A 72,089-nucleotide genomic window follows, 5' to 3' on the forward strand; every position below is an offset into this window, starting at 1 on the left:
TTTTCATTTCATATCGATAAAAATAATCTACGGAAGACTTGACTGTTTTGCCTACCCAGAATGGGTGAAGAAAACAAAAAAAAATCTCTGTTTGTATTCTTTTACGGTTGGCGCCATTTTCCAAATATTTCAGTTAGTTAAGTTTATTGTGTTTTTAATAATAAAAACTATTAAATTGCTTGTTTAGTACACGTGCGAAACTGTAATTACAACTTGTTCCAACTGTCAACCCTCACCTTCGGCTGCGCCTCGGCTCGGGTTGACATTTGTCGGAACTCTTTGCAATGACAGGCTTTCCGCACTCGTAATGAAATATACTATAATGCATTCATACTTGTCTCTAATACTAATGTGTACATTCTATAAATGTATAGTCAAATTATTATTTTAAAAAAGTGTCGCCACATAAGTGTGAAATTAGTATGTATAATTTTGGTATGGTTAACTGTTAACGATTAACTTTAACTTGCGTTAAATTTTCGAGAATTTAACGCTTTAACGATTAACGAAGTTAATTTTTTATTTAACGAATTAACGATTAACGAAGTTAACTTTTCGATTAACTGTGCCCACCTGTGCATACTAATTTCACACTTATGTGGCGACACGTGTTTAAAATAGTAATTTGACTATACATTTATAGAATGTACACATTAGTATTAGAGACAAGTATGAATGCATTATATGTAGTATATTTCATTTCGAGTGCGGAAAGCCTGTCATTGCAAAGAGTTCCGACAAATGTCTACCCGAGCCGAGGCGCAGCCGAAGGTGAGGGTTGACAGTTGGAACAAGTTGTAATGACAGTTTCGCACGTGTACTAAACAACTATTTTTGATACAGTTGCAAAAAAATGAAGCAATTTAATAGAATAATAAAAACACAATAAACTCAACTAACTCAAATGTTTGGAAAATGGCGCCAACCGTAAAAGAATACAAACAGAGATTCTTTTTTTGTTTTCTTCAACCATTCTGGGTAGGCAAAAGGAACTATGCCCAAACAACCAAGTCTTCAGTAGATTATTTTTAATGAAAATGAAATTTAATGAGATGAAATAAAATGAAAACTAATTCAATGAATCAAATCATTAAATCTGATATTGAAACAAATTAGGAGCTTCTGTTTAGAAATATTTCCATGAATCATAAAAACTTCAATGATTTTTTTTGTAAAAACTTCGTGGTTGGTTTTTCTTTTTAACAGACATTATTTTGACAGTTGGGAAAGAGAACACACGAGTTTGGAAAAGCTAAAGAAAAAGCACGAGTAAAAAAGATTTTTAATCCAGTTGCTCAAAAAGTGGCGTATCACAGGGATGAAGAGCGTTCGGAATGTGGGCTATTACATACTCGTAATGAAATATAATATATCGAACCTTCTTTTGATTTTGTCCTGTTGGTCACGTCTTTCCTGGACGCTCTGATGCATCACACATGCATGCGACCTTCACATATATCAATTATGAACTAGTTCGTTTACCATTCGAGTCGCCGACAATCGCCCAACATAGCTGAACTTACGAGCGTGGCGTGGCACGTAATTTAAACAAAATGACAGCACGTCTTCAAGTTTCTAATTTAACGATTAACGGACTTTTATTAACGGAAGTTAAGTTTAACGGAAGTTAACAAAAGCGTTAACACTTTTTGAAGTTAACTTAAAAGTTAATCCGTTAAGCAAAATGTTAACTTCGTTAATTAACGATTAACGGATTAACGAGTTAACGCCCAGCTCTGGTTATATAGCTTGGACAAGAATATCTTACTGAACCTGCCTTTGAGGAGCAATTTAACAGAAGAGCCCTCAACAATTTCTGAAATATTACGATTAGGAACCATTGAGCAAGGGTACCTTTTTCATAAAAATATAGATGCCCATGGGGTACTTTCATGGCACCACAATATGGATTCTATTAGCTTATGAACAATTGTGTTAAGCACCATTAAAATTTGTATCAAAATTTGATAACCCCACTATATCGGGCATAAAGTTCGACAAAAATGTCATACTAATTTTGACATAATTGACGATCCCAAGTCGCTTGTCGCAAATATTGTAGCGATCTTTATACAAATAATATGCTTGTAATGTTTTAAACTAGCTCGAAATATTAAAGGACGATTATGAATAAAAAATCCCATATATGAAGAAGATATTTTTTTTAATAGCACAATTCTTACAAAACCGATTTATAAGCTTTACATATTTTATACAATACTGTAATGATGTTTATCAAAACAGAACTTTATAATAATAAAATTAAACAAAACATAACTTCTAAAGAAATATACAAAATAGCTAAATTTTTCTTTGCATTTTTATATATGATTGAAGGTAAATTGTTTCACAGCACATGAAACCCGTAAAAATCATTCATTATGGAATCAACAAAAATTATTTTAAGCTTATGGTCAAAAATTTCAAAATTGCAAACATACTATTTTATTCCATCACAGTTTGTAGGATATAGAATTTTCATGAACTTACAAAATTAATTTTCCTTAAATATGAGTTGAATGTAAATCAATAAAATGAGAAATATCAGTAATTTCAAACAATTTATTAAACAAATAATTTTATTTACATTATCTATATTCTGTTAAATGGATACAAAAAGATTATACCTGCATGTATGATATATTCCCAGTGTATTTTAAATATCTAGCCACAGCTATTATATCAAACAAATTAATAAGAAAATTATTTATCATTAATTATAAACAACAATAACAAAAAAAATCTTCATCATTTTAGTTCAAAATTATTACGCAAATGTGTTTGTGCGATAAAAGAAATGAAAGCACATTTTATGTAAAAAGTTGATGTAGCTCACGCAATAATTTTATTTAGTATGTAGTTATTTGAATTACATTATAAAACTACCTTTTCCTTTCCCAATGACCCTTCCTTCCTCCAATCCCTTTTAGTACACATATTACAATATAATGTACAAATATTTATGGCTACCTAATAATATAATTCCTCTATAAATCTTGTATTATACAATAAAAATACAGATTAAAGTCGAAACTCTTCCGCTTGGTTACCCGTAATCGGTTACAATAACGATAGCTTGATTTTTTAACAAAATAACCGTTTACGATAACGCTTATTATGGTACTGTTATCCTAAACCCGCTACCATAAACAAGAAATCAAGAAGGAACAAAAGATTTGTCCTAAGATACATATGTCAGAATAGATTTAGTTAACTATAAAATATTAAAACAAGGTACAAGTGGCGTTTACCTATGATGCTAGTTTCCACCTAGATACGATAATTCCATGTCCAATTTATGTGTTATTTACGCAAAATACGATGGTGGCGATGTGAGATCCGAGAGTAGGTCTAGTTCCTCCTCAGTGAGCTGGTCGCGATGCTTCTGCCAGTCGTCCTGGTGCGTCCTCCTGAAGTCAGCGAGTGATGTACGTATTGTGGCCGGAATGGGGTCTGGTGCGCCGGTGTGTCGCGCCAGCTCCGCCAGCACGAGGCCGAGGCGCGGGCCCAGGCTGTAGGGGCGCGAGGCGAGGTACGCGCACAGCCCCAGCACTCCGCGGTGCTTCTCCACCAGCTCCGGCGACCTGCAGCTGCGCGTCAGCAGCTGCAGCGTGCGCTCCTCGTCGGGCAGCGCCTTGCAGTGCATCAGACCCGTCAGCAGTTTGGCAGCCGTTTGCCTCACCTGAAAGTTTTATATTTTTATAATAATGATAAAAAAGAAGAAAGAAGAAATTTTATGGAAGGAAGCTTAGGTATTTCTAATGTCGTGGCAATGCTAGAGTAACACCTCCATAAACAAATAACACCAACCTCGAGTCTCCTGTCCTTCATGAGCGTCAAAGCGAACTGCTCCGCTTCCTTGGCGTAGTCCTCATTCGCGCAGAGCACGGGCAGAGCGTAGAAGAGCAGCGGCTGGGCAAGTTCGACACACGCGAGCCGGGCCCACCAGGAGCGCGCGCCGGCCAGCGAGCGCAGCGTGCGCAGCGCGTCGCAGCAGGCGGCGGGGGCGTGCGGGGCGCAGGCGAGGCCGGCCAGCAGCCCGCCCGCAGCGCGGCCCAGCTCCTCGTGAGGCTGCAGAGGACCGCGCGTCGCCGCCGCGCAAGCTATACCCACTATGCAGTACTGTGCGTCCACGTGGTTGCTCGAACCTCGCACCACCAGCCCCATGCAGCCGCGGAGTACTGCAATACATTATTAAGTTTATTTATTTATTTATTTACATGGCAGACTTACAGCTAGAAAACAACAGTATCATAAACAAGATAGTTAACATACAGCTAATTACAAGTCCACACTTATAGCATTGGCTTAGTTAATTTGTCAGTCAGCACAGGAAATATAAAAGTAAGTAATTAAATTTACTGCTCAAGTTATTTGAAAAAATCTCGGCTAAGGCAACTCCTCGCTGAGGACACACTAGTTGCAAATGGGTCTATATCATGCTTCTTGCACAGTATGTTGAAACTGGAGCTCGCACGCACCACACACGTATTCTGCCTGTAGTTGGTTGACGCATACGGTACGCTTATGATGGGATTGCATCGACGGGATTTGCTAGAGGAACACTAAAGTTGATTTTGGATAGTAATTCCGGACAGTCAATATAATTTTTTAATATAATATATTTATTATAAGAATCATCAACAGTACTAGTAGTACTCAGTCAATACTTGGTCACTTATGCCTAGTACCTGTAGTGAGCAGGTTGACTGCGTTAGCGTGGTCCGCCGGCGAGGCAGCAGTGGCGGCGGCAGCGGGGGCCGCGGTGTCGCCCGCCAGCCGCAACGAGGCATTCAGCTGCTCCTCCAGTTGCAGCTCCAGCACCTCCCCGCCCTCTCCCTCGCCTTCCGCCTCCCCTTCCGCTTCGTCTACCACCTCCGCCTCGCTCTCGCCCTCGCCGCTAGCGCTCGAACTCGCCTAACACAACAGAATGAACTGTATCTCATATACGACTTAACATATCATTACCGCATATAATTAATTTCTTAATGTACCTGTGCAGTGACGTCATGCGGTGTGTGTGTTGTGTGCTGTGTGTGCTGTGTGTGCTGTGTGTGCTGTGCTGCGGGCAGCAGTGCATGCGCACGCGCAGCTCGCATTGCGGCGCGCGCCGTCAACGCCTCCATGCTGGCGCTCTGCACACTGCACGGCATCGTGATCGTCGCCACGCTCTTTACCACTGTGCATATAACAAAAAAAACACATTCTAGTAAGCTAAATACAAAAAATCGTCAACATAGTTAATGCAACTTGCATATTTTCTGTTTTTGATGTGAAACATCTATAGGATCACTTGTAAACCGAATCGTTGGCGTGGCGACGCTTGCCGTGGCGACGGGTTGCCACGCTATACTAAGGTATACATATATATATATTTTATGTGTAGTAGAGTGTACGGTGTGGCGACGGGTCGCCACGCTATACTGAGGTATACATTATTATTATTATTATCATCATTATTTTATCATTATTGTCATTATCATTATTATTTATTTAATTATAATATTTAATATTTTATGCATATTACTTGTACACACACGATGTTTCACACCTGGCAGGCGTCCCATGACGGCTCACAAGTTTTTTTTTTTGTCCGGGACTACGGGCAGACAGACCAAGGCGAAAGACCAAGAAACGCCTCGCCTATTACGTCTATCGGGGCATATTTTCTGACTGCCACTAGTTAAACCAGTGTTTATACATACCGATGTCGCCATGTTCGTCGTAAAGTGGAGCGAGACGCGGCCGCACAGCACTTAGGAAGTCCGCAAGTCGTGGTGCTGGCCCACTCTGCCCACCAGGGAACACCAGCTCCGTGTCGAATATGGTCATTAAAGCACTGCAATTGTAACGTAATTGTTCACATGTCTGTGTGTGTGGAGACAATAAAAAATGTAGTTGCATGGAAAATAATAAACATCACATATCTGATCCACAATAGTATGGGACTTTTATATACATACCGAATGTTCTAGAACACTTAATTTCTATCAACTTACACCATTATCTTTGAATGTATGTATAAGAATGTGGATGTTACTAACCTTCCAACAGTTTCTCGCACGTTTTGGTATGGATGTTGTATGAAGTTGGTGGTCTCCAATCTCTTGAGGAGCTCCGCTGCGAGTGGTGCAGCGCGCCATGTCAATGTGCCTATTGCACCCTTTATTACAACAGGAAATTATAATTAATTATTATTAAATACTTAAAGTACATTTACTTTTTGGAGATTGAAATGTTTACTCCATACATTAACGGATCTCAATTAAATTTGGCACAGATGTAGAAAATTGTCCAAACGAAAAGAACGCATAGGCTATAAATTTTTATGCCTCACGGACGAAGTCGCGGGTAAAAGCTAGTGGTATTATTTCTTGGACCAGGGATTCCCTAAAAGGTCGATATTGGCCCCCTGGGGTCGATATTGAACTTAAAGCATTGCTAATTCTCACTCTGTCTTCTTCTATTGACCTAAGTCAGAATGAAAACAATAATAATTGATCTTAAAAGTAGGTAAATTGGCCATGGGGGGTCTGTGGTAACGGTTCATTTTGGAAAAGGGGGTCACTTGTCCAAAATAATTTGGGGATCCCTGTCTTAGATGAAGGATTTTAAATAAACTAACCTGTAGTGCTATAAGTCGTGCACAGAGTACAAATGATGCCTGCTGGTCGTCAACATTGCCGTCAGTACTCTGTGGTGCGCAGAAGTTGAGCAGCGCAGTGAGCACGTGCCCGCTGCGCCGAGGGTCCAGCTTGTCTACTCCTGTCGCCAGACACGTGCCCCAATCCTCAATTGTCTCCGCTGTCACCGCGGTCAGACCTGGAGTCGAAATTTTAGATACACTGCACCTGGGGTGAAACAGGGTTATGTGGGGTTTTGGTTCCGGGATATCTGGTAGAATAAATATGTGATTTAGCTGTGTCCATAAAAGCTTTAAAGTAGATGGTTTATCCATAGCTTCATAGCTAAGGCCATTTAGTATCGCTTAGATGAAAGCAGACTGACAAAGCTGCAGTTGAAAAAAAAATTCAACTTTTAACATTTCAACTAGATTGATGATGTTATAAAACGTTGTCTAACAAGTTTACACACGAAATAATCTTAGTGATGTAACTGACCGGCTTTGATAATATCTAGCGCGGTGTTGTGCATTAGACGAGCGCGCTGCATCGGCCAGTAACGCGGAGCTGACATAGCGGCCGCTGCTACTTCAGCCGCCAGTCGCTGCGGCGCCTCCTGGGGGTCGCTAGCACACCGTAGTGCGTGATCCAATAACTTCACCGCTATCCTCTCACCGAAATGAGAAAATAATAACTGAAAAATTTATATAAAGTGAAAAAAGCGCCTAGTAAATTTCATTAGCAATTCCTTATATTGAGTTTTTTTGGATTTGCTTTTCTTCTTTAATAGGAGTTATTTTGAAGTATTCTAGGCAATATCAGAAATTACATGAAATACTGTTGAGTAATAACTCTATATAACGATGATATCTGCATAAAAAATAATTAACTATTTCATGTTGTTATTGTGTTGGTAATTACTTAAATTAATTTAGAATTATGTTTATGAGTATCTTACTTTGAATAGAATAAAACGGACGCCGTTAAATTTGTCTTTTCCCTTCTTCTCTTCCACAGTAAGGAAAGCGACGAGACGATCCACATTTGCATCGTCAAAGAAGAATTCAAATATATGTCGCTCCCCTTCCTCCATGTCTTCTACTTTCTGTTCTGTGAAGTAGAACTGTTGATGTGATGGTGCTGCCACCTGGAATTAATGTAAACATTTTATGATTCCAACTAAAAAAGTGCCATCATGAAATTTAAAAGCAATTTCTAACTGAAAAGATTCGGTTTTAGCTGGATTTGTATGACAAAATTAATAATAATATATATTTTTTAGTATCCACCTCGAGCTTTTCGGGCCAACAGTAAAATCCGTAGTGAGATTTCTTGAGCCAGGGTCTATCCCACTCTTCGTCGGTCTGCGGCACGTAATCCTTGTCCCACATCACCCACTCTAGGTCTTTTCTGTAACCTGCAATAAATACACTATTATACTTCTTTAACTTTACAAAATATTCTAAAAGTCTATAAATTTGTGTTATAATAATAAATATTTATATATATAGTGAGCGCATGTTTAAAATTGACTTCCGATCAAAAACCCTAAACCCTATCCCTAAATGTTTTTAAAATTACAATTTATCGCTAAAAATTATAAATTCCAAAATATTTTTGGTAAAACACTTTTCTCATATAACTGAAAAAAAAAATGCGTTATTTTACAATATAACCTTACTTTATCTCACAATTCTCATAAAATAAGAAAAAAAGTCTTTATGTGCGTCTGTTTACTTAATGAAGGTTTTCACCAAAACGAAGGATATTATTTTACAGTCGAGAACGTTTATTTCCTACCCAGCACGGTAAGACATTTTTTTACGCTCTAGTGCTAAATTAATAATGTAAGATTTAACTGTACCTGGTACATGTACTTGTGGTTTAGGTACGCCGGCGACCTGGTACGGATCGACAGTCATCTTGACGACTTTCCTTTTACGCTGTCTGAGACAGAATGCGACGAGGCGCTGCGCAGATCGGCGTACCGTAATATCGTCGTGTACCAATGCGTGTACCATAAAGTGTACCGCACGCGGCGGGTACGGAGTTTGTAGAGATGAGCATGATGTTAATATTTGCATTATCAGCTCCAAACGACGCCATGGTCTATGGAAATTAAAAAAATTAACCATTGACTTTAATTTTTTTTTAAATTGGCTGATTATTTTGTAATTTCTTCTATAATTGTATTGTAAATTGATTAATACAAATGGCACAACTAAATTGATTAGTTTTGTAATTTAATATTAAGTTTTAAACACATTTAATAATTTGTTTATTTTTCGAATTAATGTCACTTCATTATGTTTCATCGGACATCATAAAATTGTAATTTTTTTTAGAGCATATAAAATGAACACACTTACACATTAGGCGATGAGGCTATATCAATCAATTCGTCCATAAAATCTCTATATATCTTTTCAGTGTCATCAGATAGCTGATTCTCTCTGGTCTCAGCGGCTTGCAGCATCTTTACAAACTCTGGCTCATTCATTTGACTCTCATTTAGGAAATATTTGGCCGCTTCGTAAGCTGCTTGAGATATCTTCAAGCGAGTGTTTACAGTTGGAAAACTTCGATGTAACGTTTCACCAAATGCTTGCTCTAACCTGAAAGATAAATTACAATTATTGCATTCGTCTGCATTTGATATGATGTTCTTAATTATTTACGTATTACGTAATTTCGTACGCCATTTGTTATATGCTTTTCTTTTCCTAAGATCAAAAAAATTGCAATGCCACGTTCATAGTGTTCTAGCTTTGCCTGCGACTCTGTCCACGCGAATTTTAGAAAAAACTTTTTACGTCACATCCCACGAAAACAGGATAAAAATTATCGTATGTTTTATGTCTCCAAGTTTTAGGCTAATTTTCAGCCAAATCGGTTCAGACGTTCTTGAGTTATAAATAGTGTAACTAACACGACTTTCTTTTATATATATAGATTATAGACTATCTGTCGCCCGTTACTCCGTCCGCGCGGAATTAAAAAACGTAATAAATAGCCTATGTATTCTTCCAGATTATGAGATCCGTTGAGCCGTTCCAGAGATACATTCAAACAAACATCCATCTAAACATTCACATTAATTATATTAGTAAGATTACTTGCTAAACTTATAAATACTGAAACTTACTTCATGATACTAGGTTTCTCGCTGAGCTGTGCTCTCAGTACCGCCAGGGAGAGATCCCGTACGACCTGCCAGTCCTGCTTGGCGATGAGTGGTCCAGTGCGAGGGCCCAGCATGATGAAGAGGGCTCCCTTGTGCCGGGCATGCCACTCGTCCCCCTCCCCGCCCGCAGCCAGCAGCTGCACCAGCCGCGGCAGCAGTGCGCGGTACGAGTACGGGTAGTGGCTCAGCATCCAGTATAGACGGATTTGAGATAATACGCGCACCTAGTGTTTTTAAAAACGAAAAATATGACATTTTTTTATTGTATTTGTTTTCTATTTATTTTCTGTGATATAATATTAGTATAGATAAGAAATCAATCGATTAGAAAATAAAATATTTGCTTTTATTAGCACAAAAAGTTACACTAAATTTTGTAATTAATGCAAATGAATTTTATTACTTCGGCACAATACAAGAAGACTTAAATGTAAATATATTTAAAAGTGATTGGACCAAAAAAAAATTACCGATGTGTAAGTATTGATGGAGAGATCATATAAAGCGTGCAGAGCTTTCAAGGCGGAGGGTGTGATGCCGGCCTCACAGATGAGCTCGAAGCGCGCCTCGTCCTGTATGCGCACTGTGTCTGCCAGCAGCGAGCGGATACGAGCCCGCGCACCCACAGGACCCGTCAGCCCGCGACCGTCCAGTGCACGATCCATTGCACCGTAGGACCTCAGCCTCGCCTCCAGACCCAGCGTGTACCGGCCCGGCTTTACCACCACCACGCGCTCCCATAACTAAATACAAGTAATGCTGAACTAAACAAATTGAACTAACGATCTTGCAATCGTAGTTATAAAAAAATGTCATTAATTATTGTGTATAATACGATATTTTTTTTTAGTACTTTTGTGTGTGTGCCTTGTTGTTTATCTATTTTCAGTATTTTTGTGTTTCTTCTCTTTTCTACGTTATTAACTAAATTATTTATTGAGATGTATATTATACTATCTGTCGCTCGCGGTTTCGTTCGCGTGGAACTATCAAAAGTTACAAGTAGCCTAGGTGTTCCTCCAGATTATGCTCTACATCTGTGCCAAATTTCATCAAGATCTGTCGAGTCTTTCCTGAGATACTATTCGCATTTATAAAATAAGTATGATGAGGGAACTAAATTAACCTGTGTGAGCGTTTCTAGACCCCTGGTCTCGTCAGTGTCTGCGGCGAGCATCTTGGCCTGCACGTCCAGCAACAGCGCGACGATAGCGGCTCGCGCGTTCTGTCCCTCCACCGTCACCGAGTATTGCACGCCATTTGTAAACGGTAGACTTGTAGGCGGCACTTGCGACTCCGTACTGAAAAGCATGGAATGAGCAAAAAATTAAAAAAAGGAATACATTTTTCTTACGACGAATAAAAAATTCAACACACCCCAGATGACAACCCACTCTAGACGTTAGCGCTATTTAGAGCTTTCAGTTTTTCTCTCGTTTAGTAATATGGTATGGAACATTGTATCACTTACAGAATAATCGGCTCCTCGTCATTGGGTGGCAGGAATGAGGTCGCAGAGAGCGCAGCATAAATAATATAGAAGCTCCTGAGCTTGCGGTCGCGGCACATGGGGCGCTCGTCGGCGAGCCACTGGCGCAGGCGACGCACCTCGTGCATCAAGTACCGGTCCATCAGCGCCTGCGCGCACTCCGCCTCCGCCGCGCTCGGCACATGCCACTGCAGCTGCGCCTCGTGCAGCAGACACCCTCGACCCCACTCCCGAATCGGCAGCCACTTCTCTGGCGCCTCGTTGTAGTCCTTCGGCGAACTCCTCGTTTCCTTCAAATCGAAATGCGACAACGAGTAGAAAATACCTCCCAGAACCTCACAGGCCCGAGTCAAAGCGTATTTCGCGTGAATCTTTAGTATCCTGTCCAAGACCGGAACGAGGTCGGGCATGTACTTGAGCAGCACGGTGCCGTCGCACTGCACGAGGTTCATCAGCAGCACGAGCCGGTAGACGAGGTCGCGCGGCGGGTTCTCGTCGTGCAGCGCCTCGTCCGTCGCCAGGATCTCGTTGAGTTCCGCGCACAGCTGGGGCAGGAAGGCGGCCAACGTCGACTCGGCGTCTATGCGTGCGAACACCCGCAGCAGCACGCCCACCATGCTGCCCGACACGTTGGTCTCGAAAGTCGAGTCCGTCGCGAACGATTTGAACTTCCTCAGCGCCTCCTTAAATATCTTCGGGGAGCACTGCATCAGCACGCCGGTCGCGGCGGACGATATGGCCGTCTCCGTGACGGCGTCGGTTTTGCTCCTCATGCCTTCCGAGTCCTTCGTGTCGAGGCGGACGTGTTCCATCGCACTCGACTCGATGATGATGAACAGACGGTCGAGGAAGACGAGCACGAAGTCCTCGAGCTGGGCGGTCGACTCGCACACGAGCAGCTCCTCCTCGGTGAGGTCCGACCAGTACTCGTGGGCGGAGCTGCAGTCTATGTAAGGTATCATGCTGCTGAAGATCAAAATGAAGTGCAAGGTGACCAACGTCTTCTTGATATCATTGGGATCCAGTCCGGGCAGGACCGCCAGGAGGAAGGGGACGGCGTGCGTGGGTCCCTCAGGGTAGTCGACGTCGCCGCCGCGCAGCATGGGGCGGGCGACGGCGGCCACGGCGGACATGGCGGCGGTGACCCTGTGCGGCTCCGTCAGCGAGGTGAGAGAGGTCCTCAGCCTGTCCAGCAGCGGCGGGATGACGATGGCGGGCCGCATGCTGGCCAGGTTCTGCAGCGCGATGGAGACGTCGAGGGAGCCGCTGCGGCTGTACACGGCCTGCAGCGTCGGCTCCAGCATTATCTTTACAAATTCGGTGATATCCTCCTCTCTTAGCTTTAACTCTGGTGGAGTTTTGTTCTCCCAGCCCTCGAGGTACTTCTTCATGCGTTCCTTGCGCACTCTGTCAAATAAAAAACTTTTTTTAATAATAACTTAATACAATGAGAGAAAGATAACTTAAATTATGTGCTAGTTATATCAAATACCTCAGATTAAAGAAATAAATAGATGTACCTGTTTAGGAATTCACGAGCCAACTTCCTGAGCAGATCTCTGAGCTTGAAGGACCAGCGGCCTGCGTTGGCGCTGTGCAGATAGCTCTCGATGCCTCCCAGGAAGCTCTTGAGATGTTTCAGCACCACACCGTCCGGTCTTATGTTCCACACTATCCATGTAGCTGCTTGTTTAATGTCTACAAATTTGACATATAACATGACAATTATAAGATGTAATTATATCAAATTAATTTACACTCAGAAACAGAGTTTGAATGGAAGATATTGTTCACCTAAGTTATAATTTCTGCTGCACTGCATATCTTTGTAGCTGACGGGTAAATTGAGCGAGTGAAGTATGAACATGAACATTTTGGGTACATGAGGCGTCCAATCAACAGCGCCGGGGTTCCTTTTCGACAAATCCGCAAACAATGCTATCAATTCCTGCAAATATTTACCATAAATAAAATGTTGTTTTTTTTACAAATGTATTAGAAAATTATTAAAAGGTGACATGATCAAGAATGACGCAAGATAGAACAATACGGAGGACTGAAACCTGCTGATGATTATAATTAATATTACTACACTAGCGATCGCCTGCGACTTTATCAGTGCTGAAAAAAATGTAGTATTCGGACAATTCGCGAAATATGATTTTTTTCCATATTACATACAGTCAACCCTTTTTTTTTACGTCAGGAAATGGCATACAGTCAACCCAATTTAATTAATTGTGTAAATAGATTTGCTAGTACATTACAGTACACAGTAGACATTACAGCGAGTGGATTACATCTACTTCTGAAACACCTGCACTCATATTGCTCATAATATATAAATACAGTCAAACCAGGATAAGACCAAGGGTCTACGATAATTTTATCACTTATACAGGTTTCTCCCTAAGCCAAGGTTGTTGTTTATGGAAGTCGTCTGTGAGGTCCGAACTCTAACTCTCACTTATAGAGGTTTCTTGCTTATCCAAGTTTGGCTTTATATAAAAAATAAAAACTTACACTAATGCCAAATTGTGGATTATAGCAGGTTTCCCACAGTTCAATAAGTTTATCAAACCATAATTTATGTCCGTAATCAGCTTTACTCGGGGGCAGGCCCACTGGTAGGAATAAAGATAACTGTGATACTGGGTGAGAATCCGACGACCATGGTGATAATTGAGGTAAAAATTCTTCCAGAATCTCTTTTGTGGCGTTCAAATCGAAGTATCTGGAATCATTTTTTTCATATCATAATAAAAAACTTTAGAGCTGAGTTGCCAGATATACAGAACATATTTTATAAACCAAAATTTACAATAATTGATCATTTTTAATTATAACATATCAAGTTATTTATTACTGGAACAATACTTACGGTTTGGCGCAATTAATCATCGACAAATACGTTCCTTCTAGAGACCTAAAAAAAAAAAATTAAATTAAAAAAACTCATATAGAAACATGAATAAATCCCCATGCAGTTGCTCAATCCCAACCACCAGTGTGGCCTAACACCTGTGATTTGAATGATTCACGAAACCAGACACCACAACCAGGTAAATGCGACAAATAGCGGTACCCTAAAAGTTCTGCCTCATTAAGATGAAATGGTGACGTCGCTGGCAATTTATACAAAAAGATAATCTATAAATTTGAATTTAGTTAACGCACTATAATAACATTGCAATTTGTAGGTGAGACGACTGGATTCTCTGGTAGACTGGCGAAGTTGCCACCAAAATGTACGCATCCATAGAAACTTGCTATTAAGTAGCCAAACTTACATGGATTCACCGCTAGAATGTACATCCCTTTTCTGATAACACTAGTCATATGAATTTTGTATGTTTTGTAATCATTTCCACCGGCGTTGCCGGCAAGAATCAAGTTTAGTGGAAAAGGTGTTTTACTAACGAGTAGACATAACAGCATTGTGTTAACGTCACCATGTATACTTAATAAGGCAGAACTTTACCAAAATTGCCAAAAAGAATTACGTTGGAAATTCAGATTGGTGTTGTGTCGCAAGTCCAAACAGATCAAGGGCGTCATCTAGCCCATAACCGGACAGGAATTTGCGAATCACGTCGAGCATATCGACACCTTGTTTCATAGAATTTTGCCTGAACAAACATAATTTATTTAATAAAATAAATATATAATTATATATCTCATATCCTTACAACATACAGAATAATAAAAATATATAATATTAGTTATTAAATACATATAAATATAGAACTGTGGTTTACCTTAACGATGAAAATAATTATAAATTGCTCATTGTTAAAATTAACTACATAAATTAATATACAAAATTTTAATTTCAAACAAATATTTTTGTATCATCAAATAGCTATATATATTGAGTGATAATTTTATTAATATTCGTAATTAATTAATTAAAGCGAATCTTACCCCAAATAATGATACATTCCTATAGCTGTTTCACTTTTGTCAAATATTTTCCTTCCCATCTCATACAGAGGGCGCCATGGAAGTGTTAACTCTTCTGGTGAAATTAAATACCTCTTTCTGTAATAGAAAATTGAGACTACAATTAAGAACTAAAGCCACCATTACCTGCCCAACTATTACTGGTGTATGTAGCCCTTCATTTGTATGGCAGCACATACAAATAGTATGTCTAGTGCAAAGATTGCACTTAGAAAGTTAATTTAATTTTTTTTATTAAATTGAAGTCACCAGGGTGAGTTGGTGGCACCTTAAGAAAGTACAATAAAAAAAAATATAGCCGATGTCATCCAGGGATACTGTAGCTCGGTTCAAGGCCTTTTCAATGTAAACAATCAAATCTTTTTTCTTAATATTATTAGTATAGATAAAGTAGTGCTTAACCACAATCCCTTCTGATGTTTTAAAATTCGTGAATAATGTTTAACTTACTTTGTGAGCATCAGAAACAAAGTGGCAAACTTGTGAACTTTGCAAGGTTCAAGGTCGGGAATGAGGACAAGTTCAAATGCTAATTTTATCAGAGCAATGTGATCCTCTTTTGATAATTTCAATCCATACAGCCTTATATACCTGAAACAAAGATCATATACTTATTTAAATGATTATTATACTTATACCACACTAGCTGTCTCCCGCGACTCCGTCCGCGCGGAATTAAAAAAAACTTTATAAGTAGGCTATGTGTTCTTCCACACTTTGGTCTGCAACTGTGCCAAATTTCTCAAGAACTGTTGAGCCATTCCAGAGATACCGTCAAACATCCATCCATCCATACTTTCTCATTTTTAATATTAGTAAGATTAAAACACTTTATTCTAAATAACAGTTGTCCGTGACTTTGAATGAGCGAAATTTAAAAAAGATCTAGTAATAAACATAGCAAGCCTATGTCAACAGAGGACCTAGTAGAAGTATAGATTCCCAACAGTTAAAAAAAAATTTCAAATTGGTTAAGTTGTTTTAGAGTCTATTTAATACAAACAAACAATCAAATCTTTCCTCTTTATAATATTTGTATAGATGAAGTTAATAGACATTACTCATATTCATTAAGTTATTCAAAATGTTTAGTTCCAAATTTTTTTCCTAGCCATTTTTGCAAGAGCAAAAAATTATGGGATGTTAAGAACATTTTAAGCTAGAGTACATTTTTACACGAAGAAATGGCTAAATAGTAAATAGCAACCTTTCAGTATTTTAGGAAATCAGACAAAATCTAGACTTGGGGAAAATAAACTGATAGTAGTCTATCTCTATTCACCTCAATTGAATTAAAATATGATACCTTATTTTTAGATCTATTTTAAACACAACTTTTTTGTGCTCCAAGGAATTTGTAAAAGTGCTCAATCTTACATTTTGGCGATCAGCCAGTCTTCGGTTTTATAAATAATTGTTATGGGTTTATTCCCTTTATTTTATTGTCCTAACACTGATATGGTCATAATGTTTTCTTTGTTTATGCAAGTGATCAATATTGGATACATAAATATATTGCTTATGTCATTAAAATATTGTGTAACATTAGATGATTCATTAGAACATTTTATATACATTTATAGTTATATAAAACAAATTTTTATTATTAGTTTCAGCCTGTTCTCTGCTGTAAATTTTTAGGTCTTCTTTTTATTTTTAAGAAAGGGTAAAAAGGAAAAACAATAATTGTCGCATCACATCTCACTGCGTGCTGCGCTCGTGACGCGACGCGAGCGTGAAGTCCTCAAAATAAACACTCGCCCTAAAGATGAACCTCAGACGGGTCTGAAACTAGTCAGTGCCATCACCGGACAATCACATGTTAGTTAAGCCTTTCTTAATTAATTTATATTAAATGTTTTTTGCTTTTTTGTTGTGATCTTAGAATAATATAGTGATTTATTTTATTTCATTTTAGTGATACATATATATTATTTGATAAGATATAGCATATAGTTATGAAATGTAGATAATTTTTAGTATGACACATAGATGGCAGGTAACAAATTGTATGTCATGGACAAAGAGTGACGGAGGCCAGGTTTTCATTACAGGAAGTTCTGGGCTATGGCCAGTTATTTCTGAACTGAATGCATTGCCAAAGGTTAGCATGAAACTGTAGCATAGACACAAATTAATTTTATATTCAAACAATATGTACTGAGTTTATGTCAATAGTGAAATTGAATTCTTCTTTCTTTCTTTAACAATAGAGACTATTTTTTTTTACAGGAATAAATTTGAAAGACACAAAATTTGGTGGTTTAACATATTTTACCAATGTTTATTTAAATTAATATGTACAAAAAATGTATTTAATTTGTTATGTTAAATGCAAGTTGCTTGCCTGTTGCATACAAATAAATTGAAACAATAACTGTCTTGTATAGTTTAAACAATAATTACTTACAATTATTAAAGGTAAAATATTTACACAATTTATTGCATTCAATTATTACTCTGGTACATTACACAGTACAAGAAAGTGGTATTATCTAATTGTCTTAATACAATTCAACTTAAAAACATGACCAAAATTTTAATTTCATTGTCAGTTACAGGAAAACGTAAAGTACAGGTTTTACTTTTCATTACTATGGTTATTTTACTTGTTGGAATGGTAATGTAACAAGCCCAGGGAGTAAACAAATGTTAAAAAATTGTGTGAGATAAGATTCAACTTTTATTGTTGTTCTAGTTATATTATTTGCATAATCTTCGTTTATTAAAACTTTACTTTTACTAGAATAAAAGTAGTATCTTACTTGGTGGAAGATATTGTATAAAAATTTTAGGCATCTCAACTTCAAATACCACAGTCATGTTCATAACTATTCAATTAATTGCAAAATACTCACTTCATGAGCCTCGAAGACCAAACTCCGCATGAAGGTTTCATTTCTCGCAACATCACTGCCTTGGCTAGATTTATCTTCACTTGTTCAAGGAATTTTGTGGACTCTTCATCCAATTGAGAGGCATATGGTAATAGTTGATTAATCAGGAGTTCCTTCTGAGGCTTGTACCCCAGAGCTTTAATACGCTCTGGAGACAGCATCTGTTCTTCGAACTCATCGTCTTGAATCATCTTGGAATATTTTCAATAAAATATGGAGTTTTAGCAAATAAAGACCTGTGATAACCGCAACATTACAGTAACCATTGAAGCAATAAACACACTGAATTATTTATTCACTGTCAACGTATTATAAATGATGGAATCAATAACGAAACATTGAATTTTTACAAGTCATGTAGATTTCTTTACGAAAAGATTTATACGATTTTAATGAAATGCAGAAGCATACGTTCCTTTTTACGATATTTTATAAATTGACGTTTGAAATAAATATGCTATGTCACGTCAAACTGATCGTATTGGAGTAATTTCAGGTAACGCATACTTAGTGTTTATTTGAGATTATTATGTGTAAGCCAAAACTTTTAATTATAATGTACTTAATTATTTTGTAAAGTGAAATATTTCTTTTTCCCATTTTTATATGGTTGATTCTTCTAATCTTAATGATTAGAGTAATCAGTGTTGGCAACTGTTTCATGGCCGGTTGCCACCTGAAGACAGTATCTCCTCAAGCTCACTGTGGTTCAGGCGTTGATGATACAAGAATATAAGTTCGTTTTGATTATACGCGCCTATTGATGTTCCTGACAGTTAATTGTATATTATTAATTCGAGTTTCCAACACCGCTATCAACCGCAACAGCACCAATATAGACACAAACGGTTTTAGCTCTGCTAGCGACTAGGGCGAGATTTCTACGGCGTTCACTTTTTTTGGCGAGGTTATGTGAAGACTGTGTAATTGCAGACCTGTGACGTCCCTCATTGTCCAGGGCCTTGGGGGTCCCCAGCCGCGTACTACCCTAGGCCCTTTAGCTAGTTGTAGATACAAAATACCATTACTTAAAGCCTGTTCCTGTACGGAGGTCAGGGAGTTCAGATGCCATCGTTGGCTAATACCCATTCGCATTACGCCCGATGGCATTGTCTTTCGCCATCCCGAGGCCAGAATTAATCCGGCGGCCAGTGGAAGGTTCTTTTATTCCTCTATTTGGTTATAACTTACGTGGTCATGGTATGGATCCAGGATGCAGGTAGTTTGACGAGTTGATGTTTTATTATTTACAATAAATAAAAAAAAAAACTTATAGCACATATGATTACAAATGTAATATAGGTATCCATATTCAGTACGACGATTACATTTATAAGCTGATTTCAAATCTATTACATAGATGTAGACAAATCAAGATATTAATAGGCAAAAATTCATTGAGGGTGTAGAGCGCTCTTATACCAGTGGAAGTGGACTCATACTGGTCTATGACAATTAAAGTTTTATATATCGTAAATTAGAAAGCTATTATTTCTTTATGGTCAGTTTCATATGTACATATTTAAATTAAAAAAAAAAATCTTCTTTATGATATTACAGTTTCTCTAGCTGTTGTGTACAAACTGGCAGCGAAGACTATATCTCTTTTAATAGCAGTAGACGCTTCTTGCATCTTGGCTTGAAGCTTCGGGTCTCCTATTGCAACAGCGGCGTCTTTTACGTCAATCAACAACTAAAAAAAAAAAAAAATGTTAAGGCGAAGTTAGAACCTAGAAAAATGACTCATACAGTTTGAAAAATCTGACGTAATACTTTTACAAATATTTTTTTATGTGTCAAAAAATTATAATGTTCTAATTAAAGTGGGATAGTGTTAAATTAAACAAAACATACTTCGTGTAGTTGTTGAATACACCTGACTATGATGCCTTCTTGCACATCTGTTAAATCCATTATCTCTGCAAAGGGTTTCTCGAGGGCCCATTCGTATACAACTCTAATTAAACCAAAGTTTAACCTTTCTCCTTGCCCATCAAATTGACTGACCTGTTTTTGTAAATTAAATATTATAAATCATCAAAGTATTAGATGCTTTAGTTTTTGAATAATGACTGAAAAAAATAAACTTACCAGATATTTAGATTCGATTGATGTTAAATCTTCATCGATGGCTTTGATTGCATCAACACCTTCTTTTAATTTATCAGTCAAAGGCTGGCTGACATTTGTCTTAGCTTGGAATACAAAACAACTTAACAAAGCCGCTATCTCCGCTGGGTTTTTATCAGTGAACACATTACGAAAGACCAGCTCCGATATAATGAGTTCGTTAGTACCCATGCCACATGCCACACGACCTTTCAATATGACACTATCATGTTCGTCGATGTAATTTAATTCACGTAACACCAACAGTCTTCGTTGATAATCCGGGTACAAAGCTAAGTTTTCAAATGATAATAGTAATTTGTATTTATCCCGCTTCCTTTCAGCTTGCTTTCTTTCGTAAACTATCGCGAATTCTGTTTTAAAGTTTGCGATATCAGTTGATTTCTTTTGAGATTCTAACATGTCCTGTGAAATGAAAATATTTGCTGTTAGAATAAATTAACACATTCACTGCCAGTTCTGTTTTTTCGAACTCGCAGAACGAGCCAGTGGTACAAAACGTGTTTAATAAAACTAACAAAATATGTCTATGATTATTTTGATATCTAACTATTGGTTTCTGAGACCGAAATCTCTGCATAAAACATATCGACATCCCTGTCATTATCTTTGAAAAAAACAGAGATAACAACATGTTTTAAACGAGAATTTCGTCTCAGAAATCCACGGTAAGTTGTGATACACTTTTTGCGACTCTATTGTCAAGACGGTATGCGTCATATACAATAGTGCTTCAGTTAAAAGGTTATTTTGTGGTCAATTTTACCTTGTATTTGTTCATCTTGTCAAGCGATTGCAGAACTTCTCCAGTAGTGATGGAGAGTGATTGTGTGAGACTGACACGTTCCAGTGCGCTGGCGCCAGTGCGTACGGCGTGCGACAAACGAGACAGTTCCTGCACCGCGGCCGCGCAACTAGATCCCACTGGAGCGTCTTTGAACCTGACATGCCATACATTAAAAATATACTTATGTAATTTAAGCAACCTCTTAGTGACTAAGAGTCTTTTAGACTCTTAGGGTCCGTTCACACAAACCATTGCGAAGAGATCAGATTTTTATCCATACATATTAGTAAAATTGGAGTGTTTGTATGTAATGTAAGGAACGGCTGGACCGATTTTGTCTTTGACGGTAAGGTAACTTATGTACTTGGGCATATTGTAGGCTACTTTTTATTCGGATGACCAAGTTGTGGTTTTTAGTAGCAAATAAAATCGAACTTTATGTGATTGGAACAAGGTTTAATTTTACTTATCAAGTATTTTTTTTTTTCATGTGTCAAAATGAGTATATTCCGCACCCGTCTTTGTAAAAGAACAGATACAACTATATATAAAATTATATAATGATTTATAAATTGTCAAATCACCTTGGAATCTGTCTCTGGTCCCAATCTTGAATGATACGGCTGGCATCTATTTTTAATGTCATTTTGGTGACAGCGATTATGTTCTTCGGTGCAATGCAGAGTATCGAGTGATTAAGTGTGCCTTCTTCAGTACCTAATTTAAAAAAGAAATTACAATGATATGGAAATTTAGAGATATATGTTTTTTTTTTATATTAGCATAATAGCTTACCTATTCCATCATACATAGCAGTAAAACTAAGCATCCTGTACCAATTTTCATCCAAATCAAAATTGTACTTATTAGGGTCTTGTTCGATCGTGTTCAAGACCAACACTTTATATGGAGTTTGTCGAGGACCTGAAAAAATGTGATTAACTAATTTATAAAGCCAACAAAACAGAGAGTGACAGACTGAAAGAGAGTTTTTCTTCTCTCTTCTCATTAAAATCGTAACCTATTAGAGTCCGTTCACACAGATCGAGATAACTTATCTTTACACAATTGAAACAAGATTTCACGTCTTTCTTAAGACATATGCTCTACTCTCCGTCAGGGTCCGTATTAACGGACCCTTAAACAATTAAAAAATCTATATTACCTGAACTATTCAAATAAATTCCAAGTTGATTTATATAAGGTCCTGCGGACAGTATTAAGATCTTTCCAGGTATTAATTCCTTGGCTACTTTAGGTTGTCCGAGAAGTATAGGCATGATATCATTAAGGACGTCAATATAAGCCGCGGCAGTGTCATAAAACGTCGCTAGAGGCGCTAAGTGCGCAGGCAATGGCGTACTGCATTTCTGACTATATTCTTTTTCAGCTAATTCCAGTTGTTTTCTATGGTTATCAGCTTGACATATCTGATAGAATTCCCTAAAAGAACGCTGCATCATACCTTCCACTGATACAGTTGCGGCTCTGGAAACAAAATAAAATTATTAACTGAAATAAAAACGTCGATAAATTTATATCTATCTATATACTAGCTTTTACCCGCGACTTCGTCCGCGCGGAATAAAAAATAGAAAACGGAGTAAAAATTATCCTATGTCCGTTTCCTGGTTCTAAGCTACCTGTCCACCAATTTTAGTCAAATCGATTCAGCCGTTCTTGAGTTATAAATAGTGTAACTAACACGACTTTCTTTTATATATTAAATTTTATATATTAAAAGAAAGTCGTGTTAGTTACACTATTTATAACTCAAGAACGGCTGAATCGATTTGACTGAAAATTGGTGGGCAGGTAGCTTAGAACCAGGAAACGGACATAGGATAATTTTTACCCCGTTTTCTATTTTTTATTCCGCGCGGAAGAAGTCGCGGGTAAAAGCTAGTTTTTAATAAACATACGAATATGCAATCATTTGTAATTATTGGTGTTCATTACCTCAATAGACTAAGTATCATGGCGTAAGTAAGACGGAACTGAGAAGAAAGTTTTTCAGGGGTACCCAACATCATTTCTTTTAATTTAATTTGATTTGGCACTTCCTCTTTGCAGAGAATTATGACAGTGCCTGTGTCGTCCAAACCTGTAATATAAACATGAAAGAAAAAGAACAATTCTTGTATATTTGCAGGTTCTGGAATATATCGGAAACAAGTTAGGAATCGAGCGTCGGTGGCTGAGGGGTTAAGCACTTGATTTGTAATCTGCAGGTCCTGGGTTCGAATCCCGGCATGTACCAATGTGTTATTCGATTCTCGATTTACATATGTACATTTATCTGAAGTTATTACGGTGAAGGAAAACATCGTGATGCTGCACATATCTGAGAAGAAATTCAATATGTGTGAAGTCAACCCGCACTGGACCAGTGTGGTTGACTATGTCCTAGTCACCCCTAACTTAGGGTAGGCTCCGAGCCGTTCGGTGGGGATGCATAGTGATGATGATGATGAAGTTAGGGATTCATAGAGTGAAAAAAAATTTGTTTTCTTATAATCTTACTAATATCATAAATATGAAAGTTGGATGTTTGTTACTACGTATCTCTAAAACGGCTGCATGCATTAAATTTGATAGTGAGGTAGAACCGTTTAGAAAACACATAGGCTACCTTGTATCCCGGAAATGTATAGGTTCTGGAATAAGTTTTATTTACCATATTTGCTCAATAACTCTGTAACGGTCTGACATATCACATAGTATTGTTAATGTTAATTTTTTTTATTCCGCGCAAACGAATTCGCGAACTAAAGCTAGTTGTTATTGAATTTAAAAAATGAATCTTTTCTTAACAAGCTTATTTTTTTTATTTCTTATTAGCTCTAGCTGTAGTTGTGTGCTATATGAGAAAAAAAATGTTTTTTTTTTCGAAAATATTTAGTTGTACGAGTGTCCAGGTAAATTATTGTTTTACCTCTTCTGCCGGCTCGTCCCGCCATCTGTATGTACTCAGCGGGCATAAGATGGCGACTCTGAACGCCGTCAAATTTGGTTATGTCATCGAATACAACAGTACGCGCCGGCATGTTCACACCCATCGCAAATGTCTCCGTCGCGAACAGAATTTTAACCTAATAGAAAACATTTAATTCAACAATAAGAGCGGATCATCTCTTCTGCAAAATATGGATGGATGGATGGATGGATGTTTGAAGGTATCTCCAGAACGGCTCAACAGATCTCGATGAAATTTGGCATGGCATAGATTTAGACCATAGTTTGAAAGAGCACATAGGCTACTTATAATGTTTTTTTTTAATTTCGTGGACGGAGTCGTGGACAACAGCTGGTATTTGATAAATTAAGAAAATATTTGAATAATTTAAACATTCAACTTACGAAACCCGATTGGAATAACATTTCGACAATTTCCTTTAACAAAGGCAGGATACCGCTGTGATGAACACCAATACCATTTTCAAGTACCCTCTGCATTCTGATAACCTTTAAAAAATCACAAATTAATACTTTAAACACAAATTTAAAAAAAAAATCGAAATAAATCTATACCTGTGGCAACACTCTATCCGGCTTCTTTAGTCTCTGTAGACATTTCTGGAAGAAATTCCTAATGTGCCCCTTTTCTTTGGCCGTAGTGAGATCAACCGACATTAAATTCTCTGCATTCTGATCGCACCTTTTAAAAAAAACAATAGTTTATATATAGATGGAGCTAGTTACGCAAGAATAGACAATATAAGATATGACGTCACACTATGGTAAGAAATATCTTAGTGTTTACCTGTTCCTAGAAAGTGTGAAAGCGACAACAGGCAGCTTGTCCGATTGCCGCAAATGGTCTATGAACGCCACCCACATTGTTTGTTCAGCTTTCGGGTTCATGTATTGCTTTGTACCTATTGTATAATAAAGAGGTTGTATAGACCATAGAGTATAGTACAGACTGGTATATGATAGACGTAACAAAGAAATTTGGTCACACCTTTTGGTCCGAAACTTTTCTTATATTCATTCTCTCTGGACTTTTTGGCGGCAACAGCCTCATTGTATCCTCTCAATAGGAAATTACTTTCCTGATCTACTATCATGAATCGTTCGTGTTTAGATTTACCACCGGTACCTAAAAGAAAAAATATCGCAAATGTGAGAATAAGTGATAATATTTTCATATTATTGTATTGTGATCTGCTTTATAATGTAACAGCACCTGTATATAAGTAATGGCATAGTGGCACTGGTCTCTTCGGTGTTGACACAACGAATACTTTCCGTTTCTTAGTACGTCCCACCCAGTCGGCGAATTGAAGAGTATTAGGTACTGTTGCACTTAACATAACTATGCTTACGTGCGCAGGTAACAATATAAGTACCTCTTCCCATACGTAACCACGCTGAAAAACGTAAATACTAAAATTGCTAAGAAGTATACTGCACATTAAAAACATTGGGGAAATTTACTATTTAAAAAAAAAACATGATTAAATTGCGTATAATACAAAAATGAAATAATTATCAAATGTAATTAAGACTCAAATTATCATATTTAACACCTAGAGATATGTTTTATATATATCGTAAATGAGGGTTGTTAATTGAATGCTAAAGGAGACCCTAAGTTATGATTTTTGATGATGCGATAGTCAAGTTTTGGTATTACCTCGGCGTTATTAATATAATGTACTTCATCAAATATAACGAACTCTAAGTCTCTGGTGACATCAGAGCCGCAGTAGAGCATTGAGCGCAGGATCTCTGTGGTCATAACGAGGCAGGAGGCGGTCGCATTGATCTGCAGGTCCCCGGTCAGTAAACCCACTTCACCAAACATTTTGTTGAAATCATTGTACTTTTGGTTGGATAACGCCTTGATAGGTGAAGTGTAAATTGCCCTGTTATTGAATATTAGGGAGTATTTATTTCATTTTTTATTGATGTAAATATAGGATTATGAAGGCGGATGTTAAGTTACAAATCATAACATTAATACAGATTTTTAAGTACCAAAATATTTGAATCAAAAGTATGGATTTCTTTCTCTCTGTAAAACTGTATCCGTTCAAACTAAAGGTTTTATCATCAAAACGAAATCCTTGGTTTATTGTATACTGGCTGTTGTCCGCGACTCCGTCCGCGTGGAATTAAAAAACATTTTAATTAGTAGCCTATGTGTTCTTTGAGACTATGTTCTATATCCATGCCAAATTTCATCCAAATCCGTTGAGCCGTTCTGGAGATACCTTCAAACATCCATCCATCCATCTAAACATTCACATTTATAATATTAGTAAGATGTTAAAATGTATGTTATTGTATAATTGTTACTGTTAAATAGTATTTACCTTGTACAATTTCTCCTGGACATAGCAATAGCGTACTCCGCTACAACAGTCTTACCGGCTGAGGTGTGTGCGGCTACGAACACGTGATGACCTTCCTCCAGTTTTAGTATAGCCTTTAAAGTAAAATTATTAAATAAAAGTGTGATTCATTAAAAAACATATTAAGCCTGACTGAACCCCAATATTAGGCAATTAAGAAGACTTAAATTCGAATGCAGGACCGGCGTTAGTGTAGGGCGCGGTTGGGCCACCACTCAGAGCACTGGACTGATAGGGGTGCTAAAGGTCTGCAAATTAACTAGTCTTACATAACCCTGTTAACCCCCCCTCTAAAAGGCACGGTATTACAGGAGGCGCCGCAGAAATCTCGCTCAGGGCATTAGAAGAGCTAAAAAAACTGTTACTGTTCGAATGACACCTCGCTTTTCAAAATTACAACAAAACATACTTATACTAATACCCCACATTTGATTAGGCACGTCTCCAACAGGCGTACTCTTCTGCTCAGCGTGCCTACTATCATGAAAATTTACACCCTACTGCCATTTGGGCAAAAATACACATAGACATTAAAAAAGTTACCTGCTTCTGAAAATTATCCAATTCAAATGGATACGAGTGTGCCATATCTCTTATTTTCTCTCTAAAATCTGGTACAGGGAGTGTAACATCAATCATTTCTGCCCAATCAGTTGATGTTACCGCCATCCTGCCTTTAGAACTTGTTATATTCAGTACTGGTATCTCTGGAAGTTCTACCGGAGGTTTTATTATAGTATTCTCTAAGAAGTTATCACTCTCAGATGTATCAATATCTAGATCGATTTTCTTTGGCTTTTGAACTGTTTTAGGTTTTGATTCAGTTCCATCATCGTCTTTCCATAGATCTACAATAAAAAAATATTTTGGAAGTTTGTAATATTAGATTTCAAGTAAGAAACTAGTCTAATAAATCCATTGTTTATAGTCAGGTAAAAATTTTAGGAAACCTCATTTTCGTATTTAAATTTGCATCAAATATTTTTATGTATTGTCTCAGGCTCGTATACGTCCACACTGAGGGGCTTGGAGCCTACTGGACAACAAGGCCTTAGTCAAATATTCAGGCCTAGTGTTTGTTACTCAACTTCATACATATCTTCTGAATTTCTTCACAGATATGTGCAGATTGCATTACTTCCTTTAATGTAAGAATCTTTTTATGTATACAAATAGAATATGTTTGGTAACTGTGTGTGCTAACAAGACTCATTATTTTAAATTTAACTAAAACTCAGGATAATTTCTCAGTCTAATTGTAAGATAATAAAACCTCACCTACTAAATGCACATTATTATCAACAACTTCTTCAAGATTAATTTTCACAAGTTTATCAATATCTTCTTTGTCTAATTTTTGTTCACCAGTACTGCCACTTTTTAATAGAGTGAAACCATCATTTTCAAAAAGAACACTTTCATTACTTCCTGGTGGCGTCGTTAGTATTTCTGGAATATAATAAAAGGTAAGTCAAAAAAGTTATTTATGAGACTGAAATTTAAATTAATTTTAGTTACTTAACTAACAACCAGGTCCACCATTCCTGCAAGATGCCTCTGAACACATTCAGTACCAACTCAGCCTGCTAGTTCACTATAGTACATAAAAATCATAGTGGCAGCAGTGAAGGTGTTAAATTGTAATATTAAAATTATTCACAAAACAGTAGCATAAATGTACCTTCTCCTAAAAACTTTCCAGGTTCATCATCTTCCAAGTTTATATTGATTTCACCACTTTTAGTTGCTTCATCCAACATTTTCTGGAGTTCCTCCTCAAAGCCAGCAGGTAAAAAAGGGTTTTGTGTTGTGGTTCCCCTAGTTGCAAGACTTGGTGGCAGAGGTGCCCGGGCCATAGACAAGCAATCATCATCTTCCACCGGTATACTCACTTCTTCTAAACCGACTATCTCTCCAGTTATAGGGTCTCTGATGATCTAAAGTTTATAGATTTTTTTTGTATTCGGTACTTGAGTATTGTCTACCTTACAATATAATGACGTTAATTTGGAAATCCAGCAATGAATCTTAGAATTTAAAAATTCAGCTTATTTCAGATGGTTATTTTGTTACCTATTTTATATTTTAAAATGTCCGTAGCATTAAATTAATATTTTAAAAGAATATAATATATTATACGTACATCTAATGTGGTATCTAGACCAATATCTTCATCTTCAAACTTAATTAAGGAATCAATGTCCGTTTTTCTGTGCCAATGTGTTTGTGATCTTTCCCATTTATGTATTGATAGTCTTTCAGGTTTTAACAAATATTCTTTCACACGATCATTTAAATCGTCGAAAATTGGTGGTATCTGAAACAAATTGAGTGTCAAAAAGATTTTTCATTTTCCAGATTTTTTGGCGGTATTGTTTATTTACCTTAAAATCAGCAAATTCGTTTTCTATCTGAGCCGACATTCTATATTTAATTGAAAAAGTTATTTGTAGAGTATTAAATTAAACACACATTTCTTTCAATGTTTTTAAAAGATGACATTGACACTGACAACTTTTGCTGTTGTTGTTGTTTTTACTATTCGCTCATGAGAGCAGGCAAAGGAACTAAGCCGTACAGCCTTGTCTTTTTTATTTAAGACAACTTTTGCAAATTTACAACACACTATGATCCGTATGTGGTGCTGTTCCATTACAGCATACATATGATGAGTAAAGTTCAGCAAATTATATTTAAAATTTTGAAACACTCACTTAAAATATGAGAAAAGGAAGCGTTTCACTTACTGTTATGTGATACGCTACTCAGTGTAATCTGCCAAAAAAAATCCCCCAGGCTTAAGACCGCACAGAAAAAAAGCCTGTTATGGGAGTATTTTCACGGTTCGTCTGATGAGCGTATGTACTGTAAGCCAAATTCTAGTCCTTCTCATTCCTTACATTTTCGTATAAGGAAAAGATGGAATGGCGAAGTCGATTTTGCCTGGAACTAGATATGTACCTATATTATTACCAATACAATATGTAAAACGCAGAATTGTATCATATTGTATATACAATTTTCAATGCCTGGCTAATATGAAAAAATTCTAATACATACGACTTTTTACGACAACATTACGATTTTTGGTAGATATTAGTCGTCTTCTTATTCCACTTAAGTAATTTAAACAACTTTTTCAAGTTTGTTTTTGTTAAGAGGCATGACCATTATTTAAGTAAATATTAAACGGAGTAAGTCGAGAATTATATTCTTTACTATTAATATATTTGAATAGGTTTTAAAACATATTTGATTTGCCATATTCGAGAATAATGTTGTGAATTATCTTAATCAGTTCTTTTTTTTTGCTCTATGTGACCTTACTTGAATATCGTATCCGCTTATTATTTTAAAAATACTGATATAGGCATACGGACCAGAAGTGAGTGTGTATGCTAATGGCTCGCTAAAACGACCCAATGGAATTGGATTCCTAAGAAACGAAATTGCACCATATTTTATTTGGGTTCGATCTCATTTTATGAGGGAGCTTAAGTAATTTGAGAGTAGTCGGCTATGTGGTATGACTATGGAATAACGCTTTTGGCTTTCTACAAACTCTGTATTAAGACGTTATTCCTTAAAAAGTTGTGAAAAAGTAGTAAGAGTACAAATTAACTAACTCGATATGATGATTCCACCAACGAATAGACACATACTTATACACAATTTATGCAAATGCACAAACCCGCATTGAGGTACTTTTAGTTTGTTTTAGAAGAAATCAAGATTATGGTATCTCTCACGACCTTATTACCTTAATACGCTTGTTATACTAAGTAGAGACATCTCTCATTAACATATTTAACACGGCGATAATAACGTGGGTATATCCATCGTTTTAATGAAATGGATTTTTGATTGAAAATTAATGAATTTCAAATAAACATTGGTTAATTTTATAGATGTTTCTATTATCGTATCTCATGTTATTCATATAAAAATATAAATGACCCGTCAAGATAATACGGGTTTGGATTTCTTTAAAACAGAAAGCATAATCTGACGTTATAAACCAACAAAGTGCATTTGCGTTTCGAGAGTCGCATTTTATTTTCCCAATAATAAAAAAAGTTCGTTCAAAAACATACGCATGAAGCTTTTTTCTTTCTTAAATTCGCAAACAGGTATTGTTCCTACTTGCAACAAGAACTTTTACAAAGAAATATTTAGTAAGTATTTTATGTTCTTGTATTATTTAATACAATTTGTTATTTACACGCAATGGAAAAAGTAAAAGTGAGCGTTTACGTTTTGCAGGAAGTTATGACGTATTTAATATTTATATGTAGTAAGTACATACAAAATATTATGTAACGTAAGTCCTTTACACACACCTCTATTTTGTTACTTTCATTTGGTTTATGTTCGGTGTGTGACAAGGAGATTGAACCTACAGTCACTAATACCTATATAACTTATTCTACATGCATTAGTTTCAGTCGTTTAAGTGATACTCGTGTATTAAAGTTATGTTATAAGTACATTGTACTTATAACATAACTTTAAGTACTGTAAGCGCACGTTTAAAAATAAATCTTGTGCAACTATAGTATCTTATTAAATAATAGGAGGCTATTAAATATATATGGCTAAGGAAGTCTAATCTATTACTAAATATATAGGAAAAAAAGCGCATCATTAGCATATTGTTTTATATATTATGTTAAGCCGAGACAGGTACGTGAGTCATAAAGCCTTCGATACGAAGGCTGCAAACTGGTTGGTCCCTTGCTCGCTTCAATCTCGTCGTGTCTTCAAACGAAGGCAGACCATCGGTGGCGTCTGCTACAACGAACTTAATAGTAAATTACGTTACAAATAAAAATTGTTCTAATTCGTTAATAATGACTCGTTATCTGTGGTCATATGTGACAGTTTTGTGTTTGACGAATTTGGCGCTAAAATCTACTAACGGTCAATCAGAGGTACGATTTATTTATCGATATTTGTTTATATTATTTAAACAGTAACTTTTAAAATAAAGGAAATAATAAAATGTCTATTTTTTATTACTTTATTACAAAATAATCTATTTATTTACTTTTTAAGTACACTAACAATATTAAATTTCGAGAAGTTGATATAAAAATTGATATTGTTGGTATAATTATTTAAAACATTCATTTAATAAATAACTTACTAATAATATTATTAAATATTAATGTTCTGAAATGGTTTCTGCAGAATAGTTACATAATGAAATAAAAATTCATACAAAAGAAATTAATTGAAAGTAAAAGTTTATACATAAAACAATTCATACTTTTATAATGGCGAGCCAAACTTCTAGTGTTAAATATCTTAGCTAGGATTTTTTTTATTATGAATCTTTACGGTTGACAAAGTGCGCGTGCGATGATTGAAGCGCGAAAAATGCACTCGGCGGCAAAACGGGAAGCAAACGGCGACTCGCACCATGTTTGTAGGACTGTGCCTGTGCTGACTGCACGTGCTAGTTCGCGCCATAAATACCATAGGCACTAGGCAATTATAAATATGGCATTTAAAAAACATGTATTAAATTTATTTCCGTATTTCAAAGACAATAGAGTAAAATACGAGTAGTGGATAAATTACCAAGATGAGAATTAAAGAAAAAAAAAATGGTTACGAAGACGTGGAGTGTTTTTTTATAAATTCTGGGGTACCTATTATTTTCAATTTTTTAATCTAAATTCTTTTTATTATCTCACGCATTGTCATCAACTTATTTCTCACATCAAGTAATTATTGTTCGGCGAAGATTTTGCTCAGTTGGGCAGCCGTGTCATGGTCGAAAGTAACAACGGGGTGTTCAATGGCATATTAATGTGTTGTTTATGGTAAAATGCTGCTATTACGATATAAGCAGTCCTTGACAGCACTCGTATAGCCTGTGTAGGTTTGTCTCCTATACATTATAATTTAAACACGATGAACACAATACCTATGTGTCATAGGATGATCTTTAAATTGTTACTTATTATTTACATTATAGGCTTTTAATTAGCATATAGACAATTATCTCTATGTATTAAGATTAGATCCGGTTCTAAAATAAATAAAAAAAAACAAGATTATAAGCAAACTCATCTCTAAGTAAAGTTTAATATACATAATATATATATGCATATATAAGTATTTTTGCATAATTCGATCAGATAAATATTTGACATCGAATAATATGACGTAAGAATTATAAAGTACACCATTATGGTCTGATTATAAATATTTGTAAAGTATAAAATGTGTAAATATAGGCCTAAAATCTGGGAAGTACTAAAGTTTTACAAAACAGTTATTTAGTACTAATCGTACCTTGAGTTTGAAGTGAACGTCCGTATTTCCTACTCAAGTGCCCATTCTATTCGTAGTTTGTAATTATCTGTCCATAATAATATTGTATATTACAAAAGTGACTGTGTTATCCTTGGGAATTATATTAAAGTACCTATTACTTGTAATTTAATTAAAATTCAATAATCGTAAATAGTAAAGACCTTATGATGTTGACAGTTGAAATAGAACATAAAATAAACAAAAAAATAGTAACTAGAGAATTAAAATAATGTTTTAGGCCTAAAATCATCGCAGTTTAATTAAAATCTGATCAACACTAAACACAGAAAAAAATTCACAAACAACTATAAAAATACAGCTAATAAATAAGATATTGATCTTTCTGTTTTTATTAGTCTACTAAAGTGGGCAGAGGCACAGAGATTATGCAAATTGACATCCTTTTTTTGGAAATTTTATAGTAATTTATTATTACAGTACCTTGACCTGACAAACCGTGAGTCAAGCATAACCAATTACAATTATTCATAAATTTTAGTGCTCATCTTATGAAATATAAATAAGTGTATATTTACTTACGTACATAATGTATGAAGAGTATTTTCTATGTCTCCGACAGCTGATGCAAAGTTGGCTTACACACGACTTTCGCTTTCTTAACTTTACATTATAGACTATTATTCTGTAAACGTAAACCATTTGCAAGTTTATGCAATTGATTGCATGATGTGTAAATGTTAGAAGCTACATTACGATTTTTCCACTAGAGTGAAGAAATAATATAGTTATAAACATTTTATATGTTAGTTTTCTGTATATTTTTATGTAATTAGTTAAAAAAACTCGTATATTTTTTAGTTTAAAAGGTCTGAAAATAATCGAATGGATTTGGACGTGTTATATATATCTGTGGGTCTGAGATCCGTGATCCACGAAGCGTCGCAAAACCTTCGTAGGTTGTTTGCGTATTTCGAAATGAATTACGGGACAAAATGTTCATAATTATTTGGTATATATTTCAAGTACCTAGTTTTCAAGAACTTTTTTAAACAGAAAGATAAACATTAGATAGAATACTCGTAATAGAGACATACTAAGCATCTTAATTGAGTTTCATTGTCATAGCATTGTCACTACTCTACATTGGCCCTTCGCATGTGAATATACCCTAATTATACGCACAAACATTGTACACATACCAAACCATCAATAGTTTGTTGACTTTATTATTATAGGGCAAAAACTATATTAAAAGGTACATTTACTTTTTATACCAGTTCAAAGATCTCCGTTCTTTCTTTGTTTCTTTATCCCTTTTTACACAACTCATTTTTATACATAATCTTTTGCGATTATATCAAAGATATTAGAAATTGTTTGCTTCATTGATTTCTTTTTCAATAAATATATCAAGATTTAATGTAGATACTGCAATAATAATACATTAATAGAGTTGTCTGATACAACGCATTTAGTAATTAATGACTGAATAACATTGCCTCAGAACTATCTAGATTCTATTTATAATCATATGAATACCAACACATGGAGGTGTACTCATTAAAAATTTTGTAATATGGTTTTTATCACCAGTAACAAGACGATATTTTTTTTTTAATTATCTATATGCCCAAGAAATATAACTTCCACATTAAATTTTTGTAGTAGCCCACGTATATTGGAATATAAGTATAAATAAATTTGTAAAGGTTGTTATTTTTCAATTTTACACGGTACAATCCGGCACGATTGATTTCAAATAATTTCACGGGCTAATTTTTGAGTTATATACTTGCCACTATGAAATAAAATAACTAATTCTCAAAAAATTTATAAATACATTGAGAGAGAAACAAGGAGAAATAAGTACAGCCAATTCTCTCTCCACAAATGAGATACTTGAAGCCCTCAAAGGTTAATCCTGGAACCGAGGCTGGCTACTTACCGTCAGCGATTAATAATACATTGGCAACGCACATAAAAGATGCGATTTTGAAAAAAACAAATGTTTATAAATAAATAAAGAAGGAAGTTAAATGGACCACAAAAACAATTTTTTCAAATATAACTTGATACAACAATTTACTTGTTGATCAATAGTTGTAAAATTTCATTTATTTCATTGTTTCAGGCAGTGGTAGCGAAGCATGCGTGTGTGATAGGAGCGGGGTATTCCGGTCTGGCGGCGGCTAGGTACCTGCAGGAGTATGAAGTCAACTTCACCGTGTACGAGGCGTCGCGGCACATTGGCGGCACGTGGCGGTTCGACCCCCACGTCGGCACCGATGAAGATGGCCTGCCGCTGTTTACCAGCATGTATAAGAAACTAAGGTATTGGCCTTTTCCATCTTTATTGGGACTCAATGTCAGATATGTGCTGCAACTTCCCTCTCGAATCCCATAACGCTTTGCTACACCTCAATTGTGGGTGCAGCGAATCGCGCAATGTTCCGAGCCAAGTTAAGATGTTTACAAACCATAGTAATTATTAAAAATAAGTCCGACTGATTTATCTTTTGATAATTTTATAATAATTCGTCGAAAGATACGAATCAAGTGACACCTCATACACTGCAAATAAAAAAAAAGCCAAAGCAAGGCGTTTATTCTACAGTCGGTCACAGTGGAGTGGCGAATAGAGGTGAAAATAAACCATTCAATTATTGAATATTAATAAATAATTATGTTAATTACTTAGTCATATTAGGAACTATACAGAGTAAGTATTAAGAGAGAGCTTAAAGTCGTTGAACTTTATTGCTTCAAATAGCCATACAGTCCAGTTGCCTAATCTCTTATGAAATTGTGTAGACACTAATTGACGTAACACGTAGCATTTAACTCTTTACTAGTAAACCGACATATAAAGAATCTGTGTTACTTACATTCTTTATATCTGCAATTCACTCTACTTTATTGTGGTATGTAAGTATGTAATCATATAAGATAATAAAAAATATGTCATATATCCATATATGTATTAACATAGTGTGACTATTTTATCCCTCGGAATAAAAAAAATTACCTAAGCACCCGTACACATAAGCTACCTTGCAATAAAAGCCCCGTAAAAATCCGTCCATTTGCGGACCGATAGCCAAAAATTAACAAAAAACTCCAATTTTATTAATCGTATAAATATAGACTAGTATATATAGTATTTTGTATTATCTGTGGCATCAAATCAATACCAACATACCTGAACATATTATCTCTCAAGAAACTTTGCTTGTTCTAGATTCTAGAGCTTTAAATCTAAATAGAGATGTTTTTAAAATGTATGTATTTAGAGCATTGAAATGTCGCGAAACGGTTCTAAACGATTATGACAAAAATATCTGAATACATAAATATTTAATTGAATGAAGTAGAGGTTTTCTATATTTAAGTGTGTCTGTTGCGGAATAATTTATAATGAAAACACTTTTTTGTATTTAAACAAGGTAATAATATAGGAAAAAAAAAATTTTTCTACTGGTAGCCACATACTAAATTGAATAGATCCATTGCTGTCGTAATCCAAAAAAAAAAAATCTATTTCGTATGGGCACTGACACTGTGGACTTATAAGACTTTCTTACGTTTAAGGAATAATAATAGTGTGATACAATCTGCACATATCTGCGAAGAAATTAAAAGGTCTATACGTCGTACATACGTATGAAGTCTATACGTCGAACATGGTTGACTTATATAAGCTGCAGATTTATTACTTTTAAGATGAATTAATAATCCTATATTATATTTTTATTTTTCCTTTTTAGAACGAACACTCCACGCCAGACGATGGAATACGCGGGATTCCCTTTCCCTGAAGATACACCTTCCTACCCTTCAGGCGGTTGCTTCTACAAGTACCTTCAGAGTTTTGTCAAACATTTCGATCTCATGAAGTATATTCGTGTAAGTACCACCACTATACCAGTCTTACCAGTATACCTTGTTAAATTTATCCTAACACTCACTATTGCTGAAATTCTTATACCCTTTAATTATACTTCTAGATCTATTTGAAATAATTACTAGATACAACGCTATGCACCGTATTTCTGCGGTAGACAGATTTACAAATAAATTTGTTCCCTATAAAGTTGACAAGCAAATGTTGTAAATTGAATAGGTATAGTATATCAACCTATTAAAGAGTAATAAAAATGTAGTAAATAGTAAAATGCGGTAACTTTCTATCATTAGAGTCTTTATCGTAACACGGTTTATCATAACAGTTAAAACAATTATTTGAAAATTAAATACATTAGAGTAACTTTTATCGTATTGGTAAAATAACGCAGTGGCTAGTTAACAATATGGTCATTTAATGATCCACGAGCCACAGTTACTACTGATTTGCTTTTTTAACGATTAGAAAACTTCCTAAATTACCAAGTCGCAGTTCAAATGAAGATCTCAGTATTAGTTACAAGTATGGTTACGGAGTCTAGGCATTTTTGCAAAAATAGACTTACTTATTGTTACATTGTAGTTTCGAAGTCTAGTGACCAGAGTGAAATGGGCGGACGACCACTGGGACCTGACATATACCAACAGCGAAGATAAGAACAGTTACACTGATGCTTGTGACTTCCTCATCATCGCCAGTGGACAGTACAGCAACCCAGTAAAGCCTACATTCCAAGGACAGGAAAGTTTCAAAGGTTTGTTTTCTAAGAGTTACTTGTAAAAGAATACATTGATTGTCGCAATGAGATTTTATTTGACCCTTTCAGTGATTTTTTTGTCGTATATCAAAACATCGCATAGTTTATGCGCGTGACGTGGTTTTTTTAAACTTCTGTCACTTTTAAATTTATTATAAAAAAAATTGAATTTTTCTTATATCACACTAGAATTATTCTAAGAAAATCGTTTGAAATTCAATAAAAAAACCGAAGATTGTTGTTTATACTAAAGAACTACTTAAATGATTGTGAGAACCTTAGCGTTAAAGATAATCTGATGAGGCAAAATCTCTTTCATATATTTACTTTACCTTTTTCCTTCCTTATAATCAAATCTATATACCAGGTAACATAATGCACAGTCACGACTACAAGGATCCTGAGACGTTCCGAGGTCGTAAGGTGATGGTTGTTGGCGCAGGCGCATCCGGCCTCGACCTCGCTACGCATTTATCCAACGTCACCGCCAAGCTGGTCCACAGCCATCATCTCACTTACAACCAGCCCAAGTTCCCTGGCAACTATGTCAAGAAGCCAGATATAAACCTCTTCACGACAGATGGCGTTATTTTCCAAGATGGCTCCTTCGAGGATATCGATGACGTCATACTTTGCACTGGTATGTTTTTAATTTTTACAGATATTATGTCTGTTTTTCAACTGATTATATTCCATACAGCATTTGTCCGCGACTCTGTCCGCGCCTAAAACGCTCAAGTCTAAACCGTAGATAATATAGTAGTTACGGCGTATGTGTCTATATTTTGCGTTCTTTGAGATGTTTCGTCTTCCAGGGTATGAGTATAACCATTCGTTTGTGGACGAGAGCGCGGGGCTGACGGTGTCGGGCAAGTTCGTGCTGCCTCTGTACCAGCAAATAGTCAACATCAGGCATCCCACTATGACTTTCCTTGGTGTAGTAGGCAAGGTTATCACGCGAGTAATGGATGCTCAGGTGATTGTTGGAAAATATTAATAAAATTGTTAATAGTACAAATTGATAAGCTTTCGGAAATGGCAAAGACCGGCATTTGCTTTTTGCATGTTTTTTTTCATGGGAGCCTTAATTTCTTTGGATATCAGTGAATTTAGTTATGTCCTTCTATCTCGTGTTCTAAACATGGTGCACTATTTGTAGCTGAATATTTATATAGGAGGTTTTTTAATATTTGTGCATCAGGCGCAGTACGCGGCGGCGCTCGCCGGCGGCCTATTCGAGCTGCCGCCTCAGCAGAGCATGCTGAGGATTTGGTTGGATCACGTGCGCTCTCTGCGCACCAAAAACTTGAAGATTATAGACGTCAACTGCGTTGGTGATGATATGGTAAGAAATACCTAACAGAATTCTTAGTACAATCCAAGTCGTTACGATTTTTTTCATATGAAAGATAATCTCGCTTGGGGGCTCAGTGGCGCTTTTGTTAATATACTTGTGTACGACAATGGCGTCATAGTGACTTCCTTGTCTAGAGTACTTAAACACTACATCATTTATCGTTGGTTTTTGAGACCAAAATCCAGATTTTGACAAAACAGAGTTAACAATATGTTTTATACAGTTGGTCTCATAAACAAACGATTAATCATTTCCTTATTAAGGAACTTAGTTTTCTTTCCACTATACGCATGTTTGTGGCATGTTATTGAACATTTAGGAATGTATGTGGCATGTAATATTGTCTGGTGTAGGACTATTACTTCGCAAACCTGACATGCGAGGCGGGTGTGGTTCGCGCGCCGCCCGTACTCAAAGCAATGCGGGACTTCAACGCTGTCAATCGACTGGAGGACCTCCTTAATTACAGAGACTACGATTATCAGATCTTAGACGATTGCACATACGATAGAAAATACAACCCAAGACCAGAAGACACTTGCAACATTGAATTATAAGAATTGTGTAACTAAATTTATCGGATCTGAGATAATAAGGCGGAACTTAGTTTGGGTTTTGACTGCCGTGAGATTTGTATAGTTACATATTGCCAATATTCTTATTTTATATTAAAAAAACACAGCAAAAATATGTCAATAAAATTGTCATGGCAGTGGAATTCCACGTTTATATCATTGCACATACCCGACTGACAAAGGGGATAATGTTTTTCGCGCGTATGTCAGTTTTTTTTTGTGTATGCCGGTTTGTTTTTATGTAAATTCTATTGTGACAAGAGCATAAACGACTGAATCAATTTTAACGAGTGAGGTTTCATTCGGAACAAAACATATACAGGGGATGTCTGTTACATCCCCTGTATATGAAATTATTGAAAAACAAGTTCGACTCTCACTCGTCATAACTTTTTTTAAATTGCTAAATATTTCTTTGGGTTATTCGAGTATCTTCTAAAATAAGAAAGTATTACATAAAATATTAGAGATTATTTAATTTAAATTGAAAAATCTAAAATCTTTGTTTTAAAAAGCAGCCAATAGATGGCGCTATTTCATCCATTAGAGCCTCAAATCAGTCGGGTTTTTGTGGTCGGAAGAGATACGCCGATGGTTTTGTTGATGGGTTACCATTGGTTTATCGCTCTAGAACTATTAAGTAGTGCCACTGTGTTATGAGGTGTGTAAAACCAATCGTAAAATGTTTAAAAATTTAATTATGCTTAAAAATATAATTTTGTATGTGTTTAAATTTTTAATTTATTAACATATAATAAAACAATAAAAGCTCTCTATGACCAAGTGACGTATAAATAAACATAATGTCATGAATTGACAAAATGATTGGACAATTTTGTGTAATCTGTGCTGTTTAGTGTTACCACTAGATGTATTTTAATAGTCAATAAAAACTATTTCTAATAAATTTATCTTTTAATAATTAACCTAATAAACCTATATATTATTTTATGTAAAAAAATAGACATAAATAGACGCTCATTAATACTTTAATATTAAATAACAAAATATATAATATGTTTCAGAAGAGGATAATATAAATGCCACAATGTAAAGGTAAGTTATTTTGTTAAAACAAATATTATTTAACTATAAAACGGCTTAAAAGTGTCAAAACATAATAAAAATGTAAATGCATATTATAAAGAAGAGTTTAATGATAAATTTAAATGACCACTAAACAATAATTAGATAAAACAACAAAAAAAAAATATCGTGTAATTTAAACACTATCAGTAATTATCAAGAATTAATACCCATTTTTACTTAAATACAACATAAAGTAAAAAAATAAATATCACTTTAAGACTAGTTTTATTCTACTATTATATTAAAAATATTTTGACAGCTTGATCACTAAAAACTCAAAAACTACTGAAACTATTTTTTGCCTGTAGCAATGTATATCGGCAAGTCAAATAAATATGTATTTTTATCAGAATACGTGTCAGTTTTATTGTTAAATTTATGTTCAATAAATAAATAAAATATTTTAGTTTAATACTCTACTAGTAGTTCCACTAATAGTGGACTATTAAACTACGTGATTACTAACCATCATCCACAACAAACAAAACATTTTAAGCCATCTTGCCATCTAATTTTTCACGCATTTTTGAACGTTCAATTCTTCTAAACGATTTATCATCAATCAATTCATAAATATAGTCTCTGTATGTAAATAAGTTTTCCAGTTTTGTTGCATTGTTTACATTTCGTAGTTTAGACATGACAGTGGGCACTCGGTCTATGCCCGATTCATCACTCAGTTCTTTGTATTAGATCCTGGAAACAAAAGTAAAGAAATTTATCTAAAGTAATATTATAAAGAGGAAAGATTTGATTGTTTGTTTGCATTGAATAGACTCCGAAGCTACTGATTTAGCTGAAAATTGATGGGTATGTAGCTTAGAACTAGGAGACGAACATAGGAACTTTTTAGGAGCTTTTACCCGCAACTTCGTCCGCGCGGAATAAAGAAAATGCACACAACACGAAGTCGAAATAAGATTGTGAGCGACCTAGAGCTTAGACCAATTAAACCAATCTACATAAATGAGAAAGAAAACAAATTAAAAATCTAAGCCAGGCAAATAAAAAATAAATTTTGTTTATAAACCTACTTTTACACCTTTTACAGTACTTGACACTTGACATTGACTTACATTTGACAATGACAATTGACATTGGCATTGACATTGACTGAAAAGTATGAAAACCTCAGATGAAGAATTATATAGATATGGCATGCGCGTTCACCCGTAAGGGACAGATAGAGAGTACTATAGACTATACCTATATATATGTAAAAGGATTGGGGTTACCAGTTATTTGTTTTGTCCCGAAAATGAATAATTACGATATAATTTAATATAAACCAATTTATATATTCCCAATTATATTGTAATTAATAAACGTAATAAATATAAAAACAATGCGTAATTTTTGTTTATGTGACTAAGATTACGTAAACAGATTTTTTTAGTAATACTTAGTCAGGTCATAAATTCTGTCACATGTTTAATATAAAATAATTGAAACAAGTTTATTCATTATGTGACCATTTATATACCAAAATGAACTTAACAAAACATAGATTCTTATGACACTAAAGTTTATTCAAAATGACATCCGTGATTTTGAATACAGGCCTTCAATCTGCTCGGCCAGTCGTCTATCACAGCACGAACGAGGTCCATGTCAATATCGGCGGCTGCCTTAATCAAGGATGTCTTGAGTGACTCCAAAAAAAGAATTTCCCGATACTTTTTTCCCGCGTACCGCTTCAACAAAGCGCGGCATCTCTTCAGTCTTAGGTCCATTAGACGAGCATTCAAACGATGTCCTATTTTTCTTCGATATGCACGAAGCCCTAAGTCTTCATAAAAAGCTACAAAAAACATACCAATATTATAGTCATATAATTTTAAATTATGTACTCTGTATATCATTACAGTGAACACTACATGTAAAACTACTAAATATTAAATTATTTTGATTGTAATTTCTAACAAACAAAATTTACATGGGACAAATTAAAAAGCATACTCTTTAAAATCAACGGGATAAGAAAGTATCAAATATTTAAAAACACAGCATATACCAGAATTAAAAACTCCTTTTGAAATCTGTTGAAAATAGTATAAAAAATGTGAATTGTTTCATTTATATACATTATACATACTATAATTTATTTCCCCTAAATTCAGGGTAATTTTTACAACAAGATGGTGGTATTATTTTTACGGGTAATAACCAACCAATTTGAAAAGAAGTTTAATATGGCCGCTTGTTTCCCAGATCTACAGTATATTATTTGACACAAATGACATCTGCGTTTGGGCGCATAATGTTCGAAAAATACTATTTTATTTTAGCTGATTTTACCCGTATTTTAACATATTAGTTATTACAAAGACTGTAAAGAACAACTAGTTTGTATTTTCTTCCTTATTTTGTATGAATACATGTGAATAAGTGCGTAGTTTCAGTACTTACGATTGAAAGGTTATGTTTTTCTCTTTTCGCTGACTACGGCTTTTACAACCAACATTACAGCAGTATACCATGTTTTATACACTTGATCTCACTAAAACTGTAATATCAAAATATTTTTGCACAATTACAGCCACTAAGTACTCACAATTTTCGAAAAATAGCACGAATGTCAAACTTTGTTAGGGACAACCTAGGTTGTTAGTAGGGGACAACCTTTGTTCCAAACAAAGCCCAAACCCTGGTACGCAGAAAGGGACGGAAGATAGTTATCCCTGTCTTTGTCACGTCACAGGAATTGTGTATAACTGTATCTCTCTCACTCACGGTATTATTATTACCGTGTCATAGACTTGATGAAAACAGAGTAAATGAAAGCAAAGATTAGGTTAACAATAACACGTAAAAATAAAACAAAAAATGTTTTTCTCTGGTTTTATTTTGCACATTATTAATAAGATTTCGTCAAAGCCTTTCGTCTTAAAACAAAAACGTCTCAAGTATAATAGAAAGTGAAATTAAATACCGATGAATGTTTTATTAGAACTCACATTTGTAATATAAATTAAGGTAAGGCACTGTTGTTCGCGGTTTTCGTTTCAGTCTCCAGGCGCCTTGTGAATGTATTCCTGTCTATGACTTCGTATACATAGTTCCTGTAAGTGTAGAGGTTTTCGAGCTTAGCTTCGGTGTCCATCGTACGTATTTTAAACATGACAGGAGGAACTCGATCGATCCCCGATTCTTCAGACATTTCTTCGTAGTATTGGTCCTGAAACCACAAGTTTCAAAGATTTACAATGGAAATTTGCGATTAATTTTAACTTTTTGAACATATTTAAATCTATATCTGTTTATTAAAACAACTTGTATAAAAATAACCTCTTTCTCTGCCAAGAAATGTATGTCAGATATTGGTCGTCCCTTAGAACGAATTATGTCAGCCTGCCTTTGCCATTCACTCATCATTTCTTCTTTAGAAGGTAGGGTGAAATTTCCTTTTATCAAGGCTGTTGCATAACGGGCCTGAAATACAAGACAAAAAGACTGTTAGAAGTCAAAAATTACAATTAATTTTATTACATAAATATAGAAGTAGTTACCTGTGCGTCTATAGCGACTACAAGACACGCCCGTATAACCAGTCCCATTATCACCATGCTTGGTTCATTTATGTTCACCATGTATTTGTGCAGGGGGATTACACTGTGCTTGTCGATCACTAGGCCACATGATTTGTCCAGAAATGGATAGTCGTATTCATATCCTAAAACACATAATGTGATGTTTTATATATACGTACGTATAAAAAATTCAGCGCCATATATTTTTTTTAATTAAGAAGGCAAAAAGTAAAAAAATATTACCAGTACAATATATAACATCATCAATTTCTTCATAGGTACCATCAACAAAAATAACTCCGGTTTCGTTAAATTCTTTGATGTCGGGCTTCCTGATGTAGTGGTCCGGGAACTTCGTTCTAAAGTTCACCTTAGAATGGTGGCTATGGACAAGGGACTTCGAATATTTTGCTACATCTAGAGCGATGTCCATTCCAGAAGGACCCGCACCGACTACCAGGACATGACGGTTGGTGAACACATCGGGTACTCTGTAGTCGTGGCTGTGGATTATTGTTCCTGTAAATAAACTTAAAATTATACTATTATCCTTATCAACTTTTGTCACGACTCTTACAGAACTCAGGGTCCGTTACTAGTCTTGTGCAGTGGAGAAAATTAGTGGAGCCAAAAGGTAGAGAATAGAGTCAGCGTCAACTTACTACATGAAGTACTAAATCAACTAAACGAAGAGCACAGGTCTATTTTATGTATAGTATAAGGTTGTATTAACCCGTTCAAGCTAGACTTACGTGCCAGAACTTTTTTATTGAAAGAAAACTTACCTTTAAAAAGTTTTTCATGTAGAATTTCCGGCATATTTGGTTTACTGAAATGGCCTGTCCCAACTATAACAAAGTCGTATTCCTCCTCGAACACCTCGCCTTTTAGAATATGTCTGTGTTTCACTTTCCACACATTCCCTACCCTTTTCACTGATGTTACGTAGTGCAAAAACTGTAGATAAATTACAAGTTTATATATTTTATAAGTTCTGTGGAGAGCTATACGGCCAAAAAGTCCTTAGTGGCTGATTTCTTAAATGTTTAATTATCAATTGCGTGCTCCCCAATTCAATAACTCCTTGTTTCAAGGTTAGGTTTAGTTAGGCTACACTGCTATTATAATGCGACATAGCGATATTAACGAAAAGCATAAGGTCTCGTGCAATATGTGACGGAATGTTTAAAGATACTTTCCATTACCTTTATGTGTTTGTATAAATTAAAATGCGCCGCATAAGCCTTTATGTATTCATAATATACGTTCCAGCTTGGGAAGGATTGCATTTCTCTTGGTACAGGAAAACCACGCAGTTCCATTGTTGGTTTTGGTAAGTTTGTTCTGTGATTGAAATTGAAAAATGAGTTTTCCTCAACGTATTAACTTTGTTGTACCAGTGAAAGTCGAAAGAATGCCTTGCGCATGTAACTGATTGTGGAATGTTAGCAAGTACACTATACTTTGTTAAATTTTTTTCCCCAATCTGTTATTTACCGTATATTATCACGTTTACCTAAGTGATCTGCAAATAACACTTTTTTCCAATAAACCTTAATCTTTTACCTTAAATGCATATACATGCTTGTGTGCAACGGTAAGCCGTTCTCATCCTTTCCCACCCTGGGGTCATATCTCCACGTACCACCAATGTATCTGGTTGATTCGAGAACGGTGAAGTTTATTCCTTCATCTTTTAAATATTTAGAAGAAGTAAGACCTGCTATGCCTGCGCCAATGATACAGACGCGTGGACTAGTTGATCTGGCCTGGAAAAAAAATTATATCGGTAATCTTAATTAAAAAATCTTAAAAATTTTATCATGTCGTCTCCTAAACACTTCTAATCTCTTCAGACTACAGAAAATATGTTGTTTTAGTTCTAGATAAGAAGTCAAAATTCGTTGGGTACGAGTATTGACAATGGCATCATATAAAGTTAAGATGGTTTATAAGTCTGTGTATGTCGCATTCTAATAATCTAATTTGGCGATAAAAAATTTAATTCTCCGATATATTTTTGTCTTACTATTTATTGCTCTTTACTTTTGCTAGGCGCTTTTTAAAACACGATCAATCATGGATTGAAAAATAATCATAGATTTAAATCGCATACTTATTTTTGTTTTCATGAATGTCTCATTTTTTTATATCTTTATACTGTATTAAAATATACGGTACCAAAAAAGTATTTTAAAGTAATTTTCTTAGTTACAACACATTTTCTTTACTCTGTAATCAGCAAACCTCAAAACCGTCTTTGACAGGAATGTCAAAATCAATTATATTGTTTGTGGTCGCAATAACACCTCAAAATCTTAATCAATGGATTTAATTTTAATTAGATATTTTAAATAACTAATATTATACATGTAGCGTTGATATAAGTGCATGTTTGTTTTGTTACCACGATACTGTAATTGTTTAGTGACAACTACATCATGTAAAGTATTGTCTAAAAACTCTCTCGGTTTTACTTTTGATTTTACTTCAATTATTTTACTGTATTAAATTAAAATATGTGGCTTTCAAACGAAAAACGTCGCCAATAAAAGCAAAAGCAATGCACTTACCATATTTTACTTCGTTGTTTTGGGTAATAACTAAATTCCTTCAAAGTTAATCATATATATGTATCAATTGTTTTACGCGTATTTAACCACTGTCAAGTTCAGACTTATGTATATTTTGTCAAACAAGTGACTGCGCGGAATTCAAATTACCATCACAACCAAAGTTTAATGCGAACGATGTCAGATATATTCGATAAACTGAGATAGTGTGAATAGCAATACGACAGAAACGTATGTCATTGTTTATAATATTTATCACTAAGTTCTGCAAATATTCTCGAATGATAAATTGATAAATCCCAATCGACTGTAGTTAAATTTGTAATCATATCTTGTTTTACTAAGAGTTTTTTATACACGTAAGACACGATACTTGATACTTGTATTGCGAACACTATTGCTATCCCTTTTTTATTTGGAACATGAGAGGGACGGGAATATTGTCTTCTGTGATAGTCACATTTTCGCCTTGTATTTGCAAAAGGGTTGCGATTTTAGATACATAATTTTTGAAACCGAATAAATAAAATAAAATTCAAATTTCTGGTGCTTTGTAAATATTTTGTGTCATTGTAATAGCACGAACTCCTTTAACTCCTAATATTTACCTAAGAAAGAACGACAAGTCATGACACTTTTCTTTCGAGCGATTGTTTCGATTCTCTTATTCAACATAATCAACTAAATCATAACATTTTCGAAAGACGGTAAATGTCCAATACCAGCTGAATTTACATTTTATTAAAAGATAATTTTTGAAGTTTCTTATCCTACACAATATGACAATGCATCTGAATTAGTATATACATACGAATAGATTTACCTGATTGACTTTAATATTGTATCCAGAAACAAAATTTATTTGCCAATACAAATCGCACATAAGTAATATTAAACATCTCAATAAAATAATTTCACACATTGTAATAATTAATTATATTACGTCTAATGTATACAGTTCATATATTACTACGATGATTAGCGGTTTGTATTGAACGTATTGGTCGAATGACCTCTTATACATTAAGGTGAATTCAAACTGCATTCAAATTCTTAGAAGAACATGAAACAGGTTTGGTTTTTTATTTTTCTTCACGATGGAGACTAAACTGATGAAGAGGTTAAATAATTAAGTCAATTTCTAAAGCCAGTAAAAATATATAACATAATCTTAAGATGAATCGTTCAAGTTTGATGTCTAATCGAGAAGTTCCGACATTTTGCCTTTTTTTCGCCTCGTCGCCTTCCGCTACCTGCTCCGGATTTCATGACTGTATGACCATATCGAAATCTCTCTCATCCTCTTCGAAAAAACGAAGATAACGACATTTTTCATATAGATTTCAGCAGTGGAAATTCACAGTCAGAATTATTAACGTTATTTCAACAGGATTTCCAAATAGGTAGCAAGGCGACTATGTTTCGTGACGATTTGAATCATTTAATCTTAATTTTTAGGGTTCCGTACCTTAAAATGTACTTCCCATTAACTCAGAATCTTGAAATTTGATACGAAGCAACGTCTTAAAGCGGTATATCAGATAAAGAAAAAATTGCGAAAACCATAAATTTTACTTTAAACCTACAGGTTTGTCCGGAACACTCGGTCCGCGTGTCTGACTCGCACTTGGCCAGTTTTTAACATTATATTATCGATTTTTTGTAAGATATCAAGAAAATATTTGTCAGCGATAAAGTGGCTTTAACTTATCATACCAATCGATGCACAAAATTATAGCAAAGCCAAGATAAAAAAATACTTTTCACTCTAAAAATTGCACGAAAATGAGTAACAAAATAAATAAATTAGTTCGTTTTTCCAATACATAATTCTTTGGCATTCCTTGTAGTCATAATTTTAGTCTGTATTTTCTGTTCGACTTAGAATTTTTGATTGATTTTTAAATTCACAATTCTGTTTTCGTAATTGAAAACGTATATATGTATGTAATTGCAAATTTCGAGAAAAACGCGTTGAAACATTTTTGGAAATCTAAATAAAAAATGTAAGTTATATAACGTTTGAAATGTAACAAAGCCAATTGAAAAATAATTTTTTAACATGTTAAATTAGCCCCATTTTGTGTCATTTTTGCAAAAAATGAATACCCCGAAATTGTCCATTACTACAGAATTTGCAGAGTAGGATTTTTTTACTGATAAAAGTATTTTTAGTCAAATATTTAATGGCAAGAAAACGGTAGATATTGTAATATAAATAGCATTTTATGGTTTTTAAATAGTGTAGTATTAGTATGGACATATCCTAAACAAAGCTTTTATCTTTTCGTTGACACGTACAATCGTTATCGATTACTGTCAACAATATTGTTCGTTTAATGTAACTCGCTATTAATAATTTAAATCGTTACATTTGTCAAGATCATGTTCAAGATGTCGTCAAATTAACATTAAGGGTCTCCCTCAGTGGCCATTTACGAATCTGTGTGTCTTTTTCTTTATATTTTACGTTATGTGAAATTAGATTTGAAAACGATTTTGTAAGCTCTCATCGCGTCGTAATACCTTGTGTGAACATCAGAAAGCCCAGAGGTGCAAATTAGATTCGGAAGGGGCCATTCGTCGCCGACAACCGTATTATATTTTAAATTGACCATGGAAAAGAATTTTATTGAAGGTCACGCCCAATGCAGTACATTCAAACAAAGAGATGTGCAAGCATTATAAAAAAAAAATCGCCAAAAAGCCAACTTTCTCATTTATACTGTTAAAACTAAGTATAGACAACATAACAATATGTATGAAACTGAGCATTCTTTGCTCTTATGTGAATTAACATTTTAGTACTAACCCATAGTTACACATATTATTGTAAGTAATGTTTAATAAAAATATTTTCCAACACATGGTTTGTAATCCGATTATAAACCAAATCTCTAGTGTAAAAGAGAATATATTAAAAAGATCAAAACGAGGATAAATGTGGTATGTTTAGTTGTACTGCGGGTCACAGCAGCTCCCTCGTAGATTAGCCAGGCGCAGTAAGAGGGTCGTACGAATCACCGCCCATTCACTCGGCCCAATTCAAACTTCAATCCTATTAATTTTTGCCGAACTCGAAACTGTATGCATACGTTTTTGTGATTTGCAATGTATTTTTCAAATAGGTTCAGTAGTAGTATGAGCCTATTCTATAGAAATAAACAATCAAATCTTGCCACTTTATAATCCTTATATATGTAAAATTGTATGTAAAATGTAAAAAAAAACACCGATTTTTATGACATTTTATATGCATATTCAGTGGGTCTGAGAATATTAAGTTTTTTTAAGCGCGCTGACGGAGTCGCGGGCGACAGCTAGTATTAGTACAGATGTACGATGACCGCTCCTCAATGATCGGTTTTGAAGAGTATCATTCAATTTGTTATGAGAAGCAAGTCGGGCTTATTGATTTCATTGTTACTACTACTAAGTATTTTTTTATTTACAAGCTAAGCTAAACGTAAGATGGCGTAACTATTAAATTCCAATTGACTATAGAACATGTAGTCGCTTTGAAGTGTCTTAATGAACGAGGAATGCGCCCTCCAGCAAATTGACAGCCGCCTGTTGGATGCCTGCTCTATTAAATATTCCGTTAATTGATAAATACTTGACCGTTGGTGTGTGTAATTGAATGTTCATACACATATCATTTGTTAAACAAAATTATACCTTGATCGTTACAATTTAAGGTTTGTTTTGAATTGTATTTTATTATTCAGATGTCAAATATCGTGTCGATAGGTGACCACTGTGAGGTTTCATAAAAGCTCATATAGGACAGAGTTTTCAAATTTATTTTTTAATTGCTATCTTCCTGTATATAGTCCATTATTAGTACTTATGATTTACAATAGTATTTGTATTATGTTAATTGCGTAAACTCTAAATGTAAAAAACATCTTGTGTAATCTATTAACTTAGTCGAACAGTAAAAAAGGTTAAAAAGAAAAATAGAAATAGATGTGTCAGCAACATATAATATTATATAATTAATATAAAAACAAAACTTAAAAGTATAACGACACGTTGATAAAGACTATTGTAACATAATTTACAACGTTTAAAACAACACAATGTATATCGAATATATTCTATTTGATCAAAACAGGATTGCAGTGAGACAAAGGAGTTCATTAAAATAATGACAGTCATGCATGCAATTGCAAAGTTTACTTTCAAACCACTTTTCAGCCTTTGTCCGAAGTGCCCGACCCAAACTGACCACATACACAAAGGTAACTTGTCCACTTTCATGAAAACTCCATCGTTCTTTATCCTCCCGTGAAAAACACAATTGAATATTTATTGAAATGGAAACCTTTATTCTTTTACTTATTACTAATACAAATCTTACTAATATTATAAATGCGAATGTTTAGATGGATGTTTCTTTGAAGGTATCTCCATAACGGTTCAACGGATCCCGATGAAATTTGGCACAGATATAGAACATAGTCTGGAAGAACACATAGCGTACTTATTGATTTTTTTTTATTTCAGCGTGGACGGAGTCACGGGCAACAACTAGTATGTTTATAATTTTAAAATTTACATTGAACTACAAAAGAAATAAAATGTGAAAAATTTTAATCATTTTCTATTTTTAAAAATGAAATTATGAAGGGTTATAATTTAAAAAGGAGTTACGGAGGTGGACAAATACCTATCGTAGTAGTCACTGGGACAAATTATGTAAAATTTTCCTTAATGGAAATAAATAATGACACTTGATTTAATTATCTTTATTAACAAAAATAACGCTATGAATGTAGACTGTAAAATGTTATCATTAATTAAATAATTATATAACATAATTTAAACATGTTATCTTATATGCGTTGTCTGTGTATGTAATAATAAATATAGACTTCGACACGACTGCACGTTAGAGACGGCGGGTAATTTGTCGGGGTAATGGAAAAATTCCATGGAAATCGGTCGCTCGCCTCCACTGTATTGAAAATCTTTATTGCTCTATCCATACGTACGAGTATGTTTTATATTTATTTAAGAAAGAAACTTTTGATTAATTAGTTTCAAATTGTCAATTGTATTTATATAGTCGACATTTTAAAAATGTTTGCATAAAGATATTCAAATTATGTAAATATAGAAGAGAAATAAGGTCGACTTTCCCTCAGACAATTTTTCGCCTAATAAGTAACGTAACGTCAGAGAGCCTATAAATCGGTCGTCTTCTTAGTTTTATCGTAATTAATCTGTTCTATCAAGACTAAATGTAATGTGATTTACATTTAGTCATCATCCGTGGTAGTTTGAAAAAAAAAAATATTTTATAAGGAAAAAAATGTTCCCGCTTTTGTACAATAACTGTTAAATAAGTATCGTGGTTATTTCTTTGGACAAAGTGAGGATTCTTCCGCGACAATGTGGGTATTAGAGATGCCCATACAAAGCTCGCCGGAGCTCGGATCCTGGTCGACAGAATGAGCCCCAGACCTTATAAGATTACCTCGCACAAAGGCCGGCTTATTGATACAGAACTACAATATTCGAAGCTTAACTTTTGCGTTTTCAATGTACAAGGAAAGCGTAGACAACAGCAAAGGAAACCTTAATGAAACTTACAATATATCCGTAGGTAAGTATAATTTAGTTTATTTGCAAAGTGATAAAATAACTGAGCTACAAATTGTTATGTACAACACAACTATATATGTATTTTTCGATGTCGTGATACTATGATATGTATTACTATGATCTTTAGTAAATCGGATCATGGTAATTGTTATGTTTAATAATTGATAAAATATTGGTTATTTACGCACCATCAATACTTCAGAGACCTCATTCTATATAATCTGCTGTAATGCTTAATAGAATCACACAGGTGATCGCGTAAACGGTCTTTTGTTATTCTTATTGATTGTCAAACTTTAAGAATAGATTTCTTTTTAATAAATATTAAGGCTTAAAAATAATCAGGTATTTAATTGAAATTATATTAAGATACTTTCAATTGAGTTTGTTGGTTTTTAATTAATTGCTAATAAAAGCACATGGCCAATTAGGTACAACGTATACTCACACAAACCGTCGCGTTCAGTTTCATTTTCGAGTAGATACTTTAACTTGCCGTGATATATAAATAGATTATCTAATAGTGTGCCATCATCAACCTGCCCTTATCCCTATGGAGGGTCGGCACAGTATGTACTACTCCTCCATACATCTCTATCAGCCGTTATATCTGAATTTACCCCCTTCTTACGCATATCCTCTTTCACACAATCCATCCATACTTTCTTTGGTCTTCCTCTACCTTTATAGCCATCCACATTCAATCTCATTACTTATTTGTTTATATGATTATCATCCCTCCGCATTACATGTCCAAACCACGCTAACCTTCTGCTCCTCAATTTCTCGATAACTGGCGCTACTTTCAAACTTCCTCTGATATGCACATTCTAAACTTTATCTTTTCTTGTCACACCACACATTTACTTAGCATACGCATCTCAGCTACATGCAATCTTCTTTCATCCGAAACCTTGGTGGCCCAACATTCAGATCCGTACAATAAGACAGGTCTTACGATTGACTTGTAGATCTGTCCCTTAAGCTTGGGTGGTAATTATCTAATAGTGTGTATCATCTCTATATGATGCTCATGTTGGGAGTTTACAAAAATATATTACCCACCGTTTTGTGGCGGCGGCCATCTTTGATTTACAATGACATTGAAAAAATTGCATTGTTCTCAGGACTAAAGGTGAATACCACCGTGTGTGTTGTCACATCGGGAATTGGCTGTAATTGAGGTTACAAGATTTATGTATGAACAGTTATTGTCGACAGTAAACTTTGAGTACCACTGGATAATTCACATGATTCTAATAGCGTATTATCATTGAGCATAACATCCTCGACTGCGTTAATATTCTATCGAATGATTCTATCGCATTATTCACTAATACGTCCTGATGCCTTCTCAAAGCTTCCCTCTTACTGAGGGCGAAAAAACGATGAATAGGGCTTACGGAATCTAATAAAGTGGGAAATTCTTCACAGAGTTCACGACTATCAGACTAATTTCACATTGAAGATTGCTTATCGAATTATACGACATGAAAAATATTTTCCAATATAACTCCAGGGTATCAGACATTCTTTTGAATATTCACTCTGAATTGGAATATGATTTATGTTAGCTGAAATATTTGTAGATTATTGGAAATTAATTAATAATATTAGATAACTAGCTAGCTAGTTAGATTACTTGACATGCAAAGAAAATAAGCTTTTTGCTTTTTTAGTGGAATTTTCTTTTTTCCTTCTTAGCACGTCGCTGAATTTAAAATCTGTACATTTTTGTTATTCTTCAACATATATTATGAATTTAAGAGTTTTTAGTTTGCAGTACCTTGGAGGCGGGAGTGAGAGGAGAGAAGGAGGAGGTTCGTGAGGGGGAGGTAGCCGTGTGTGCGGAGTGCTACATGCATATTTGATGGTTGTTAATGCTCGGCCGAGCCGTAAGCGGATTGCAGGCGCCGCTAAATGCCACCCGCTCTCACTGCGGTATTGTGGTATTCTAGTGTCATTTGGTTTAATGTTCGATTATGTAATAAATGTGGACTTTCATTGTTGAAACACTTGTACAAGAACATATTTGTTGACAGCCTTGTTCTGTTTAAAAATAGAATGACAGTAGACGCCCACAATAAATTAATCAGGCACTTTTGACGTGCACACATTTGACTATGGTAAGATCATGATGTGCCAGCAGTTAGGGAGCTAAAATGTCTACAAAGTATGGTTTGATTTAGGACCGTGACGTAAGACTTAATTTCATATAGTCTGTGCAAGAATCTCAACGAGGAAAACCGTACTTTTTAGATTAATAAATTCTAAGGCAAGCTGAATTCTCAGAAATAATTTCTAGTAACTGTTTAGGTTAGTTACTATCGTCCAAGTCTTGGCAATCATTTTTACAAGATATACTTTTTATATATGTAAAGGAGTCACTGACGCCCATGAACATTCACAACACCAGAGGAACCGCAAATGAAAAATTACTCTTTCCTAAGTTAAGGAATAAAAACAGGTCTAATTTGACTGTTAATATGCTTGCTTACTTTTAAAATATTGTTTCTTAAACTGTGATGACGTAATGCATGAAATTTCCATGTATCGAGTGTATTTACATAACCGAGGCGAAGAGTGCGAGGTAAGCCGCTTGTGATGGGCGGGGCGCGCGCCTCCACTCGCAGATTACGGGGGCGGACTACCCATACTTTATCACTAGCTCTCCTTTGTACCATCAACCATTAACTTAAAACTTAATAGGTATTGCTGACCTTATAAGTCTGGTTGTATCGAAAGTTATATGTGGCTTACATTCAACCTATATACAACATATAGCTATATTACTTAGTTCTACAAGTCATTTTTAATTTTTATACAGCAAAGATTAACATTTTTAATTGTGTGACATGTTTGGGGCGAGGTATTCAATAAATTTGTCTATAGACTATTTTGTTTTCATTGTACTATATTAAAATTCAGCTACCAATATATGTAACCTCAATATTCATGGAACAATCTTGTCGGCGTTAAGCAGGTTTATAAAGAAAATGTATGGAAAATCAGTGAGCCAATAAAAGTCTTGGTAAACATTATAGTTAGTTGGATAAACATCGGGCCCACGACCCCGCGTCATTTGCATAATAGGCGCTACCAACAGCTTTGAAGCAAAAAACTGGCAAGTGAGAGCTTACAAAATAAATAATCGTTCCGTACAATATTATTTCAATCAAAAGTTTAATGAACAGGCTCAAAGAATATTGGTACTAACGATAAAAGAAGCATGAATAGAGAAGTACAAAAGTAACAAAGTAATAGAAGTAAAGTATGTTTAGATTTAAATCATTCGTATAAAATAAACTAGTTGTAGATATTTCATTTTAGACGTAGAAGATGATAGATAAAAAGATGAGAAAACAAAGCAATGGGTCGGAGATATCTCATAAAGAAGCAAACAATTACTGACATATTTTTTACCTGCCTTTTACGACAGTACTAAAACTTTATAAACGAATCAGCAGTTGGTCGCCACTTCACGCGGGATTAAAAAATCTAGAAATAAATAATGTGATAATGTATAAGTATTTCTTTACAGCAGCAAAAAAATTCAAATCGGTTCAGTAGTTCCGGGACATTAACAATGCAAACAAAATACAAATCTTTCTTCTTCATAATATTAGTATTAAGATAACATTGGGTTTCTTGTACTTGCAAACATTTTACATACGGAACCATAAAACGGCCGGTAATGGCTTTATAAATAGATTTCGGAAAGTATTTTCTATTAAATAAACTTCCATTTGACGTGGTGTAGAGCGCGCGATGTGTTCGTATGAATAAATCATATCAAATAACTATCAGGGGAGATGCGCGGCCCATTCTTTGTTCCGCTTACGACAAAACGTTACCAACCCACTTAAATGGTTTGTTTAAAACAAGAACTGATTTATTTTACGCTCTTTTTGTGAATCGATTTTTAAAACTGAAAAAGTAAATGATGTCGATGATTATGATAATGTAATCCCGATCGATATCGGCGACAGCGACTCCGTCTTTAACTCCGGTTTTGCCGTTGATGTGCTCGCATGTGGCTTATGTAGCCAGTAAATAATGAATGTTTAATTAATAATTGTTTTAATTAACCTTTATTCTGTAAAGTTTGCCAGAGCTTAGCCGTTAAAGCTCTACTTCTGATATATTTACTTTTTAGAATTTGGTATACGAATGATCAAATTTATTATGCCAAAGACTATAAAGGTAAGTATATTCTCCAGGTTATTTCGGTATAAAATACGAGAAAAAACATTCGAGTCTATCCGTTACTTTCCATCAAACACAATGCCGTCAACCGTCACATATAGATTGTAATGAGCTATGTTATGCCACATTTACGTAGCTCTATATTACGCTCAATTCACCTGGCTCGCACATTGGATTTCTGTAGAGTCTCGACGGCGCAATCCCGAAGGATTCGACGAAGGAACCTTCATACGTTATATTTTTAAGACGCCTGAGCCCTCACGATCGTGATTGCTTGGAGTCCCAAGAAAGTAAGATTTTTTTTTTAAATATTCATATACTTAAAAGTTTCAGTACTTTAGAATATGAAAGACTAGCTTTTACCCTTGACTCCGTCCGCGCGGAATTAAAACACTTAATTCTTCCAAACTATGTTCTACCTATACATCTGTTCCGAATTTCAGCAAGGTCCGTTGAGCCATTCCCGAGATACCTGCAAACAAACATCCATCCATCCATCTAAACTTTCGCATTTATAATATTAGTAAGATTTCTAATTTTTATTAGCTAATCGTCGGTTACATTTTTCCATTAATATACATTTAGGAATAAATACAAAAACGTAAAAAAAAAACCATTTTATAATCTGTGGCGTTTTAAAACGCGCGAAATCTGTTAATGTCAAGGCGTCAAATGCAGCGGATAATTATAGAGGTCTACGACAAAGGCTCAGCACGCGGCGACGTTCGCACAGCGACTAACGAGACTTCATACTTCTAATAATTACAATAATCAATATTTTTGATATCTTTTGATGCTGAAAACATTTTAGAGTTTAAACAGATCGTAAACTAGAGTGCAAACTGCAAAGAATATGAAAGGACCGCGACATTACTAAAGCATTAAATGCTTGTACGATCGCTTGTGTTCTGCATATTCTGCTAGATCTCTAAAACGATAAAAAATAAGTTGGCATATTTTTAATCTATGCCATATGAGACGGTCAGAAACTATATGCTCACGCAATACCGCATTTAGCAAACGGTTGATGTCAAGTTTAAACCTTTAATTATACGGTAAATTGCAAGGGAAATTACACTTCATTATTTAAAAATTTCACTGCAGTTCAGCTGTTTTATTATGTTATTAAATAAATTTCTTCTAATTATGGTAAGAAAAATCATATTTTTTGAAATGTATTTTTGATTGTTCATAGACTAAACTAGTAGTGGCTTTATATGGCGTAACAACTTTATCGTTGAAATCGTATTTTAATAAAAAATGTTAAAAAAACCATGGATTACTTTATTGTGTTAAAAATTTCATTTTAATTATAAAACAAACCGAGAAAATTACCAAAAACGACTATAACTTAGGGGTCCTTATCGAAGGGGAGAACAAACGAGGGGAAAGGTTCATGAATGTTTTAAGAGATTCATTTTATCTGGCAGATTGATGTCATATTAGAAGTAAGATGCATATATAAAGTTACAAAGTGCTGGTAGATATACGGATTTCTGTGAATTAATATCATCATCAGCTCACTGTACGTCCCCACCGAGGGGCTCGGAGCCTACCCCAAGTTAGGGGTGACTAGGCCATAGTCAACCACGCTGGCCAAGTGCGGGTTGGTTGACTTCACACATATCATTGAATTTCTTCTCAGATATGTGCAGGTTGCATCACGATGTTTTCCTTCACCGTAAGAACGTCGGATAAATGTACATATGTAAATCGAAAATCGAAAAACACATTGGTACATGGCGGGATTCGAACCCAGGACCTGCAGATTGCAAGTCAAGTGCTTAACCCCTGAGCCACCGACGCTCAAGTGAATTAATATACGTAAGGAATAAACAGCCTACTATTAGTGGAGTCAACAAAATAAAAACTGTTTAAATGTCTTCGTTAACACTGCAATTGACGTTTATAATCTGTCAACATTCATCCCTGACCAGTGGCTCTGGAGAGGCAATTGCATTTGCCCAAAAAAATATCACAAATGTCACTAAGGCGTCAATTACAAGTCTATGACACGGTAATAATAATACCGTAAGTGAGAGAGATACAGTTATACACAATTCCTGTGACGTGACAAAGACAGGGATAACTATCTTCCGTCCCTTTCTGCGTACCAGGGTTTGGGCTTTGTTTGGAACAAAGGTTGTCCCCTACAAACAACCTAGGTTGTCCCTAACAAAGTTTGACATTCGTGCTATTTTTCGAAAATTGTGAGTACTTAGTGGCTGTAATTGTGCAAAAATATTTTGATATTACAGTTTTAGTAAGGTAAAGTTTATAAAACATGGTATACTGCTGTATCGTCGGTTGTAAAAGCCGTAGTGAGCGAAAAGAGAAAAACATAACCTTTCACTCGTAAGTACTGAAACTACGCACTTATTCACATGTATTCATACAAAATAAGGAAGAAAATACAAACTAGTTGTTCTTTACAGTCTTTGTAATAACTAATATGTTAAAATACGGGTAAAATCAGCTAAAATAAAATAGTATTTTTCGAACATTATGCGCCCAAACGCAGATGTCATTTGTGTCAAATAATATACTGTGGATCTGGGAAACAAGCGGCCATATTAAACTTCTTTTCAAATTGGTTGGTTATTACCCGTAAAAATAATACCACCATCTTGTTGTAAAAATTACCCTGAATTTAGGGGAAATAAATTATAGTATGTATAATGTATATAAATGAAACAATTCACATTTTTTATACTTTTTTCAACAGATTTCAAAAGGAGTTTTTAATTCTGGTATATGCTGTGTTTTTAAATATTTGATACTTTCTTATCCCGTTGATTTTAAAGAGTATGCTTTTTAATTTGTCCCATGTAAATTTTGTTTCTTAGAAATTACAATCAAAATAGTTTAATATTAAGTAGTTTTACATGTAGTGTTCACTGTAATGATATACAGAGTAATTTAAAATTATATGACTATAATATTGGTATGTTTTTTGTAGCTTTTTATGAAGACTTAGGGCTTCGTGCATATCGAAGAAAAATAGGACATCGTTTGAATGCTCGTCTAATGGACCTAAGACTGAAGAGATGCCGCGCTTTGTTGAAGCAGTACGCGGGAAAAAAATATCGGGAAATTCTTTTTTTGGAGTCACTCAAGATATCCTTGATTAAGGCTGCCGCCGATATTGACATGGACCTCGTTCGTGCTGTGATAGACGACTGGCCGAGCAGATTGAAGGCCTGTATTCAAAATCACGGATGTCATTTTGAATAAACTTTAGTGTCATAAGAATCTATGTTTTGTTAAGTTCATTTTGGTATATAAATGGTCACATAATGAATAAACTTGTTTCAATTATTTTATATTAAACATGTAACAGAATTTATGACCTGACTAAGTATTACTAAAAAAATCTGTTTATGTAATCTTAGTCACATAAACAAAAATTACGCATTGTTTTTTATATTTATTACGTTTATTAATTACAATTTAATTGGGAATATATAAATTGGTCTATATTAAATTATATCGTAATTATTCATTTTCGGGACAAATCAAATGACTGGTAACCCCAATCCTTTTACTTATATATAGGTATAGTCTATAGTACTCTCTATCTGTCCCTTACGGGTGAACGCGCATGCCATATCTATATAATTCTTCATCTGAGGTCAATTATAATTTGCAGTTGAATTATGATCTGTATTTCTATTGGTCAAGTGTCGGTAGTGTTAAGAGAGACTTTCGTCAAATGTTTGTCGATGTAAAAGGGTAGTGTGAAACTGTTGGAGCCGCGTCGATTTGTCGCCGTTCGCGCTCCTCCTCGGGGCGATAATCTAGTTGGCGCCCCCGCTACTCAGTTAAAATCGCAAGGCTAATAAAATATTTTGACCCTTTTACAAGATGAATACGCCCACTGTGCGGGTACAGTCACATGCAGGGCCGTTTAAATTTTTGTTAAACTGTTTTGTCATTAGAAGTTTACGTGTATAAAAGAAAGACTAAGGAAAGAGCAACGGGAATGACGAGTTTATATTTGTCAAATTGTAACAGACAACATTAATGTTGTAACATACTAAGGTAAATAACCATTCGGATTTATTTTATTTTAAAAAGAAACAATTTCGTTACTTCATACATTTGATTTTATTTAACATTGATCAGACATAGTTATTACGTGTTTATTCTACGAAATTAATGACTTTAATATCTGAATACAATCTTGAAAACTTTGTGCATATGAAAGTACCAAACGCCCCTACGAAACTATTCGGATGCGTCAATAATTGAAATTTGTGCCCGGAGGCATTCATAGCAAATAACTTTATTCACCATTTAGCTTCCAATTTTCAAGAAGTGTATTTTGTGAGCGGATGATGCACTGTCGAGGGGGCGCTGTGTGAAATTCTGTAATCTTGCAAACAGAACAATTTGATTGTCTGTAACCGTTTCCTATGTCTGTTTACTCTGCATTGTAAAAGAAAGTACTCTCGCCATGTGTTCTATTTGAACGTTCGAAAGTTAAAATTTGAAAATTACTTATCCGACAAGAAATGCTTTATTATACTCCTCACCTACTCCTATTAAAATAAATTGTTACTGGTTGTTTAAAATGAACATGATTTTTTTTTCTTTACGCTGGTTCGCACTCAATGTCGTGAGTGTCACCATATGGAAAACTTATTTTCCATTTACGTGCAGATTTTTCGCATTAATTAAAATGATTAATGTAAATGATATAACATTTTAACATAACTTTATAAAGTTGACATTTCACCTAAACTAAGTAATTTTGTTACTTAAGTAGTACTCAAGTTACTGAGACCAAAATCTCTGTATAAACATATTGTCATTCCTGTCATCATCTTTGAAAAAAAAAAATTAAACAATATGTTTTAAATGGAGATTTTGGTCTCAGATACTCACGGTAAGTAGTACTTAAGTTACTTGTAGCAAAGTTACTTATGTTTTCCATTTCAGTATTTTTTTTTATAGTATTTTAGTAGAGTCTAGTCGTCGGCGTCATCTCATATACGTCCTTAGTAGTCTTTAATTTACAGTTTATAATAAAACATCTACAAATTATTAGATGAATATCTGTCTTTATATTTCTTAATAAACAATAAGCTTCACTTTGAACTTTAAGATGTCAAAAATGCCGGAGTTAATTGCACGTTGTTTATTGGTTCCACATAATTGGCTCGATTATGAAGCCCGGATCGCCGGCACACTTCGCCTCTTTAAACGCAATTACCTGGCACTTCAAACTCCGACATTATCACCTTGCTGTTAAAAATATCTCACAGGCTATGTTCATATCGATAAAATAAAATATTATAATTAAAGCATAATTTTTCATCATTTTTGTACCATATTTATAGGTCCATCGAATGATTTAATAAAAGGTCATATTTTAAATTATGGTACAAACTAATGCAACTTTTTTTTATGATTTTATTTATAAATTTTTTGATTTTTAACAAATTTTGCATCAGAAGAAATAATCTTTTCTTACAATTAATTAAATCAAGCGATCATAGTAAAGTCGTTTGTAATTTATCGATAAAACCTTAGTCCAAAATATCGATAATTTTATAACAAACACGTACGTCACCTTTCTTATACCGAAAGCTTAATAAAAATGTTAGGAGAACAAGCGTCAAAGAAACAGAGTTAATTTAATTATCTCCGGCTGTTATTAATAAAGTGGGTTGCAGCCCGCACCCCGCACCCTTAACCCCGCACCCTGCACCTTATACCCCGCACCCATAGCCGGCTGAAAGGCAATTAGTAACTTTGAAATCAGTCCATTGTATTTCTTCACTGATGATGTGAAATCATCTCTAAAGAGTTTATTCAATATAAATGTTTATATTTTTTATTATCGTCATACTGAATCTTAAGTAATGACCTCTTATAGGCATTTTTTCTGCCTTACTCAAATTCAAGATGAAACTTATTGTAGATTTTCCTGTACTAACGAAGACCGATTAACGATCGTGATTGCAGTTAATGTATTCATTTTGTTGTTGTTTTTTTATTTACTACGGTTTTATGTACTTACTTTTTAATACAAAGGGTAACAATATGAAAATGCCTGTTGATATTGATTGCAATAATTCGCTCGCGGCAGGTGTACTAGACCGAGCTGCAGTAATAATGTAATACAACACGGTAATGTGCGCCCCGAGCGTATGCATCCCTCACACAAATATAGTCAGACAAATAACTAGTATAATTTAACGAATAATTTTAATTGAAATTAATTGGGTCTCAGGTAAGCTATTCACCAAAATTTTTTGTACATTTTTTTTGTTAACCGTCATTTGTATTTATTTTATTTTTTTAATATTATAAGATAGCAAACGAGAAAGACGTCACATAAATTGGACATAGAGAAGTGACCGTCGCCTATAAGCGTCCGCCAGCCAATTCGTGCAATATAGGTACTAGATGTCGTTGTTGCTAGCTCTACCATTGTTAAAATTTCTCTGAAACTGGGTTTCTTAATCTATGGTATACTTAGGAAAAATAATATTTATCGATCATTTATTTAACTTTCATCACGCTAGAATCGTAATAGGAATTTTGATAAAAAAATGACTAGTTACATTTCTTAAAATTGATTTACAGATGAGTAGTTGTCTATTAAATTTATTTCTAAGATCATTTATCACGTACCTAACACAAATATTTGTCAATATGTATAAAACATTGGCATCAATCAACGGATTGCTCAATATGCAATGTCATAGTGATGGCCAAAACAATACATAAACAAAATCACTCTAAGTAACTTACAATAACCTTAAGCGTAATAGATATAAGTGTCAAAGTTGTACAGCATTTAACTATACAGCAGCAAATATTAATACAACAAACAGACATGTTACATTACATCGGCTTCCGTAGTGTTCTCGGTGCATTATGTGAGTAAATTTGAGGGGCGCAGGCAGCTTGCCCCGCTTCCGGCAGTGTGTGAACACTGTCACCTTGTCCGTTGCCTGGTCTCCATGGAGTCTAACGGCAACTCGGACTTATGCACATTGCATTGGCTACATCGTGTACATCTGCCCAATTTGTGTACAATAATGATGTTGCTCTTTTGATTGAAGATCACGGCTAAAAATGGAAAGATCTTAAAATAAATATCATAGAGAACTAACGACTCTATATATATAAATAATATATAAAATAAAAAAAGATCTATATATATATAAAAGAAAGTCGTGTTAGTTACACTATTTATAACTCAAGAACGGCTGAATCGATTTGACTGAAAATTGGTAAGCAAGTAGCTTAGAACCAGGAAACGGACATAGGATAATTTTTACCCCGTTTTCTATTTTTTATTCTGCGCGGACGGAGTCGCGGGTAAAAGCTATTATAAATAAATATTGTTATTATGTTATATATATTTATGTGCCGCTCAAAATGTAGGTAGTGTAAGATTAAAGCTTTTAAAACAAAGCTAAGGGAAAAAGGATTTTCTATCTAGCTAACAAGTAGTTTGCTTCCGCGTCCCGCTGTGCATAAAATCGATTTTCTTCAGGGACGCATTCGTCGCATGGGAATAAGAAAATAATATTCTGTCAGAGATCTACATTTACAAGTATTTTTAGCCGACTTCAAAAAGAAGGAGGTTATAATAACCTACAATATATAGAAGTATAATAATAATAACTGAAGCTTCAGACAAACATAGCGACATGAGATTAGTATATGTTTATTGAAAATCTTGTACCCACAGATCCAAGCCTAACCTAATCTTGTATTTAATAAACCAAAAAACCCGACAGACTAAAGTTCTAATGGCTGAAATCTCAACATTTTCAAAATTTTAAGTAAATAAGCTGTAATGTTATATGTAACATTTTCTTATTTTAATATGTACTTGAAAACATCGAAAAAATTATTTAGCAATGTAAAACAACTCAAACTCGTTTTTTACTAGTTTAAAATTTCATTTTTTACTTCCACTGTTTACATTTTTGCCGATGTAATGTACCCTATTACACTCAAAGGAAGAAGACAAATTGAATCACACCTCACTCGTCAAAATCGGTTCAGTCATTTAAGCTCTAGACCGTCACAAAATAATACCCATATATAAAAAAAAACAAACTTATACATGCTATACAAAAATTACCCTCTTGTCAGTCGGTTAATAACAGTTTATAAAAGCACACATTTAATTTTGTTAAATTTTTCTGATGATTTTCTTTATACTTAAGTCAATGTAATAAAACTATAGAAAAATGTTTGAATTTCGTATTTGCGAAGTAATATTTTTCTGCCCAAATCCATCCGCGGCGCAGCACTTGAAACTACCCACGAGTGGACAAAAGTAGACATGTCTTCGGGTTCAGATTGGACATGGCGGTCGCCACTTCCGACGTAAGGTGTACAAGCAATTTTATTTCAGCGGACAATATTTTAAAATTAAAACTTACTACTTAAGTATTTATTTCATGACAATTAAAGAAGGAATTTATATTTTTTGAAATAATTTTTTGAAAAGCATCGAATTAAACGCGATATTTTTTTTTTAATTTCTAACACTTTGGACATGTGGTGAGTTATCTAATGTGATACGAATAACGAATACCTTCACGGCTGAAGTGATAGACAATTCTAAATTGTTTCGTTTCGCAATACATTATTCAAATAGTGTAATAGTCAATTCCCCGTATTTAAAAGAGATATTAGATTTTGTAAAAAGTATTATCCTGATAATTTATGGTGACAGTATTTGAAGATCACAAGGGAGTTTACTTGTAATATTTTCCCTGGTCGGAGGTCCGCTGTAAACGATTTAAAAGACATTTTTGCCGTAGATGTTGGCTTTGTAATAGAAAAGTGAAATCTATACGCTCTTGCATCGTTGATTTCTGATTCGATTTAAGTGTAGTTGAGAGGTTTAGCAGGTTTGTTTTATATAGTTTTTAGCGATGGATTGAGATGACAGATTGTATTGTAAACCCATAAATGAGATTTAAATTATATTACTCCAAATTATTTTCATATTTAGAATAACTAAGAAGTTCTAATATGTACAATAAATAACTTAAAAAAGTCAATTTGTAAGAAATAAATATGTACGTACTTTTCTAACAGATTATGTATTAGGTACTTACATTTGGCTATGTTCTTTTTCCGTAATAAATTTATTTTCGTAAATATTTTTATTCTATCGTTGGTCTTTAGACATACGAGTAGCAACATTTGTTATAGTACATTTTTTACATTATTACAATTACAACATTTTTAGATTTGTCTTAAATTATTGGTAAATAAAATGATATAAATAATATAATAATAGGTGTGGAATAGGTAACATAGGAAATGGAATTTCGTGGTTATTAGTGCACGTGTAGCCCCTGCACGGCCGCCCGACTCCCCGACACCCGGTCGCTGAAAATGTTCCCCAAATACCAGCTTTGATTCACCACTACCCTTATTAACTACAATTCGACTCGTTCGAGCGACACAGGAAATGCTTCTGTTGCCAAATGATACATTCTAATTAACTATGTGTGTATATTGTTGTGGTTTTACGTCTATTAAAATTTTCATTTTTTTATTGATTTACCTAACATCATAAAAATGTCAATGAGACATGATGAAAAAAAAATCAGAAGCAATAAATGTACATGAAGGATGTCTCAAATCTTAATCTTGGATGCCAAGTTAAATGAACTTTAAATAGTTACTTAAAATCAAATTCCAGTTGAGAAACTTATATCGATTATAAATACTAAAAAGTTTCTTTATTATTTATCTATCGTAAAAAATAGAACATAAGGGCATGTCCAGACGCGTAGCACGGCGGCACGCGCGCAGATTTATCAGCGTGCGTAATTAAAAGGCGGTACATTACCGTATGAATACGCGGCGGGTGCGTGCCTGTCGCAGCTGTCGCGGCTATACCACGAACAGTATGTTTTAATACTTGCAATTATTTTGATTGGTTAATTACTAATATATGAGTGTGTGAGATTTTTATAGTTTCATTTCAGGAAAAAAAATATAATATATAAAAATTATAATTAAACATATTATCGACATGGCTTATTAATCCCATACACGTATATGCAATTGTTAAATGTACTCGGAAAAATCTTAAATTCTCCAGCGTTAAGTAATGTTTTACAATTCACTATGTCTCGATAAATAAATAAACAGACCTACATAAGTAAAGTTGAACTTAAGAAGAACTTACGTTGACATTTACATAATTAAACCTGATTCGATTTTACATGTCATGTTTTCTAAAATAAAATTTTAAAGCTATACAATAACAATGAATTATATTCGAAGGCAACTATCAAGAGCAATAATCGTAGTATACAAATCGCGTGACGTATCGTGATTGTCTAACGCCGACAGCTGTGTGGCGGAATGTAATTGTTGTCGGGAAGTTTACGGGCGGAGCACATTTTATATCACTCGGTAAGCACCCTAATGCCGAGGATTCATTCACCTCGTCAGATGTTCAATGGGCCAAGCTCGGGGGTTGAAAGTTTACGTTTTTTGCAAAAAAAGTTTTTTTTTTTTTAATTGATTAAAAGTAACAGCGTTGCAGGACAGTATTGCCTTTTGTAGTCTGTTAGAATTTATGAAATAGTTATTGAAATATATTTTTTATACCTTTTTAAATATTCGTCGTAACTTTTGATCAATCGTTTATTATATTTTGAGGTAAATTTTCTATTCAGTTGTTCTTTATTTTCATAAATGTACTTTAAATGTTTAAGCTTTTTAACACAAACATTATATGCTAACGTGATAATGATTTGTAAAGTTTCATCAAGCTGATAAGAACGTAAATATGAAAGAAGCGACAGCTATCATAAAACTTATATTTTTTTCGATATAAATCGAACACAAGGTATTATTAATTACCGATAACTATCTCAGGAACAGCTGTGCACATCGTAAAAGGCACATGAACACAATGTTGGATTAGTTATAGAAAATTTTAATTGGACATTATCACATTAGTTATGGTAATATTCTAACCCTATGAACAAATTTTGCCACGCGAGAACTAATTGGTGACTAGAATTTTTAAATTTTAACTAGCCACTGGTAAATTACACAGTAAGTCTACTATTTTACCTTTCTTTCTCTACTTGTCAACGAAAGTTAATTAAACAATATGTATATTCAAGAGTCGCTTAAATGTTAACGATTTTTCTCAATTTATTTCTATTTAAGTATAACTTAGTATTTTATGTTTTATGGATTGTATGTTACCCAAAAAGTATTTCAATTTATAACATTATTTTATATTTGCTAACTGACAACAGGAGTAAATTATAAAATACACAATAACACGGCCTAGCGCGAATAAACATGGGAAAGTTTTCGTAACGCCATCGACAAAATTTGAATTAAATTTTGACATATTTTGTCGATAACGTAACGAATTTGCTTGTCTCAAATAGTCATGCTAAGCCCTCTACAATTTTAAATTAGATTTTAAATCTATTTTAAGTAAGATATGTAAAAGAAAAAGACGTTCCAGTGAACTTAAAATATCTTTAATTTCACATACAATACGAAGACGTTATTATAAACACCTGAATGAATTTGTATAATACGTAATAACCCCATAAACACTTTACACTTGTACAATCACCGACAAGTGTCTTACAACGCACCCTTCAAGAAACGGGTCAAGGTGCGTACCTGTTGCGCCCGTCTTTACAACTTAAACTTAATGGGGGATATCGTTCAAGGAAATTAGGGGAACCGTGACTTAATCGATGTCGTATTTTAAAGTGTTACTTTCTGTTTAACATTGACTTTTAATATATATTTTATTTGTCTTGTAGGATTTATAACCATGTTATTTGAAAATGCCTGATGGAAGTTTGCTGTCTAATTACGATGTGACAAATACAAACATATGTAACTACAGATCTCTAACACTAATGATTGAAAGAGCAGTCACCACAATGGTATACGATTTCCTCAGTGTACTATCCCGTATCAAAGCTAGTCAAACCCAAAATTATGAGCATGAATATTGGTACTAACAATTCTCGTATTAGGTACTTTAATAGTAACTAATCAGCGTCAATATAAAACTTAATAAATTAATAGACTACAATGTAATTTTTGATTGTAATAAGAAAACTTTAAAACTGCTTCATCATCTTCCAGGCCTTTTCCCACTCACGAGGGGTCAGCACACAAGGTTTTATAAACCTTAAGATTTTGGCTTAAGTTTTTACAGCCGGCCGCCTGCCTGTCGCCAAACATCTTGGGAGGAATTTCTTAAAAATAAATGTAATATATATAAATAATTCAAAATTTCTTCTAAAAATACACCAAAAATGAGTAAGAAAACATTATAAACAGAAAAACCTTCAGCTTTAAAACTGCTTATCCGATTCCAATCATTCTTAAACGTAAAAATGTTATCGACAATAGATAGAAAAATAAGAAAGGATTTAAAACATTGCATTTGAATTTGAATAAATATACATTTTGCTAACAATTCGTCTGTAACAATAGTGCCCCTTTGGTAACTCTCAAGAATGAAATCGCGAAAATAATATTATTGAAGAGCCCGCATCTCTCTCAAGCCATTGCCCGCGTTCGAGTCAACTGAATGGTTTGCGGGCTGTTTCATGACACAATTTTTTATTCTACTGTAGCCATATGTCGCTTATTATTCTTTAAAAAATTTGGATTTTTTTTTCTCTGTCTTGCAACGAATGATGTGACGCGTCTATTTTGAACCTCGATTCGAATACTAGTTTGCATACTGGTTTGTAGTTTTTTTAAGTAACAATTCAAATTACCTATATGTGAGACATGTAGAGACGTAACTAAACAATGGTAGATGATAAAGGGCGCCCTGTGTGTGCGCTCACCCTTAACGGCGCGTGTACACCTGCCCGTATCAGTGCGCGCGCGCCGCAGCTGCCGAGTATTATAGATAGCGGTATAAGTTAAAATATTACAGATTTGACCAATGTCAATAAAGGCTTGACTTGTCCTAATTCCACGAAGTGGGTAGGCCTTTATAGTATACAACTATTTAGCTCTACGATAGGTGTACTATTATATTAAATATTAACTATAAACCAATCCAAAGTATTTAGGACCTCAAGACGTCTTTTTTACCCAAAAATTTCTAAAGAATTTGCAAACATTAATGTCATAGTTAAGTATAGTTTATTGTTATGTCTTTGTTTTATGTGTGTACGTACGTTTATATACCATGTTCTTTTAATTCGTTGTCACAATTTTACGTCGTTTCGACAGTGGAACCTCACTCGATAGTAAACAAGCTGCTTGTGCACGGAACTGTACCAACGTTCTGTCAACCGCGGCCTGTTGCTAAGAGTCGACCAGACATACGGGCGCTGTTGTATTTAGATAATGGCGAATAATGAACTTGCCATGTGCATTCTTAAGGGCGCAATTGTATTAGTCGTTAACTCGGTTGATCGTATACCTGGCAGCGGAGAATCCCCTCATGCTGTATAACGACTGAGTGCCAGTGAGAATGCTGTGTAATGACTAATAAAAACGGATCTTGCATGCAACCGCTTTGGCATGCGTGACAAGGAAATCTCCACGCATGCGGGTGCTAACGACTAATGAAACTGCGCCTTAATAGCGTGTAATTGAAGACTGAAACAATTGCAGACCAAAGTCGATAGTAAGGTCTCGAACGGGTTTAAAATAATTGAAAAAATATCTAAACTACTTGGATTAGTCTGTTCCATAAATACTAGTGATGCAACGGAAGTGTCTTACCGGAACCAGAAACGGAAACAGATGTCAAAAATAAATTTTAGCAGAAACGGAAACGGAAACGGATGCGGAAACAGAAGTGTAAAAAATAATAATAAAAAACATATTTACAAAAATATTTGTTTCGGTAAAAACAGTTTGTATTCGTTTTTAATTTATTAAGGCATTGGATATCGGTGTCCTTTAGCCTTCAATGTATGTATTTTTACTGCGCTGCAATAAGTTAAAATACGCGTTTTTTTTTTAATTTATTTTCAGGAAACAAAATTACACTATTTACAAATTAAAGTTCGCCAAACCACTCGTGTTGACAAACGACAAATATATTTCTAACTATATAATGATGATATATTACATGGTTATCACTTATTCAAAAGTACATTTAATAACTCGTAAGTATGAAATAGTCACATTTTGCCAGTTGTCAAATTTTATATGGACAACAACTAGACAGTTTACTCCAGCAAGAGAAACTGATTGTTTCAAACAGCAGCAGAAAATATCACGCGCTTAAATTCACAAAATAGTACGTAAACAAACAAATGCGACAAGTGCCGAAAGGCCGCGCACGGACTGCCCGTCTCGCGCCGCGCATTTGGATCTCTCAGCCGTCGTAAAGTTCCGTTTTATCTCCGTTATAAAAGTTGCGGAAACAGAAGCAGAAACGGATGTTGAAAAGCACGCGGAACTTCCGCACTTGCGGAAACGGAAAAAGACATCCGTTGCATCACTAATAAATACTATAATATTTTATACATTTAATATTTCACTTCTAAGGATACATTTCTATCATTATTATAATAGAAAACAACTATATGCAAAAAGAAAGTTCAAATTTTAGAGAGTCAGCTACGTAATAATAAAATGCAGGTAATAATACTCATAGAATCATAATCTCCGTTGCTTTGCTGAACTTGCTCTCATTAAAGTGTTTATATTCTCCCCCTTTTTTCGTTAAAGGCCGTGTGCCGAAAACACAATAAAATAATCCAACGCATTGTACAAAATACGACATGTGGTACCGTCAACAAATAAAACTTAGAAACGTTTTAAATCATTCGTTTAGTTTAGATATCACTAACATTATTTATCGCTTTAATTTATTAAAATTACAGAATTATTAATAAAAGCCTTAAGTGTATTTTTAAATATAAATCATCCATACATCCTTCATCAAATACATAATATTATTTAAGAATCCAAATTGATAAAATCGACCTCATAGCTAATGTAAACGCAAGTTCCAGTTAATGATTTGGTTTATAAATATAAGATAAACTTATTTTTGCCACTTCCTTCTTTTTATTGTATTCTTCGTTTTTCATTATCATACTGCCAATTTTTACAATTGAAATAAGTATTTTTATGCAATCTGTACCAAGGTGCATTACGGGGAGCGCACTCGGCGCGTGGCATGCGCGTGCGCACGCGTTCTTGCCACTGAATACGATTTTAAGCTGTCACGGCGGTTGCTTTCAGGTGCGTGCGCATTTACAATACTCTGCGACCCACCTATATGTTTTTGTTTAGTCGATCAACGATTTCACACGATTTATTTTTATACTATGTACACTTTATTTACAACATTTTATCAATGTAAACAACATCGTCGTAACACCAAACCAAAATAGGGAAGAACATTTAAGTAAGTGGAAGAAAACAAAATTCAATGAAATATGGTTAGTTAAGTTATTGATATGAAATCAAAGCTGCAATCAACACTCTGAATAACTATTCAAGTACAGTATACTTGAGTAGTTATAATAGACGGACGCGATAGGAAGTTTTTCCTATGGCATTTAATTTTTTATTTAAATATTACCATCAAAATATAAAAAGCGAAGGATTCAATATTACAGAATTCAAATAGGAAATTTTAAAAAAGTAACGTAGTTTTTTAATGCCTAAATAAGAATCCTTTGAAATGTACCCTAACCATTTTGAACATGGTTGTTTTTGTGGATCGTCTGTCGGCTCACATCGGCAGCAATCAGTCGATGAAATCCAGGCACACCTGCGGGATGGCACGGGCCGAG

At 34.6% G+C, this 72,089-nt stretch overlaps 4 protein-coding genes across 6 annotated transcripts; 1 reads left to right on the plus strand and 3 right to left on the minus strand.

Annotated features, from left to right (window-relative positions):
- Positions 1-2,827: 2,827 nt before the first annotated feature.
- Positions 2,828-18,565, minus strand: LOC106721637 (proteasome activator complex subunit 4). 3 transcript variants are annotated; one of them, XM_014516631.2, is made up of 24 exons: positions 18,118-18,565; positions 15,710-15,850; positions 15,221-15,337; positions 14,800-14,925; positions 14,178-14,222; positions 13,820-14,030; positions 13,091-13,244; positions 12,817-12,994; positions 11,279-12,703; positions 10,934-11,108; positions 10,278-10,550; positions 9,769-10,031; positions 8,993-9,238; positions 8,488-8,732; positions 7,913-8,040; positions 7,582-7,770; positions 7,122-7,317; positions 6,626-6,822; positions 6,045-6,163; positions 5,706-5,839; positions 4,995-5,179; positions 4,692-4,917; positions 3,811-4,181; positions 2,828-3,682 (listed from the first exon to the last, which is right to left on the minus strand). In XM_014516631.2, exons 1-24 carry the CDS (start codon positions 18,345-18,347, stop codon positions 3,308-3,310), a joined length of 5,949 nt encoding a protein of 1,982 aa, XP_014372117.2. In that variant the 5' UTR covers positions 18,348-18,565; the 3' UTR covers positions 2,828-3,307. The 3 variants fall into 3 exon arrangements, with proteins under 3 accessions (XP_014372117.2, XP_014372119.2, XP_014372118.2); XM_014516633.2 differs by lacking the exon at positions 18,118-18,565 and adding an exon at positions 16,637-16,695; XM_014516632.2 differs by lacking the exon at positions 14,800-14,925.
- Positions 18,566-19,446: 881 nt separating this feature from the next.
- LOC106721679 (helicase SKI2W) lies at positions 19,447-28,944 on the minus strand. The gene is made up of 21 exons (XM_045682043.1): positions 28,818-28,944; positions 28,577-28,750; positions 28,115-28,370; positions 27,712-27,882; positions 26,977-27,281; positions 26,395-26,507; positions 25,713-25,944; positions 25,263-25,446; positions 25,038-25,175; positions 24,837-24,951; positions 24,605-24,731; positions 24,434-24,538; positions 24,009-24,165; positions 23,033-23,177; positions 22,239-22,561; positions 21,869-21,997; positions 21,658-21,790; positions 21,053-21,227; positions 20,248-20,691; positions 20,011-20,163; positions 19,447-19,849 (listed from the first exon to the last, which is right to left on the minus strand). The coding sequence occupies exons 1-21, from the start codon at positions 28,854-28,856 to the stop codon at positions 19,703-19,705; spliced, it is 3,765 nt and encodes a 1,254-aa protein (XP_045537999.1). The 5' UTR covers positions 28,857-28,944; the 3' UTR covers positions 19,447-19,702.
- A 2,218-nt stretch (positions 28,945-31,162) lies between these two features.
- LOC106721507 (senecionine N-oxygenase) lies at positions 31,163-39,562 on the plus strand. Its single transcript, XM_045681818.1, has 8 exons — positions 31,163-31,364; positions 34,850-35,049; positions 36,483-36,621; positions 37,202-37,373; positions 37,744-38,016; positions 38,192-38,352; positions 38,578-38,721; positions 39,087-39,562. Exons 1-8 carry the CDS (start codon positions 31,284-31,286, stop codon positions 39,288-39,290), a joined length of 1,374 nt encoding a protein of 457 aa, XP_045537774.1. The 5' UTR covers positions 31,163-31,283; the 3' UTR covers positions 39,291-39,562.
- Positions 39,563-40,766: 1,204 nt separating this feature from the next.
- On the minus strand, positions 40,767-45,589 carry LOC106721505 (senecionine N-oxygenase). The gene is made up of 8 exons (XM_045681842.1): positions 45,494-45,589; positions 45,133-45,271; positions 44,713-44,884; positions 44,171-44,446; positions 43,907-44,070; positions 43,686-43,829; positions 43,355-43,575; positions 40,767-41,093 (listed from the first exon to the last, which is right to left on the minus strand). The coding sequence occupies exons 1-7, from the start codon at positions 45,508-45,510 to the stop codon at positions 43,369-43,371; spliced, it is 1,119 nt and encodes a 372-aa protein (XP_045537798.1). The 5' UTR covers positions 45,511-45,589; the 3' UTR covers positions 40,767-41,093; positions 43,355-43,368.
- Positions 45,590-72,089: the final 26,500 nt, after the last annotated feature.

Source organism: Papilio machaon, chromosome 17 (genome assembly GCF_912999745.1).
Source record: "Papilio machaon chromosome 17, ilPapMach1.1, whole genome shotgun sequence".
In the NCBI taxonomy this organism is placed as follows: domain Eukaryota; kingdom Metazoa; phylum Arthropoda; class Insecta; order Lepidoptera; family Papilionidae; genus Papilio; species Papilio machaon.

What these genes read in the sequence shown, in the direction of transcription:
- LOC106721507 (XM_045681818.1), top strand. Translation starts at nt 31,284, where the DNA reads ATGACTCGTTATCTGTGGTCATATGTGACAGTTTTGTGTTTGACGAAT. An exon ending in AGCATGTATAAGAAACTAAG is followed by an intron (nt 35,050 to 36,482) that starts GTATTGGCCTTT and finishes TTTCCTTTTTAG; the next exon opens with AACGAACACTCCACGCCAGA. An exon ending in CGCGAGTAATGGATGCTCAG is followed by an intron (nt 38,353 to 38,577) that starts GTGATTGTTGGA and finishes TTTGTGCATCAG; the next exon opens with GCGCAGTACGCGGCGGCGCT.
- LOC106721637 (XM_014516631.2), bottom strand. Translation starts at nt 18,347, where the DNA reads ATGATTCAAGACGATGAGTTCGAAGAACAGATGCTGTCTCCAGAGCGT. An exon ending in ATAGCCTCATCGCCTAATGT is followed by an intron (nt 8,733 to 8,992) that starts GTAAGTGTGTTC and finishes TAATTTCCATAG; the next exon opens with ACCATGGCGTCGTTTGGAGC. An exon ending in TGAAGGACAGGAGACTCGAG is followed by an intron (nt 3,683 to 3,810) that starts GTTGGTGTTATT and finishes TAAAACTTTCAG; the next exon opens with GTGAGGCAAACGGCTGCCAA.
- LOC106721679 (XM_045682043.1), bottom strand. Translation starts at nt 28,856, where the DNA reads ATGTCGGCTCAGATAGAAAACGAATTTGCTGATTTTAAG. An exon ending in ATGCCATTACTTATATACAG is followed by an intron (nt 25,176 to 25,262) that starts GTGCTGTTACAT and finishes TTTTTCTTTTAG; the next exon opens with GTACCGGTGGTAAATCTAAA. An exon ending in TGTTATTCCAATCGGGTTTC is followed by an intron (nt 24,166 to 24,433) that starts GTAAGTTGAATG and finishes GTTTTCTATTAG; the next exon opens with GTTAAAATTCTGTTCGCGAC.
- LOC106721505 (XM_045681842.1), bottom strand. An exon ending in TGATGTTATATATTGTACTG is followed by an intron (nt 44,071 to 44,170) that starts GTAATATTTTTT and finishes TATGTGTTTTAG; the next exon opens with GATATGAATACGACTATCCA. An exon ending in TAGTCGCTATAGACGCACAG is followed by an intron (nt 43,830 to 43,906) that starts GTAACTACTTCT and finishes CTTGTATTTCAG; the next exon opens with GCCCGTTATGCAACAGCCTT.